The following is a 72,089-nucleotide window of genomic DNA, read 5'->3' as shown; positions in this document are numbered from 1 at the left end:
AACACCAACTTTACAGATTGGTTAAACTTCAACTTGAATATTGCTGGAGAATGGAAGATACTTTTTTATATATCAATCTGGCATTTGTGAGTTGGTGGAGCATGGCTGTTTTTGAAAACAAATTTCTATCGGTCTACTTATTTTCATAGTTTTTGGTTTTATTATCAGAATACTATTAACATGAAACAGGTTGGTCTGAAGACTCTGAAGTCTGAACCAGCCATCATCATCTGATGTTGGAATTTTTAACAGAATTTGGGCGCCACCACAAAAAGGTATTACAAATGAAACATGGATAGATACTGGATTGCTGTGGATAATGCAGGTGGTGGAGGGGTGATTAGATGTGACAAAGGTCTTTGGGAAATAGTCTACTCGCTCAAATTTAAGATAATAGGTGCTGCTTCTGCCAAGCTACTAGCCATTAGAGAAAGCTTGTCTACTGCCTGGGAGAGACATATTGAGCTCAACTGATGCTTAGGCCTTGAAATACATGCTCAAAAATCCAGCAGCCTACATGGAACACGATTTGGGAGCATTGATTAAGGACATGTTGGCTTTGCTTTGAAGAGAATGGGAAGTTACCCTTCTCCATGCCAGGCGATTGGCTTGTACTCTTGCTCATGGCCTAGCCAATATGGGTAGGATGCAAGCGGAGGAGAGGCTCTGATCCATCACTTTGCTCCACCAAGTGGTCTGGTCTCTGTCTATACTCAGGACCTTATCAGGGCTGATTGATTTGCTGCTATCCAGGCTGCTTCTCTAATCTCAGAACTTAATGCTCTTTGTAATTATAGCAGGGGAGGGTTTACTTTTGCATTTTGGCTTGTTATGCTTTAGGCTCTGTAGTAGAAAGACTAGAAACAACCAATTTTCACTTTACTTTTAACTATGTTTATGTAATGATGCACTCAGACCAAGGGGTTTATAAATTATTATTTTTATTTTTATTTTTTTTATGTTGGAATTACCACATTATTGTCTGGATGAAAAGAAGAATCAAATTTCTAGCTGTTAGCTGCAAAGACCTGAAACAATACTTTCTAAGACCATATTTATCTTGTCATCTGAATGTAATGCATCTTTTTTCAAAGAGAAATTATGAGATTATCATCTTTGTTTATCAAATGACAAAATTGTAAATAAATCATCAACTTTTTATTAAACATGGGTCCTGCACTGGTTGATATCCCTATAACATTCGAGCTCTTATGAAGGGAATGATTCATCCAATAACACTCTAACTACTTTTTCGAGCTAGCTAGATTGACCTAATCCCATCTACCAAAGATCTATTTTTATTGGTTAGACAATCACCTAAGCATGTCAATAACATTATGAGCACAAACAAGCAAAGAAAGTGTAACACCCCAATAATTCTCTCTTAAAAACCTGTGAGAAACCTGTATATAACCTGAACAATTTCAAGAGAATTACTGGCAAACTACCGCCACGTGTTCAAACGTTAAGGCTTTATCAGAAAATAGCAGCGGAAAAACTAAATCAGTTATAAATAAGTTTCAAAACCAACGAATGAAACCAAATTAAGTCATACAACTTGGAACCATTAAGGCCCTTATTCAAAACCCAATAAAAAGTAGTAAGTGATTACATTCAGTGTTCAAATAAATTCAAACCCAAAAGAAATAGTGTCGAATAAAATCGAATTAAAATAAATTCAAACTTGCAAAAGAAATAAAATGCAAACAACCAACTCTCTACTCAAGATCCCACAACCCTGATGAATGCTGCATGTGTAAGAACCTGTGATAATTCTGCTCCCCAATATTACAAGTGTAAAAATTAGATCGTCACACGGTCATTGAAAGGCGAAGGTCATGACCAAAGAAAGACACACAAAGCACGCAATCAGCAAAGCTGAGTACATACAAGCTGCAAAATAAATTAAGAAATCCATAACATGCTACTAATAATCAATCATCATGCATCATTAAATTATAGACTCAACGCACGACTCAACTATTTATATTACTAAGACTCCATTAATTAATAATGGGTAAATCATTATTTTTATTCATTGGATTACGCAATAGACAAGGTTGTCCAACCCATGCTCCATTTGGAACATCAATAAAAGAAAAACCCCATGCCTCCTTTCGGAAACATCAATAAACATCCAACGACCACGGGCGCGACTCCGTGACCGTAGTTAGTATGAGATCTCACCTAACTCCTAGTTTTGAAAAATATTTGAAATAAGAGACTCGTAGATCAGACGGCCTCGAGAAAAGTACACGGCTAATACCCCATGTACCCCAACCCCTGATTGTCATTACTCTATAAGTGCACCAATCCAGAGTTTTATTGCTCATCCATCTTGCACTTTACGTGATTTACAGGTTTAGACTTGGTGATGACTCATATGCATAACAATACAATCAATCCAATATCAATTCAATCAAGTAAAACAACTTTTCAATTTCAATTCTTGATTTATTAGTGGCAAGCAACATTTATTATTTATTCCTTTACTACCTCGGTGTATAAACACCTTAAGTGCATAAGGCACCCCAAAACCTTAACCTCGTCTTAGAAGACTTAAATTCTTCCTTTACTCATCCTGCTTGCATAATCATGAATGAGTAATAAATTAATCATTACACCAATCATATACCTTTACCTCTAAGCGCACCTTGCATAATTAGAGCACAAATAATACTTGCAATATAAAATAGTGCACGTCATACGAAATTCACAATGTATAACCAAACAATTTAACTCAGTCATCCCTATACATGATACTAAGTTCTCGATCCGTCGTCCTTAAACATGCACCTAAAAGAAAGGTTTCGTAACTTGTACGTACCTTGAGCAAACGAATTGGTATGCCACTTTACTAACTAGAAATCACCTTCAATAAACTCCTCTCCTAAGCCAAATAATAACATCTCAATCAATACCCAATCAATCAAATTTACAGCAATACTAACTTACTTTAAAACCTTCAAAATCCAAATCAAACAACACTTTAAAACCTTCCCTTTAGTTAAAATTAAAGGCTTATATATAGTTCTTTAAATTTTCTTCATAAAAACCTTAAAATACACTCTTTATAAAACATCAAAAGTAGTACTTAGAAACTATTTCCAACACTTAAAACTTCAATAAAAACATATATTTATGATTAATTAACTTTAAACATAATTAATTTTATTAATCAAACTCAAGGATAATATTTGAAGTATAAAAAAACTTTGTTAAAATCAAAAACTGTCCGAAAATCATATTTAAAGGCTGAATTTGGCCACGAAAGAGTGGTGCTCACTACCAAAGGTAGTGAATCTTTCTTAAAACGTTGTTTCCACATGGAAAACACTACTTTTTCATCAAAATCGGATGAGTTCAGAATCTGATCGGGATTAAAACGGGATTAATATTAACGAACGAAAATCTAAAAATTAAAACACGAATTTACATATTCAAAATAATCTGGAATTAAGTTAAACTAATCAGTAGTTATAATCACCAAAATTTCAAAACATCATTACTATAAAAGCCCTAAATCAATTGTTCATAAAAACCCTAAAATCATGATTTTCAATAATTAAAAACCCTAGGTTATAAAATTTACAAAATCTGAAAATTATGATACTTATAAAATCTGAAATTATAAAGTTTAGTCATCAAAATACAACTTGATACTAATTAAATTACTTTTAAACAATAAAAGCAAAATCCATAAATCAATAATTATAATTATACAAATTAATAAAACAAAGGAGAGAGAAAATAAGACTAACCTTTTTGTGTGGAAAATTTTTGGGGATTAATGGGGTATTTATAGGAGAGAATGTTGTAGGGTAAGTAAGAAGATTGGGCCTCATAAAATTATTAGGCCAATTAGGTAAATGAAATGGACTAGACTTTGTTTGTATGATCATGAATTGTAGAACATAGGTTCATAAAATAGTTTGTGCTAAAATAATTTTTGACCAATATTAATAATTTGAAACTTTTGAAATTAAATTATGAAAAATAACAAATAAATATTATAAATAAAATAAATTTTTATTTATAAAATATTTAAAAATACGGGTGATTACAGAAAGTCCTCTAGGCTAGGTATTCTCTATTTTCATAGTCTTTCTAGCCTAATGATTAATTTGAGGCAACCCCTTAAATCCATCTTTCGATCTTTCATTAAGGTGTAAGGGTATCTGTATGATGTTTAGTGATGACTAATTACACGTAGAAAATACCAAATCAGTCAACCAAAACCAGCTCAAGTTAGTGAAAACCCCATACTTGAATTAAAGATTCATGAATTCAACCATCTCAAAATGAAAATGTAAAAGGATCAAAATAAGGTAAAAACGGTAATTTTATTAATTCAAAATACCAATATCGAATACATAAAACGTGATAGATTGATCAATATCGGATATTACCAATTTATCATACACTTCCCCTATCTTTCAAACTTTCACCCCTCGAAACTTCACTTTGCCAAAATAGATTTTAAAACTTTAGCAAAAGGATACATAAATCGTGATACATTGATCAATATCGAATGTTATTAATTTATCATAAACTTCCCCTTAATCTTTCAAACTTTCACCCCTCAAAACTTCTCTTTACCGAAAAAGATTTTGAAGCTTTGGCGCCAAAGAACATGGCTTCGGCCAAAGCAACCAGCAGTAACAGGTCCCCTCTCAAATCTCAATTATACTATTTTAGGGTTTTCGATGTATTGCTCTTTCGTAATTTTTCAATTTCATACTACTTTGCATCATCTGATTTCACCTTCAATCTCTTGCGCAATTTCAATTTCCATAAACCTGGCGACGAATTTTTCTGTTAATTGTTTCAGTCCGAAAGAATTACTACGTATAATGGAAGAATTTCGATTAGGAAGAGAGAGACTACATTCAATACAACATTCTGAGAAATTAATCAATTTTGTTGATTAAGCTAGGGTAATAGAAAGATATCATATATCCAAAAAAGGGAAATGTATGAACCCAATTACAGAATTCGGTGAAATTTAGTTAAAATTGTTGTTTTAGTACTGTCGATTGGCAATTTGGCATGTTGCGTTGAAATTGCTATCCGTTTTATATTATTTGCAACGATTTGACATAGAGTAGAGAGAAAAAATGTCTAATTGTTGCAAATAATATGAAATGAAGGTAGTATGATATTGATGTTGTAAAGTGACATATAATGTTGTATTGGAGTTATAGAAAGTAATTTGGTTTAGGCAGACAGAGAATTTAGGTAAAGCAAATCATACCGACAATATTGAAACGAGCTCGAAATTTCTAGCTTAATTGTTAAACAAGGATAAAATGAAAGTATTGATGTCATTTAGGATAATAATGATGATTTGAGCTGTAATTATCAACTCTGAAATTGCTTGCTTTGCTTTGGACATGATGTTGCTGATAGATTGATGGTACTAGCTTGAAATATTCGTTGGTGTGAGTTGTGTCTTTAATTTAGTAAATGACTATGATAGTTGATAGCGTTGACAACTACCAATATAATGTAGTAATATACTATCTCCTGACGAGAAAGTCCTCACCAATAATTACTCTAAATATGAATGACAATAACCAATGTCCACGAGTACTTTAGACCTCATATTGGTATGAATGTTGTATTAACATAAGTTCTAAAAGTACCAATAGTCTTGTTTGTATGTTTAGACTCCAAAAGATGTACAGACTAGTAAATGATCCATAGTTCTTTAAAATGAAATCTTTTCTTGATCCATGCAATTTTGGCAAGTTTATTTATCTGTGCCATAAGCTACTTACTTGAGATTGTTTCGTTAAAAAAATTAAAATATTTCATATATTAGCATATCCTGATTGCATTGCCTAATGCTTTCCTGCTGTTAGTGTTAGTGTAATTAAATGGTTTTTGTGGTAATCGTTTCACTTTCCACATGATGGAATATAGCTGTTGATCTTTTGTTCATGCTTCTTGTTTTTAATAGAGAGTAGGGCCATTTTATTATGTTTCATTATCTTTGGGAGAGTTTACGGAAGAAAGGTTCATGCTCCAATATTAAATTTGTCATTTGCTTTGCTTTCATTAAGATTCGAGTTCCTGTAATACATTGAATCCATGGAATTTGATCATAAGTGAAATTGATTAGGAAGACTTTATGTAACTGTAGGTTTCTTTTCTCCATGAGGGGTGAACTTAATGGCTGCAATCCACATCTCTGTCACTGAGTTGCTGTGACTGGTAGAAGTTTAGTGACTCTAAGTTTCCTTAAGATATAGTCTAGGTTCAGAAAACCAATCCTATCTCTAAAGGTTCATCACCCGGATTGCTTGTCTTTTTGAGTGTTGGACAGATACTCTAGGACTGGTTCTGTAGGGAAGGTAGGAAGATCTAGTTGGACTGTCGGAGATTAATGGAATACGAAGTACACTGTTAGTGTTGCCTCCATCATATGATGAAGTGTAAAAGGATCTTGGTACTAAGAACTGATGACCAAGAGGAAATTGGAAAAAGAAGAGGCGTGGTAGCATGGTGGGGCAGATTGAATAGATTAATACTATATAGGCTGAAAGAAATTGATATAATTCACCTAATGAAAAGAAAAGGCACCTCCTCGAAACAAATGCTTTCTGGAAAGGCTCTAATTGTTGTAATAATACTTATAGTCCTTGAGGAGACATGCATTTGCACTATGCTCTCTTGGGATCTGTTAAAATTTGGCTTGTCCTGCCTAAAGTTTTTAAGTAGCTGGAATTGCAATGAAGTTTTGGGGTTGAGGATGGAGAATGCATATTAAATCAGCTTTGATCTATATTTATTAATATATATCCTATATTTTCTTATAAACAACTTATACTCATGGATTACTTGTATTTTATTTTTCTTAAATTTCATAGATTACTTGATGCTTCTCCAAAACTTGTTCATGTATCTCTATTTTAGTCTTCATGTTAATCTTATTTACATTTTGGGACAACTTTCTTTACCCCTGTAATTTGGGATGTGAAATGGATTTGAACTTTAAAACCCCTGAGATTTGTTCTGTTCCTTGTTCAAACTATCAACTTCCAAGTACTAGCTGCATGTTGCAATCTGTGTTCACTAATTTTGAAACATTTGAGCCTACTTACGATTGAATTTAATATTCATATATTGTGATATATTGTGTTCACTTACGCTTTGTTTTGATAGAAAACAAGGAAGGAAAGGAAGGGGAGTGATAGAAGAGGAAGGGAAGAGAGAAGAAAGGGAGGGGGAGGGGAGCTTCATTTTCCCTCCAAATCTCTCCAAATTTGGAGAGATTATATGCTTATAAAAGAGAGAGGGAAAATGGATCCCTCCCTCTCCTTTCCCTTCCTTCCCCCAATCCTTTACCCAAACAAGAGAGTGTGTCTCCCTTCCTTTCTTTTCCTTTTATTTCTTTCTATCCAAACAAGGTGTTAGTGTTGCATACTTTGTATATTCCTTTGACAATTCTGCATACCTGTATGTAAACAATGACAGTATAGATGCTTAAGGCTCAAATTCTATAGTTGAGGAATTCTGTACAAATCTTATAAAATGTAACTGTCTTTAAAAAATGGTTAAAATTTATTAATTCTGCTGTCAAAGTAATGTTACAATCTAATCTAATGTTAGCTTCATCTAGATCCGATTGTCAATGAACAGCTTATTGCAGAAGGATTTTTGATAATGCTGATACTAATAATCCATATTCAAAAGCCACTCATTAACAAATTATTGTATTGTTTATTAGTGATTAATGTAATTTCATCTGCATGTGCTTTCTGTTGCTCTGTTTGTTTTACAGGAGCTGAATTTTCAGCACATTGGCAAACGACTATAGTGCAGATATATTTAATTCTTTCCCCAGCAAAGTCTACTGCTGCTTCTCTATAATTGTTCATGGAATCCTGCAATGTTGTCTCCCTCATCCAGGTATCTAACAAACCTTGGAAAAATATATTCCATTTTGAAAATTTTGTTATTGAAATTAGATATTCTGGCGTGTGTTGTGGTTATTGCATTTACATGTGTTAAAATTATTTACTTATGTAAATATGGAATCATAATTGATCATGATTTACATAAATCCATAAAGTCGTCAGAATTGGTTGGTTAGTTTGTAATGAAATCATCACATATAAGTCATTACCATAAAAGCGCAAAAAAGATGAATATGCATTTCCATTTCTGAATAGTGTTTAAGACAGAAAATGGACATGGGTCCATACATCTGGCACGCCACAAAATTTTTCTTGAAAGTGCATTTTCTTTCTTTGTAAATCAAACCATTAATTACGATGTAAAGCGTGGAGTTGGTGGGGGTGTGGGGGTTTAAGCTCCCCTTTATACACACCTTTAGAGATAGTAAAAATCATCACATTCTTCCCTAATACCTATTCCTTTTTACTCCCTTTAGGCTTTAGCCCATCTCCTAGTGAGAGGACACTAATTGAATGAAAACTTGATACACACACCAAAAAAAACAAACGCTCTTGACGCAGTAGTAGTAGTTTGCTTGTGTTCCAACCTGAGCCATGACCAATTCAAGTTTCATTTTGTTGTGGTCACTAGACGTTGTCTGATGGGGGGAGAAGGGGTTGAGTAAGTGACTTTGCTTGGCTTGATGTCCTGTTGTTTCCATGCTCTGCTGGAGACTGGATTGCAGCCTTGGCAAACTTTGCCTCCTCATTCTTACCCCACAAAACTTGGTAGAGTCCCGCTATGATCAATATTGCCCCTAGGATCCTGTCAACATATTTTTCGATCATTGTTAGTTAGATTACTCATCCAATTTAAAATTAAAACTCTATCCAATATTGTCTAATCAAAATGACTAAATGATATGTCACAAACCTTATGGAATACTACCTAACTTAGCTGCAAAATGGGTCATGCAAGTAGGTCATACTTAATTGCATGATTGATGAGTGCTCTGTTTTTTTTCCTTTTCTAATTTCATCCCTTTTTTTTTCCCTTAATTTAATCTCTCCTTTTTTTTTGTGGGGTGGAGTCTTAATATTGATTAGAGTTGCCTAGGATAGTGAAAGTTGAGATAGAAAGTTTGTGGGTGGGGGAGAAAGATATAGTAATACAAGAAGAAAGTTTAGTACTGACCCTCCCAAGTAGAATTGCTCTCCCAAAGCAATGGAAGCCATAATAGCGACAACCAAAGTTTGAACAGGTTGATAAACTGCTACAAACACTGGGCCTCCCCTATCAATACACCATATTTGTACAGCGAAAGCGATCCCTGATGCTACCACTCCCTGCAAATGTATTGAATTAGTTAGCAAATTTTTCAAGTGAACATAACATTTCACAATAATATCCCATTTCAATTATTATTAATTGCACCCTTGTAAAGTCATTAACCGGCATTTCTTGATCAACTTAAAGTTCTGTTTACTGAAAGTAGCCAGAGCACCTAACCTATCAAACTTTAGGGAAACTGTTTTGTGCATATGTACATGGTATGTGAGCGATGTGATAACTTCTATATTTTACCTGTTAACTATGGTCTCTTTTATCCGGGTTTGAACCTAATGGACATTGTTCCTTGGTCATGGATTCAAGCATGTAATCTCTCCCTCATTTCTTTATAAAACCAAAATTTGCTGACCTAAATATGTGGTATTGTACTTCCTTTGTTCACTTTTAGTTACAACATTTTAAAAATTTACACTTTTTTCACATTTTAACATTTGACCACTTTTGTTAATTTATATGTTGGGCAATATATAGTTATGTGAAATCTTGTTAGATTCATCTCAATTTATATTTTTACAATATCAATTTTTTATTTTTTTACTCATGTATAAGGATATAAAGGGTTGAAATTATGCATTGACAAGTGTGAAAGTCAAAACGTTGCAATTAAAATTGAATGTAGGAAGTATATTTTAGTAAGTTCAAAACTTTTAGTATAAAATAAATGTGAAGACACCTTTTAGATAGTTACATTGATCTTACTTTAAAATCTCCTGGTGTCGTCACTTGTTAATCTTGTAGTTGCTTTTGAGGTTCCAAAGAGTTGCAAATTACATACTTAATTCTCTAAGAGGAGTACATTGTATATTCATATATGCTTGTATTGCTGTATTTTGTACTTTTACTATATAAATTTAGTGAGCTATAAGTCCTACGAGTTGTGGAATCCACATGGGTTGGGGTACCTATGATTATTGAGTGGGGAAATAGTTAAAATGTTACTTTACTGACCAACCTTATTCTGTCTTTTTTCAACTAATTGACTAGACTTAATCTTACAAATCTCCCTCATTATTCAGCTCATTACTTCATATAAGGTGCTACATCAACTGAAAACTACAATACATGGGAGGCTATTGAATGTATGTGCCCCCCCCTTATGTATCTAGAACAACTTCATAAGTTCTCCAATAGTTTAAGTAATCTAGTGAGTTGCTGAGTTAAAATATCTCGTCGATTGGTGCCTCTTTTAAAGGTTGCACCATAAGGATGATGATGGTATAGTATAATAATCACAGCATAGTCTCATATGAATAAACTGCCTTGGTCTCTTGGATGTTCTTAATTTAGTACTGATCACACGGTCATTGAACGAGCTAAAAAAAAAGAAAAAAACATGCATGAACAATTGGACACAAAAGGCTATGTTAGGGTGTTATGATGGTATCTAATTTCTAATTTGTTGCCTAGCTAGTAGCTAATGTTAAGAGTGTGAGGAAAAATTTTCTGTAACAACTATTTTTCACATGAACTTGATGTTATTGTATAGTACTGTATAATATGCTTTATATGCATAATAATTAATGTGTATTATTTGGACTGAGAGAAAGGTAGTGTGTTTAAACTTAAGATTTTGAGTTGCTTACCGCATACATGATAGTGAAGAGTTCACTACCCGAATGGAATTTCCAAGCTTCAAAGTCCCTCTCAAAGATAGCAGCGATAACCATAAACTGTATCAATCCAAAGAAGCAAGTGTAGGAGGTGACAGAGAGCCGTGCTGGGTACTTCTTCAGAACGGGTGCCTGGAAGACTAGCCAACCAGACCATGACAGGCAATGTCCTATTAGGAAGATGCATCCCAAGGTCCAACTCTTGCCATTGGCATCTCCTAATGAGAGAAGCACCGGCGTTGTATCGTGGAGCTCTTTGTTGGGGGAGTATATCACTGGACCTTGGTATAATGTAATAATTGTGGCCCCTGCTACACAGCATGCTGTTCCTAGCACCTTCGCTATACCATCCTTTCTGTCTAGTCTCACCTTCTCTATCCTGCAGAATTTACAACCAAGCTTTTCAATACCACTGTCCCGCTGTGATTGTCTCTTTTTTAAATTTAAAAAAAATAAACCATTGTTTAAAAAATACATTTATTAGTATTATTACATGTCCAGTTCATGTCCTCATTATCTATTTATTAGTTAGTTTGTTAGGATTATCTTATTATATTTTGGATATAAATGCCCAATCGTGTGTAAACTGCACTGATTACTTAGATGTGACAGTTCTCTTTGGAACAAACTTAGAAAGAACTTATAACACACCTAATGAGATAGAGGGGAGTAATTGTTTTTAGGTACCTGTGTACCTTCTAACTTTTTCTTTATCAATAATATCTGAAGTATGTTCTTGTATAAATTTTGATATTTTTCTTGTGAGATTTACGTTGATGGTGTATGCTCTTTATGTTTTGCGTAAAACACGTGCATGTTTAATCTGATGTGCAGTTTGATTGTGAATAGTGCTTTAAGAGATGGACTTGCTGACCTGAGAAGTGCAGCCATGAGGAAGGTGAGAGCAGGGACAGAATTCTGAACAGCCGAGGCGAAAGTGGGCGATGTATTGTCCAAACCCAGCAAATAGAATCCTTGGTTTGCTGTTATTCTGTGAAAAGGTACGTACATAAGATAATTCATTAATTATTTTACATGTCACTGCACTAAATTGTTATAATTGGAAGTGTGTGATCTTCTTGTATATGAATCATACCCAATTAGTGCCAGAAGGAAGAACTGAACTAAGAATGAAAAGGTAATGGCAGGCCTCTCCTTCCTGATAGCAAAACTAGACAGTTAATAGCGCTTCATGTAGGTTAAGGCCAAATACAGACCCAAAAAAACACGTGAAATGTAAGAAGAAATGAGTGATCACTGTTCAAGGACATACTTTTCGAGAAAATAGGCAAAAGGAAGGAGTAGAAGCAAAGCGATGACATTCCTATAAACAGGAAAGACAAGCTTGCTCACTCCCATGTTAAGGGCAGCTCTAGAGACCACATGAAAACCGGCATACCCAAACTGCAACGCCAGCATAGCGGCATGCAGCTGGAACTTTTCGGGGATCGAACACCACATCCTCTTAGAGTGAGCGGCACCACTATCCGCCATTTTTACTAAAACTATTAAGCACTAGTTTCAGAATTTGATGAGAGTAAAAAGAGAGGGAAGGATATAGATGTTGAGATTTTTGGACCAAAGTTGTGGAGTATAAATATAAGAATACAAGGGAGTGATTGGGTCCCTATATGGTATAACTTCATGGCCCACAATGTAGGGCCATAAAAGATGTTATACAACTAATTTTTAAAAATGAGGCTTCCAAATGAATTTGGTTGTTTTCCATATATATCCTTGTTGCTAGACTTTTTCTAATTTTCTCTCTCTTTATGTATTGCTAAGCTGAAAAGACAGTCTCTAATTGCTATAAGGAACAAGGTTCTGTTTGGAGGCATGCGAATAATCATGGGTAATAAAGGAGTAGGGAAAAAGGGAGAAAGCCAGAAAAGAGAAAGAAAGAGGTGATTGTCTATGAATTGAAGCCGCCATTGATAGATAGAATAAGATAGCATGCACGCACGAGGGGTGGTGGGTTACTCCCATGCGTGCCTTCTTCCTTAGTACCCCACCATCACCCTCCACAGCCCCACCCTCCTCTCTCATACTGTCATATACACTTGTATTGACTTAATAAATATTACTTTAATCTCTTTATTAACTTTAATAAATACATGAATTAATACAAACAATATTGACTATTATAAACAACTATACTTTTCTTTTCTCCTTTAATTTCTCCCATCACGAATGCATTATCATCAATACAACTATACATGTAAATTATAATATGGCTTGGTCATAGGTTTTGTAGATGTGATGAACAACAATGTTTTCCATTGTCTAGAAATATTAACATTTTTTAAGTTGTAATATTATTCTTCACAATATTTATTGCAGTCTTCTCTGTGATTTGGAAGATTGAAGAGAATGTTGTATTTTATAGGAAAATTTTCTTCTATTTCAGATAGTATCCCTGAGCTTTAATTTATTCATGATATTATAAGAATATTTTATAGTGGTCCAATGGTTTAATAAATCCTCAGTATCAATGATTTTTTTTTTAATTACATTTTATAAGACTCGCTGCAAGTATTTCATAATATTATGCATTTTATGATAATATAAGATATAGAGGAAAAACTTTTTGACGGTTTAAGTATATTCTTATATACATGTACAATAAACTTCTATACATCATATGATAGTATAGAAAAAAAGGAGTGAAGACTTCTTTATTTTAAGGAGGTAGCAAATTTTTAAAATATTCCATAAACATTTGACTTTTAATGTAGATTTTTTGGGAACTTTGGACTTATATAGTCTTGTGCTACCTGCTTATATTTTTAGGTATGCGGCTGTTTGAAGGTGGATGTTGGATTTGCTTCACTATAGACAAGATGAACATGAATACTCTATGATATGACCTCTATTACTGGACCATAAGAATGATGTTCGGGATCATTGTGTCTAAGATTAGCATTTGAAGCTTAATAAAATTGTGATCAAGGAATGTCAAGCTTTATATTTTGTTTCATGTCAGGGATCACTGAGTTATATCTGTAGTTGATCTCTAGAGGCCGCTTAGAACAATGTGAAAAGGGTGTTCTTGAGTTCTTGACCGTTTGAGTGGCGGTGATGAAACATAGGTAATTAAAAGTGTTCAATGGTGGCAGTAGTGGTGGCGAGCATAAGGTGTTACTATGATCGAAAATTGTGGTGTCACAAAGCAGAATGCTTAAAATTGATGTAGCAGTATTAGATGATATTGTAATAGGACATGTGGTCACTGTGGTGTTGGGAGAGTGGAAGGGAATGCTTAGGGTTTTTGTTCTTGATTTCTATAATTATAGTTGATCTATTCACACTCACACACATTTATCAATGCCTAGTCAAACAAGCCAAGTTAATTAGTCTAACCAGGCCAATTTCTTTCGAACACATATGAGAATTCTGGATTATTCCAATAATATCATATGGATATACAGAGTTATTCATCACAGTTATGAGTTTCTCGAAGTGAAGTGCCCACTTTAGTGGTATTTAGATTTGGTAATGGCTTGCATTGATAAAACTGATGAGACACCAGACGTCTTGAGAACATTCTTATGTAAAGGTCTTCAAGCTCAGCATAATTAAAAAAAATACTTGAGTGTTTGGAAGCTTAGGTTTGGAATAATTGGATGTATTAGAGAATAAGAGGTAGAATGAAGAAGTAGTGGATTGAAATTATAGGATTATATTTGACAATGATGGACATGACCGTTTATTGGAATTAATTAAGGGTTTGAATTCAGACAGTTGATCTGCTTTGATTTTTATTCTGTGTGCGGGGATTTTTTTTGCTTATGGTTGTACTATTTTTTTTATCGGAAGTCTCTTTTAAATTTAAGTAATTTTATCTAAATGTATTTACCCTTATCTAAATCTAAATCTAAATTTATTTTTTAGTCTTGAAAGATCTTATTTGAATTTATTTTGACTTTTTTTAGCAGAAGTATAAACAACAAAGCCATGTGTATGCTTCTTTGTAGACCTACTGTATTAGGTGTGCTTATCATTATAGGTGGGAGTTTGATGTATTATTATTAGTATTGTTGTGTTTTTGTTTGCTTTTCTGGTTATGGAAAAACTAGTACTCATAATTATATCTCCTCTTGACAACCTATTATGGAATTATCTACAAACTATGTGTGTGTAATATGTGGGGTTTTCATGAATAAATAATCTCTAATTGTTGTTTCTTGTGTCACTTGTATGGTATGGTTGTGTACTCTTGGACCACCTCAAACCAACCCTAGGAGCTTCCTCGTCGACTCAAACCACATCTTAGCAAGGTTTACAATGAAATGTTGAAATTATGTCTCTGTGTTACAGAAAACTTTCACAAATAACCAACTTGAACCCTTGGACTTTGTTTGGTTGATGGGATTTGGCTAGAAAAGAAAAGAAAGGAAATTTTATTATTTCCCATATTTGGTATTATAAATGATATAGGAATTGGTAGGAAAGGAAAGGAAAGAGTCTTTACAAAAATTTCACTTTCCTTTCCTACCAAAATTGGAGGAATTTGAGAGGAAAGAGAAAAATAAAAGATGCTTCCTTTCTCTTTCCTTCATTTCATTACATTTACCAAACATGGGAAAATAAAATTATTTTTTTCTTCCATTTTCATTTCTCTTCCTTTCCTTTACTAAGAAATGCTTGAATCACTTCACACCAAAAAAAATAAAAATAAAAAAAATAAATGCTTGAATCAAAGGAAATTAGAACCCAAGGTACCAAAAAAAAAAAAAAAAAAAAAAGAATATAAATATAAGTGCCAAACTAGAATCTCTGCAAACTTATTCAATTTGGAAAATTTTATACTTTAATAACATACCATCCATCATAAAAGCAAACTCCTTTCGGCCGTACATGTACTGCTTTGCTTATATAGTTATATACAATTCTATGCCATTATTAACTCTTAATTGTCGGTTGCATCCCTCATTATTAGGTCAAATGACATAATCAGTTTTAGTCTAATTAAAATGTTATGAATATTCATATCTGCTGACTAGCAATAGTGAAATGAAAAAATGCAGCTAAGAACATGTGTGTAGCAATGTACCAATGGTGCTCTTTTTCCTCTCTTTTTAATTTTTAATTTTTATTTTTAACAATTAAGTGAGATTTGATAATCTTTTTCTTATTTGTGCTTATACAAAAGATTTTGGAGTTATATTATGGAAAGAGTAAAGAAAATAGTTTATACTTTTGATGCAAACATCTTGTTTATACAAGGAAAAAATTTCATTCCTTTAACCTTTTCTTAAATTCTCACTTTATGTGAATCCCAATACAAGCCTAGTGTCTAGTTGTCTACTGAAGAATGAAGATGCCATTGAGTGAGCCTCATCATGACACTCTGCACAGTTAAACAGTTAGTAACAGTTTTTTAAAACTGTATAAAATAAATATGCTAAAGATTGTTCAATCAAGCACAAATTTTTTTAGTTAAATACTACTGGCTAGGAGAAAGAAAAGATTTTTAAATAAATACTCCCTTCATTTCCAGTAGTTGCATTTTATTCAATAATTGTTAGTTGGTGGTGAATTTGTTGTCACTAACAATAAACAAACTATTAAAGTAGGAAATTTCGTTATTATAAAACAAGCAAAAAAGTGTTACTTTTTTGTAAGAATATATGGGGTATTCAATTTACAAAAAAAAACCTTTTAAATTTAAAATAATTATAGTAGTTGTATATTAGTAGTTGTATATTAGAAAATTCATTCATAAACCATTATTACTGTGTAAGTGAGATTTGTTAAAATATATGGGGTATTCAATTTAAAAAGGCCTTTTAAATTATTACATTTTTCACCACATAATTTTAGTAGTTGTATATTAGAAAATTCACTAGTGAGATTTTTTTCACATCCAAAATAATACTTGTAGTCTCATACCAAGTATAGGAGATTATTAATTCAAAAAAACAGTATTACTTTGTTAGTGAGATTTTTTCAGGAATTCAGGAGTATAGGGTCCACCCATTTGATCTTTTAATCCCAAATTTGCAAAAATAGACTACTTTTAACTGGTATTGCACCATGGTGTTGAAAAGATGAAAAGTAGCCAACAAGAAGAATCCAACTTTACCACCAGACATTCAAAATCATAAATCTAACATAATCTTTTTTGTATAACTACCCACAGATTATAATCAATATGATCAAAGGTCATTAAATTTCTTTTTAACGCCTTCTTAAGATTGATTATTAGTCCTCTTCTTAAGGAAAACTTAATAGAGGTGCTTCCACTAATGTTTCCTCACTGAGCAGGTGTTCCCTTATTGTGGGTTATGCTCTGCTATCATCACCTCTACTTTAAGAGACATACAGACCCCTCTTCCTCTCCCTTTGACACCATCATCATCACTGTAAATTTCAACTTCTTTCTTTACATATTTTAATATCAAAATCATGTTTATATTTAATTTAATATATTAAAATGGATAAAAGCTGCACTAACCAAGTAAAATAGATTTCTTAATCTGACAACCCAAGCTTTATTATGTGTAAGCCACAAATTTTTTTTTTTAATTGGTATATATTACATTTAAAGGTATCAAAAACTAATCCGACCCTATTAAACTTGACCAAACTCGAGACCCAAATCATAATTTGACTTGCATGGGCATAATGATTTAGTATAACCTTAACCAAAGTACACCTAACTAGACCCAGTCAAACCTGACCCGGTGTTCAAAAATGACATCTCTAGTTGCATTAAACATGTCATAAGGGTAAAGTAGACATTTCAGTATGTTATGGTATAAATACTAGAAGGGTGACCCGGCCTGCATGAACCGGTCGGACACCACCCTGACCAATACAGGTTGTGAAATTGATTACCCATCTGCACAACTTCCTCCTCTTTTGGGTTACATAATTAAGTACATGGCTGACAGCTATAGCTGATTTAGTTTTGCACGAGAGTATCTCTTCTATGGTCAAATTTGTATGAAATATTGACTCCTATTTTGGAGATTAGGACTATTCAGGATCCGACCTGTTTTTGGTCGGGTCTTACTGTAGCATTGTTATAATTTCTAGGGGCAGTTGTGTTGTGTTAAGATCCTGGCATGTATACCTTATGCTCATTTTGATCCTATGGTTGCTTCTGTTGTTAGTCACCCTCTCAATCTCTCATCACATGCTATAATTTCTGTTTTTCGAGTGTTTGAGAAATGGGATTGATTGTAATGACCAAGTGTCCTTTGTTTTATCAGAAATTTTCATGTAATTTAAGTCATGATCTCATGAATGAAGAGTATTATATCCATGTGATGTCATGACTTGAAATTTTATTTATGTGGAACTTGACTATGTTTTATCGTATTTAGGCTAACATTGTTTTACGGATATCTTATGCATACCGATTACCGAGTCATATAGAGTGTTATACGACTTATATCCATTATGTGGCTTACAATTAAGTAATGTAGGACTTGACTAGGGAGAAGTATTTTTTATATTTTCTTTTTGGATAATTCATGCAAAATCATCCATGATCTCGAGTTATATTCCCTTAAAAAATCATCTATTTCTATGTTTTTTCCTCTTTACATATAATCACTTAAACCTCTGAAAACTTTACAATCTGCCATCTGTTGTGTTTGGAGCTAGCATATTACCTTCCCCTAGTGCTTCAAGTGACAATTATGCCCTCAGTAGTGGAACATTAGTATGAGTAAAACATGAGATATTAGGTGTGAAAAGATTATTACTTTCAAATGTAATGGATAGTTTACCACAAATCTGAAACTAATGTGCATTAATACCTGTAACTTTCAAGCTCAATGGTGACCCTTTGCATTCATTTTTAGGAAGCTTTTTCATGAAGTTGACAGTACTTTTTTTTTTTTTTTTTTATCGACTTTAATGCTAACCTGTCTTATTTTACAAGTTTAAAAAATCCTAATTTTATCTTGCAAGGTCTGGAAGGGCGGGATATTCATCCATTGATAACTAATATTCTTTTCTTTTCGTTCCTTTTGTCCTCTTATCTTCCTTGTTTCTCTTTATGCCTTTTTTCTTTGATTTACCAAATCTTGATGGTGTTGTGCAAGTTAAAGGGAAAAATGTATCTTTTACTAGGATACACTATTACCCACCTTAAATAAAGTATATACTGCCCCTTGTGAGAAATATCATGTAGACAATAGCGTGTATAGTATCTACAAAGAGACTCGTACCTTGGACATGGTATGGTAATAGGAGATTGGATGTACGCAACCTTACTTTTACTATACTGCAAAAAGAATTTGAACTAATTGACACAAGAGGCTCTATTAAGAAATACAAATTACTTTCATGATTGTATAATTGTCATGTTTGATTGGCTTAAGTCTCAATTCATGCATTGAATTTTTGTTGTCTCTTTACTTGTAAATATTTCACCCTGTTGTGTTTTGTTCTTAATAATTGTTTTACTGTTGTCTGTTATTGCATGTGATGAAACCATTTAGAATTTAGCTGATTCCTTTCCCCCTTTTCCTCAGCAATAATTGAAATCACAAGATTGCCATTCATGGTACATCCTCTTCAATTGGACAATCTTATGATAGAAGCTGCTGCAATCTGAGAACATTTCTTACGGCTGCTAGTGAGGCAGTGACTCAGCCATTAGCTTTGCGGCTGGAGCTAGTCATTCATCTCTTTCAAGGTTTGACTCTAAAATGACCAGGTTGGACTGTTGGAGTATGTGTTATTCTTTGATTGTTAAGTAAGTAATGAGAAAGCTTATACCACTCTTTTAGATTTTAAGAATATGCTTGTACTAGCGCGTGTTGTATACACACTAAACAGACTAGCATATGGATCACATAATGGCATATGCTAAGGGGAGCATATGTTTTCAAAAACATGGTATTGACATGCAAACTGAAAAAAAAAAAAAAAAAAAAAAAAAAAAAAAAAAAAAAAAAAAAGCCTCTTTAAGGTTTGTTCTCTTCAGATTATTTTTAGTTCAGTTAGTTTAGTTCAGCTCCAATAAGTTCAGTTGAATTTAGCTCCAATAAGTTCAGTTCAGCCCAGCCCAGTTTAGTCAATCAGAGCATGCCCTTAGACCTTAAACCTCTAATAGGCATCCTTTCATCCTTTTTACACTGGTGAGGAAAGTGAAATTTTCTTTCCTTATTCGCTCTCCAACCCCAACCTTACCTTGAACATAGAAATCAAAACTTCCCAAGTTTTACAGATGTATCAAAATTTTGGTGTTGCTTCAATATGTTGAGATTGGCCATACTCGAATTATATTTGTCAACCACTCTTGATACGTCTATTCTTTCATCTATTAGTTAGCAACACAAAAGAACATAATTAAATTGTGCAATTAGACGTTTATTTGACATGTGTACCTAATTTTTATAAATCAGATTAGAGCAGAACATTATGGAAAGGAAAGATTTCCAAAGCAAGAGTCCAAGAGTATGTAGTGAACCACTTTGGTTTGTAAACTGTCTGAAAGAAATCATTGGGCTCGCCCTAACTCAATCTATCGGTTTCTAATCAAGATGAGTGAGCAAGAAACAGTTACCAAAAAAAAAAAGAAAAAAAAAAACTATTTGTTTTTTCTTCTAGTCTTTTTACTGAATTTGGTATATCATTAAGCAAATGCAATATGGCATAGGAGTTCTTTCTTTGGATTTTTCAATCTTCTCATGTCCCTTAATTTCGGAAGATCTCTTTAGCTCTATGTGGCTTGGCACATATGTGGCTCATTTCTTCTAGTAGGTATTTTTACTACTAATCCTTTTATTGCTTTTGTTTGGCTGTTATAAAATAAAGTTATTCCTAATTCTTGCCCCTACCATGAAACAATTTTCTTGATCTAAGAAGAGGATTAAAGTTAGATACGTAGCATTTCTGTTTGAGGCTACATTTTGGCTAATGTATGGATATTAAGGTCTTTTGAAGATTAATGTTTCTATCAAGATTCACTTTTGAGGATTTAATCTATGGAGCACGAATACTTTTGGGGCTTGAGGTTTCTTGTTTTCGATATCCTTAACACTATGTTTAGATAGAGAGAAATGGAGGGAAAGGAAGAGAAGAGAAAAGGAGGGATACATCATTCTTTATTTGGATATTTGATGTAAAGACGAAAGGGTCGAGAGGGGGATCTGAAGAATTAACTTTTCATCACCCTTACTTTTATTTAAAATCGTAAATTCCTAGATAATAATTTTACTAGTCTTAAAGTCACAATGAGTTCGTAAAGTAAAAATGCACCATCTAAAACTACAAGTAGTTGTAAATTTAAATTTTGAAGCTACATATGTATGTATTGCATGATCAAGCTATTGGTATGCAATAATACCTAGAACAAAAAAATCGGTGGATGAATGAAATCATGAATGGAGGTACCGATTTGTGTTTGTTGATATTTTTTTGTCCCTTTTGACTGGAAAATCCTATTGATATGATGACTTTTATGCTATCAAGTATTGATACAAGCTAAAGATTTGCATGACCTCTTGCTTTTCTTTTTACTGATGATCACTCTCCACTTTGTTTATCTTCTCACCTTTTTTAGATTTTCACAAAATAAATGGATCTTTTGTCAATTATAATTAGAAAAAGGTATTTTTTTTTTGTGGGGCGACACGTAAGTTAATTTAATTAGTGTTAATTAATCACGCCATTAAATCAAATTCCTATGATATTAACATGAAATGATGTTAAATCCTAAGATTAACATGTTAAAAACCTTTGATTATATAGTACAACTCTGCTGCAATTTGTGACTTGCTTTAGTTGAACATACTTGATGTTGAAACTACTTTTTCTGGCATGGCATGGTTGACATTTGATTACAAATGTTTCTCTATGGGATTTTTTTTATTAAAGTCCTCACTTTTTAAATTTTTTAAAATTCTTTTTATTACTATGTTTTTAAAAAAAAAAAATATATATATATATATATGTGATGTAAGGATGGTGTGGGAAGATGTTTGAAGATATTCATAAAAGATTAAATTTTGCAAGTTTTTTTATTTTTTGGTTGGGTGAGGTTTTGGAGGCACTACTGCATATGAGATACTTCCTCCGTTCTGTTAATATTGCAACAAGGAGGAAATTACGCATCCCAAAACACATTTTATATGCTAAATATCTATAATTGTGTAAGAGTAAAAATTATAAAAAGTTGATATTGTGAAAGTATTAAATGAGACGAATCCAACAAGATCCCACTTGACTATATTTTGCTTAACGTATAACTCATATTATATGGTCAAACAAGAGTAATGAATAGTGCAAAAAGTTCATTGTTGCAATATTAATAGAACGGAAGAAGTATTGGATAAATCTGTCCTTTAAACTTGTCTCCACAATCCTCCATTTTGCTTGTGCATTTGCTAGATGCTGCTAATAGCAAAAGACGATAGCGGGCCAATATTACCGAATTACCATTTATGAACGTGTATGCTATTTGGCTATTTGCCCCCGAGTTTAGACTGTAGCAGAGTTGGTCAAATGGTAAGGAAATGATCATTTAACCTTATGGTTGAGGCTCTATTAGGAATACTTACAAGAGAAAAATACAAGCACTGTAATATTCTTCGTCCCAACAAAAATATACGAAGTAATGAAGTATCCGTATAGATCTACAACGATTAGTCAAAAAGATTGGGCCATTTTAATTTCATCAACTTGGTACTTGTGATTGGGCCATTGATAATTATATTCATAATAATGTTTGTTTTTAAAATGCAAAGAATGAGGACCCTCTTGAAATCTTATTCCAAACTTGTCATTCAAAATCATTCATATGTTTTAAAGCTACTCTCTCCGTTGTTTTTTTTTTAAAAAAAAAAAAATTATTGACATCACTTTGGATTGCACAAAGTTTTAAGAAAGTAATATAATATTGTAAATGAGTGAATAAATTATTATAGTAAAAGTAAGATGGGAACCATGAAAGAGAAAGTATGTGAAAGAAGATATATTCCCTCCGTCCCCGAATGATAGTCATTTTTGCAATTTTTAGTGACTCAAATTGTTAGTCACATTTGCTTTTTTCAAGTACTATTTAATATTATTTTTTATCAAAATTCTCTAACATTTGCAACTTAACTTTCCCATGCAAATTTAACTTTCTCATGTACTTTAATTACTTTCTCTCTCTACTTTTTTGCATATCCAATGTAAAATTCCTTTTTCAATGTACTTTCTTTAATTCTCCTTAATTCCCGTGATTTTTCTTCAAAAGTGACTATCAATCGAGGATGGAGGGAGTATATTTTTATTATTTTAGTGAGAACTATAGAAGAGAAAGAAATGATAAAATAAGTAGAGCAGGGTTTAAAGTAAGAGGGAGAAACGATAATAATAAAATTTGGTGCATTTGAAGCTTCAGATTTTCAGTTTGATTCTGAGCGTTCTTCCGCTTTCAATCAAAAATTATATGAAGAGAAGAGTATAGGTTAAAAAGATAGTAAGTTAGCATATTCACACGTAATTGTCTTGCAATGCAAATTGGAGAATGACTGCAGCACTTTGTTGAATATACTAGCTAGGTAGGTGTTACCTTTGCATGCATCTGAACATGCATATGCTAATGTATTCTTTCTAGCCATTCAATCAATAATGAGTTAATTAACTAATTATTAACTGAATACTCCTAATTGAATAGCGCGCAACAACAAGAATTCCTCATTATTGTTAGGGCTAGCTTGCTTTTCATTTTTTGTAGACACGCAAAAGAAAACATACCATTATTATTATTATTACCGATAAACTAAAATAATCGTCTCATACAAGCTAGTAAGAGACCTACACAATGCAAGCTATAACACGCAATAACATTATTGTAACAGCTTAATATAGCTAGAAGATAAGAGTTGCCCTTACTAGAGATTACCATCTAAAAAAACAGCTGAACATAAAATGAACATCTATTACCCATATTGCATTTTAAAGCCGATTTCATTCATTTCTGCAATTTTCTGACTTCAATTACCCTAGCAGGGAAGAATTCTTGCATAATGCAACCCAATTTTTATATATATATTTTTTTATCATCATTGAAAATCATATTTCCTCCGTTCTTTTTTACTTGACTTTTACATTATTCACCAACCCACCTTTGACCATCTTTTGTGAATTATGGGTAAAGAAAAACATATTCATGTAGGATCTTGTTACAATCGTCTAAATAAGTACTATCACAATATATAATTTTTATAATTTTTACTTATAAAGTATTAAAGTTATTGATGGTTAAACTTGTGCATCGACAAGCGTGATAAAATAAACAGGTCAAATAAAAAAGAACAGAGGAAGTATCTGATTTGGCCCCAATTATGAATTAATACTTTGTGTCGCTCAAGTAAAATATGGTCTTGCGGATTTTCAATACTAGCTGCATGTAATGAAAAATTATAAATAAAGTAGAAAATTCAAGTGATGTTTTATCTAAAAAATTCTTGTAAAATATCTAAGATGAGTGCGGTAGAAACATGTATTTTTAGAGTTGGATCTAGAGAGTGGGGAACAACTACAAATATGTTATACTCCATGAATTACACCAACAATGGTTTATATAAAGTAAGAGTTCTATCAAGAGAGTGAGAGACATAGAGTTCTATGAAGAGAGTGAGACACATGAGATCTCACAAATATGTTTGTACAATTTATGATAAAGTTTTATGAAATTAGAAAATTATGTTTGTATAATTTATGATAAAATTTTATGAAATTATAAAAGTGTTATATGATATCTATACTAATATATTAAAAGACGTTTTCACACATAACCAATGTGCTTAATATTGCATTACAAGAAATATACTATCACCATTTGAATAGAGAAAGGAAATACAACAATTCTTTTCAAAAACATTTCACCAATATTTTTGTTCATTTAATTGAACCATGCCTTAAACTGAACAATAAATTATTCTAATATCAAAAACTCGCAAGATGATGTGTTATAGAACTGAACATGAATTTGATATCTTATTGCTCGATTTCTATGTATATCATGTGATCGATTTTTATCATCTTGCACTTGTGGCTCTCTAAATACAAAATAAAATAGTATCAAATGTCTACAATATTACGTGTATTAAAAGTAGAATTTGAAATATAATTGTTATCTTTTCTTGTTTATAAGTTTCATACATTCACGTTTGTATTTTAGGAATGTGACGAAATGACAACGTGCACTAACTCCATCCCTTATCAAGTAATCTATATAATCAGTAATAAAGAGTATCAAAGTTGATCCCTAGTTAATTTTTTTTTTAATATTTTTTTTAGAGTGAGGGATAGTTCAAGTGGTTAAAGTTTCTCCCCCGGTTTCAGATGATCTGGGACCGATTCTCATTACTCGCCATTGTGGCTCTTTAAACCCAAAAAAATTTATCTAAAAAAATAATATTTTTTTTTGGTTGCCTTGATTGAAAGCAACCAACATGTCATTTCGGAACACTAACACTACAAATATCAATAGAGAAGATTTTACTCCTTGATTGATATGGCCGTCATTTCACATATTTTATTTAAAAAATAACGTTAGTTTAACAATATTGTTAAATTAAACAATATGGTCGTCTCATTATCTCATTCATCTTGAAAATGGCTCGTAGTTTACATTTAATTAATTGCGTATTGTTTCATTTTTATCATATCAATGTAACATCATTTTTACATTCGTAACAATCGTACTAGTAGTCATTATACAAAATACAGTTATAAATACCTAGAAATACATTCGTAACAATCATACGAGTAGTAGTCATTATACATAATACAGTTATAAATACCTAGAAAAAGTTTAGATAAAAGAAATAAATAAATAATAAATGTTTTTTTTTAATTGTTCCATAGATGAGGACAATATGAGGTATTGTAGGTATGGGTGTTCATAAATCGGTCCGGATCAAAGAAATGGACCAGACCACCTCGGACCGACCCCACACCAAACTAAACCGGACCAAACTAATCGGTCCAGTTTTCGGGTCTAGAAATTTATTTTTTCGGTCTGATCCAAAACTCTATAAAAATCAGTATTGGACTGTGCCGATTTTTTTTATTAAAAATATGCGTGAAATCTTAAATAATGGTTAAGATTATCCTTAATAAGCTTAGAAAAGTTTAAATTTATGAGCTTTTTGTACTAAATATACAAAAAAAAAAAAAAAAAAAAAACGTAGTGCAGATTTTCCTTTACTTTTTTCAAGTTTTCCATAAAAATATTAAAAAAATTAGCATTCTTTTTTTAAAAAAATCTTTAATCGATCCGAAGCGGTCCGGTACGGCCCAAGTTTGGTCCTATCTTAATCGATCCGGTCTTCGATTCTAAAAATTCTAATTTTCGGTCAGGTCCAATCTTGGACCGATTAACAGCCCTAATTGTAGGGGAGGCCACTCAAATGAAATTACAATTTGCCCTTCCTCTCACATTAGCTCGTCTCATTTTTTTGTATACTTCTAACACCATATAGCAAACTACACTATTTCTATTTATCTAGTCATGGATTTTTGTTTTATTGGTGGACATGGGGTTTTATTTAGGTCAAATCAATGTTAGAAAAAAGTAATTCATAACTATTGAAATGTTGGAATGATGTTTAAGATTTCACATAATGTAGTTTACATGATTTTTACAAAATAATTGTAAATTGTACAGGAGTATATTTGGAATTTTTAAATGAGGTGATATAAAACAAAGTTGATAATAAGTTTTTCCCTAATATGTTTGATGAAGAACTTATGTTCATCAATTAAATTTTTAACCAATTTAGACTTGTTGATATTCACACAACTTTTTAATAAGTTCTAATAATTGAGCGCGCAATAATACTATTATGACCTTAGAAAATTGAGAAATTTTTTGAAATATTCGATGTTACAGAAGTGCATGCCACTAGGGTTCCATTGTAATATCAAATACGGAGTATGTTAAAATTGGAGAGCTCTTGTTTTTGTCTACCCTCCTCCCTAACTTACTGACATCAGTGGAAGAGGATTGGAAGTGAAATAGCATAAACAAACATGACTAATTAATCAAAATATAATTCGCAACTCAAATACTTTTGTGACTTATGTACTCATCCTATAATCGTAACCATTAGCAACATATATTATCGATTGTTTACATTTACGATTCCATACAAAATACACAAACCCAACGCTCAATGTAATTGGTTACAAAAGATTATCATCAATAACTAGATCATCGATAAGCCCTATGATAGTTAATTGGAGTAGCTACTTATTATCTAGATTCATAGATCATCTATAATCCCTATGATAGTTAATTGAAGTTCAATCTCAATGATAAAGACTTGAAGGTGGTCAAATTTTGATTGGATTGCCTTCATTAGATACCCTAAAAAAATATCATCGCTTTCATCATTATACATTAGTAGACTCTAATCTCATCAAGCTCTCATATCATATACTCCGTATGTTCTACCCCACAATCCACCTTCACTTGTTGGTTAACATATTTTGGCAATCACGTATTATATGAAATCACAATGAAAATGTTTCCCATGACTTAAAAAAAGCTGAAAATTGCACCTTTTTTAATTTTTGGGGGTCCAAAGTTGTGGGAGTACCTCTTTGGCATCTCTAATTGCTTCAAGTAATGTCCCCCCAAGTTGGCACCTCCCTCTCTTAAATCTTTCATTCAATCGTGGGATGATAGAATTGGATGAATATCCTTGTAAAATTATTTAATAGTAAGGATTACGGGTTTAATTTAGTGTAGAGAGAGTCATAAATGACATAATGATACAGACAAGCTTCGATTTTAAGTGTGAGTATCATTTATGAGGTTTAACAAATACAAAATATAAACTAATTGGCCACCTCATACAAAAATCAATAACAAGTAATAAATAGTCTTAAAAACTCTCTTTGTCCCTTAATGTTTGTGTCATTTTTTTTTTCCTCAAAAAAAATAAAATAATAATAATATTTGTGTCATTTTTCTTTTTGGTTTGTTCCTTTGTGTTTGTCTGGTATTACAAATTATCATACACGACTAGATTAGACTATTTACTCTTACATCCACTTTATTTAACCTATTAATTTTCTTTTTTATTAACTCATGTCAATCGAAAATTATAAAGTAACTTCATCTCAATGGGATAAATAAAAAAGGATGGACATGAATTAAAGTTAAAGAGATAAGAAAACACTTTTGAAGAATCTTCCATATAGTTAGCGTGAAGGAATATTCTCATATCGTACGTTTATTTTCTTGCAAAGAATGAATATGCTGGTGTTACTGACATACCAAATTAGTGGGTAACACATCAAAAGTGCCCATTTGTGCTCATCTAGAGTTTTTTGGTAAAGCTCAAATCAAGACAGTTTTTTTCATGTTTTCAATTCAACTTTAGCACTTGGTAAGTGAACTCTTTTCAGTCAATTTATTGGTTAGTTAAACTATTTTCTTTCCATGATTTGTCTTTATCAAAGCTTAAGGCCATGCAATTTTACCTTATGTAAAGATGTAAATTAGCTTTCTAATAAGCCTATTAACTTCATGCATCATGCAAAATATGGGAATAGACAATGATGTGGGAATCTTTCATAAGAAACTTTAGTACATTGATAAGATTGATTAGTCATACAAAGTATTATTTTTAACGGTGGAAGATTTACGGGTGTTACAATTAATACTTATTCAAAGGGAATAATTGAGAAGTATGAAAATAATCAAATATGTGGATGTGACCCAATGAGGTTTTTTATATTCAATATATAATAATAACAGAAAATATTCGCTACTAACACGTGTTTTACTTATTACGTGCAATTAGAGTCCGATTGCAAAATAATATGGGACAAACTGACAAAGCTTAAAATACTAAAGGGTTAAAAAAAAAAGTAATCATCTACTACGCTAGAGCCAAATACACCACAATTTCAAAATTAAAACATTCCAACAACAATTTGATTACTCAAACCTAGAGCTGTCAAATGTTGACCCGACCCGAAACACCGACTCAAACACGATTATTAAGACCCATCTAAACCCGAAAAAATGGTGACCCAAACTCGACCTGACCCGACCTGAAACCAACCCTAGACCCGAGTTGACCAGAGTATGTGAGACCCGAACCCGAACATGAACTGACCTGGAGATGACCCGATCCGAATGTAACCCGTAAATTATTGACCTGAACAGAACCCGGCTTGAACCGAAATTGACCCAAACCCATTTTAACCCGTCAAAACTTGAATTTAACCCGACTTGTTACTAACCTGACCTGAATTCAACCCGACACATTCCTAACCCGACCCGAATTTAACCCAACCTGTTAGTCTGTTACAAACCCGACCTGAAATCAACTCGACTTGTTATTGACCTGACCCAAATTCAACTCAACTTGTTATTGACCCGACCTGAATTTTACCGAACCTATTACTAACCCGACCCAAAAATTCAACCCGATCCGTTACTAACCCGACTCGAAATCAACACGACTTGTTATTGAACCGACCTGAATTCAACCCAAATTGTTCCTGACCCGATTTCAAATTACCTTAAATGTAATTTAGACCACCTTATTATTGTTGATCAAAGCATTTTTTTCTAGGGAGACCACGTAGGTCCAGGCCAGCAAAAGAAAGGAGCATCATCCTCAAATTTGAGAGTTAAATATAGTATATATTTGTTGTATGGTCATAGAAGATAATAATCTTCCTAAATTATAAACTATAGTTCCCTAGTATATTTATAGTTAGTTGAACCCGAATATGACTTGACTTGGAAATGACCTGACTTGATTGTAACCTGCAAATTATTGACTTGAACATAACCTGACTTGAATCCGAGAATGACCCGACTTGAAAATGACCCAACCTTATTATAACCAGCAAATTATTTACTTGAAACGAACCCGATTTGAACTCGAGAATAACCAGACTTGAAAATGACCCGACCTGATTATAACCCGCAAATTGTTGACTTGAACCAAACCCGACTCAAGCCCGAGAATGACCCGACCTAATTCTAACCCGTAAATTATTGACTTGAACCGAACCCGAGAATTACCCTAACCCGTGAAAACACGATTAAACCCGACCTATTGTTCACCTAACTCAAATGAAATATGACCTTTATTAACCCGACCCTAACCCGATTAGAAGTATGACCTGGCATGACCCAACCCAAACCCGACCCACATAGGCTATGGAATTAATCCGAATTGACCCGACGCACTCTTACCGACCCGTTTACCCGAATTGACAGCTCTACCCGAAACCTCCAAAATATCTCAAAAAGCGTAAATATTAGCCTTCAATTTTGGAATTTTTTTGACTTTTTTCACCTAGTAATAAAAATTGCCGAAATGTTTACCATGGTCTCTATTAACCTGTGGGAGTCCAATTAGCTTGGTGGTACCATCCAATTTTCCTTTAAACGACCAATTTACCGGTTTACAACTTGCACTGATTTCATTAACTCAAGCTTACCACAAACATTTATAACAACATATAATGATCATATATGGATCCAAACGACTGTATATGACCCCGAGATGTTTCCCCTAAAATCTCAATGTTTTTCAACACCAGTCCCGAAACGTTCAAAATTTCTCAAAAAGCGTTAATATTAAGCCTTCAATTTTGGAATTTTTTGACATTTTTTCGCCCGAATATAAAAATTACCGAAATTTTTACCATGGTCCCAAATACCCTCTGGGAGTCCAATTGGGTGGGTGAACCATCCAATTTTCCTTTAAACGACCAGTTTACCGGTTTACAACTTACACTGATTTCATTAATTCAAGCCTACCACGAACATTTATGACAACAAATAATGATCATATATGGATCAAAACGGCATTATATGACCCCGAGATGTATCCCCTAAAATCTAAAGGCTTTTCGACAGCGTGCCCCGAAAACTCCAAAATTTCTCAAAAAGCGTGGATAATTAGCCTTCAAATTTGGAATTTTTTTACTTTTCTTCGCCCGGAAATAAAAATTACCGAAATGTTTGCCATGATCCCTAATATCCTCCGGGCGTCCAATTGGTGGATGAAACCATCCTATTTGCCTTTAAACGGCCGATTTACCGGTTTACAACTTGCACCAATTAAATTAACTCAAGCCTACTACGAACATTTATGACAACATATAATGATCATATATGGTTCCAAACGACATTATATGACCCCGAGATGTATCCCCTTAAATCTCAAAACTTTTCGACACCGGGACTCAAAACATCCCAAATTTCTCAAAAAGCGTGGATTTAAATTTGGAATTTTTTAACTTTATTTCGCTTGAAAATAAAAATTGTTGAAATGTTTACCATGGTCCCTAACTCTCCGGGAGTCCAATTGGGTGGGTGTGTACATCCAATTTGCCTTTAAATAGTCAATTTAACGGTTTACAACTTGCACCGATTTCATTAACTCGAGTCTACCATGAACATTTATGACAACATATAATGATAATTTATGGTTCCAAACGGCATTATATGACCCCGAGATGTATCCCCTAAAATCTCATTTCTTTTCGACACCAGCCCCAAAACCTTTGAAATTTCTCAAAAAGCGTGGATATTAGCCTTTAGTTTTGGAAGTTTGACTTTTCTTTGCCCGGAAATAAAAATTGCCGAAATGTTTACCATGGTCCCTAATATGGTTCCATCCGATTTGCCTTTAAACGGCCAATTTACCGGTTTACAACTTGCGTCGATTTAATTAACACAAGCCTACTATGAACATTTATTACAACATATCATGATCATATATTGTTCCAAACGACATTATATGACCCCGATATGTATCCCTGAAATCTCAAAACTTTTCGACACCGAGCATCGAAACGTCCCAAATTTCTAAAAAAGCGTGAATTGCCTTAAATTTTGGAATTTTTTGACTTTTTCGCACAGAAATAATAATTTCTAAAATGTTTACCATGGTCCCTAATACCCTCCAGGAGTCCAATTAGGTGGGTGAAACTATCCATTATGCTTTTAAATGGTGAATTTACTGGTTTACAATTTGCACCGGTTTCAGTAACTCGAGCCTACCACGAACATTTATGACAACATATAATGATCATTTATTGTTTAAAACAGTATTATATGACCTCGAGATTTATCCCCTAAAATATCAAAACTTTTCGACACCAGGCCCCGAAACCTTAAAAATTCCTCAAAAAGAGTGGATATAGCCTTCAATTTTGGAAATTTTTGAATTTTTTTCTTCGTCCGAAAATAAAAATTGCCGAAATCTTTACCATGGTTCATAATATCCTCCAGTAGTCCAATTGGATGGGTGGAATCATCCAATTTGCATTTAAACGGCCAATTTACCGCTTTACAACTTGCACTTATTTTATTAACTCAAGCAAGCTTACAACGAACATTTATGACAACATATAATGGTCATTTATGGTTTCAAACAACATTACATGACCCCGAGATGTATCTAATAAAATCTCATTTCTTTTCGACACCTGGCCCCGAAACCTTCGAAATTTCTCAAAAAACATGGATATATTAGCCTTCAATTTAGGAATTTTTTGACTTTTTTTGCCCGTAAATAAAAATTGACTAAATGTTTACCATGGTCCCTAATACTCACTGGTGGTCCAATTGGGTGGGTGGAACCATCCAATTTGCCTATAAACGACCAATTTACCGGTTTACAACTTGCACCGATTTCATTAACTCAATTCGCCTACAACGAACAGTTATGACAACAAATAATGATCACATATGGTTCCAAACGTCATTATATAACCCCGAGATGTATTTCCTAAAATTTTGAGACTTTTAGACCCCGGGCCCCAAAGACTCCAAAATTTCTCAAAAAGCGTGGATATTAGTCTTCAATTTTTGAATTTTTTAACTTTTTTACGCCCAGAAATAAAAATTGCCGAAATTTTTACCATGGTCCCTAATACCCCTACGGGTGTCCAATTGGGTGTGTGGAACCATTCAATTTGCCTTTTAACAGTCAATTTAACAATTAACAACTTGCAACGATTTCATTAAATCAAGCCTACCGCAAACTTTTTTTTTTGAATGGACCTACCACGAACATTTATGACAACATATAATGATCATAAATAGTTCCCAACGGCGTTATATGACCCCTAGATGTATCCCAAAAGATTTCAAGGCTTTTCGACTTCGGGCCTCGAAACCTCTTAAATTTCTCAAAAAACATGGATCTTAGCCTTCAATATTGGAATTTTTTGACATTTTTCGCTCGAAATTAAACATTGCCGAAATAAAAATTGGGTTGGTGGAACCATCTAATTCGTCTTTAAACGGCAATTTAGCGGTTTACAACTACCACGAATTTCATTAACTCAAGCCTACCACTAACATCTATGACAACATATAATGATCATTTATTGTTTAAAACAGTATTATATGACCTCGAGATGTATCCTCTAAAATCTCAAAGCTTTTCGAAACCGAGCCCCGAAATCTCAAAAATTTCTCAAAAAGCGTGGATATTAGCCTTCAATTTTGGAAATTTTTGAATTTTTTTCGCCAAAAATAAAAATTGCCGAAATCTTTATCAAGGTCCTAATATCCTCCGGTAGTCCAATTAGGTGGGTGGAATCATCCAATTTGCATTTAAACGGCTAATATACCGCTTTACAACTTGCAATTATTTCATTAAATCAAGCAAGCCTACAACGAACATTTATGACAACATATAATAATCATTTATGATTTCAAACATCAGTATATGACCCTGAGATGTATCTAATAAAATCTCATTTCTTTTCGACACCTGGCCCCAAAACCTTCGAAATTTTAAAAAAAGTGGATGTTAACCTATAGGAATTTTTTGACTTTTTTTCGCAAGAAATAAAAATTGCCGAAATTTTTACCATGATCCCAAATACCCTCCGAGTGTCCGATTGGGTGGGTGTATCCATCCAATTTGCCTTTAAATGGCCAATTTAACGATTACAACTTGCAACGATTTCATTAAATAAAGCCTACCGCGAACATTTATGACAACATATAATGATCATAAAAAATTCCAAACGACGTTATATGACCCCTAGATGTATCCCAAAAAATTTCAAGGCTTTGCGACACCGGGCCTTGAAACCTCCTAAATTTCTCAAAAAGCATGGATCTTAGCCTTCAATTTTGAAATTTTTTGACTTTTTTCGCTCAAAAATAAACATTGCCGAAATATTTACCATGGTCCCTAATATCCTCCGAGAGTACAATTGGGTTGGTGGAACCATCGCATCCAATTTGTCTTTAAACGACAATTTATCGGTTTACAACCTGCACGGATTTCATTAACTCAAGCCTACCAATAACATCTATGGCAACATATAATGATCATAAATGGTTCCAAACGACATTATATAATCCCGAGATATATTCCGTAATTCTCAAGTCTTTTCGACACTAGGTCCCGAAACCTCCAAAAATTCTCAAAAAACGTGGATATTAGCCTTTAATTTTGGAATTTTTTGACTTTTTTTTCGCCTGTAAATAAAAACTTCCGAAATTTTTACCATGGTCCCTAATACCTTTCGAGAGTCCAATTAAATGGGTGGAACCATCCAATTTGCCTTTAAACGACCAATTTACCGGTTTGCAACTTGCACCGATTTCATTAACTCAAGCCTACCACGAACATTTATGACAACATATAATGATCATATATGGTTCCAAACGGAATTATATGACCCCGAGATGTATCTCCTAAAATCTCAAGGACTTTCGACACCGGGCCTTGAAACCTCCAAAATTTCTCAAAAAACGTGGAAATTAGCCTTAAATTTTGGAATTTTTTGACTTTGTTTTTCGCATGTAAATAAAAATTGCTGAAATGTTTACCATGGTCCCTAATACCCTCCGTGAATCCAATTAGCTGGGTGTAACCATCCAATTTTCCTTTAAATGGTAAATTTACCAGTTTACAACTTGCACCAATTTAATTAACTCAAGCCTACCACGAAAATTTATGACAACATATTATGATCATTTATTGTTTAAAACAGTATTATATGACCTCGAGATGTATCCCATATAATCTCAAAGATTTAAGACACTAGACCCCGAAACTTCAAAAATTTCTCAAAAAGCGTGGATATTAGCTTTCAATTTTGGAATTTTTTGATTTTTTTTTGCCCGAAAATAAAAATTGCCGAAATATTTACCATGTTTCCTAATACCCTCCGGTAGTTTAATTAGGTGGGTGGAATCATCCGATTGGCATTTAAACGATCAATTTACCGCTTTACAACTTGCACTTATTTCATTAACTCAAGCCTACAACGAACATTTATGACAACATATAATGGTCATTTATGGTTTCAAACGTCATTATATGACCCTGAGATGTATCTAATAAAATATCATTTCTTTTTGACACCCGACTCAAGCATGTCCCAACCCAAACCCGACCCGCATAGGTTATAGAATTAATCTGAATTGACCCGACTCGAGTTGACCTGACCCACTCTTTCCCGACCCAAACTTGACCCGTTTACCCGAATTGACAGCTCTACTCAAACCCGATAATCAAACAATAATTCAAAATTTCACACTGCTAAGAATAATTTCAATTTTGCCTTACGCGTTATTTGTAGGCAAATATTTCATTGATTGGATTTATAATTGAAATGATGATATTCGAGAAATAATTGCTTCTGCACATGAAATCCCTAGAACCATTGTCTAGGAGAAATTCAATGAACCCACGCCTATATGTCACAAGAGCGAACATTGTATCGCTAGTCTGTTCTTTAATCTCAAGCTTATACATAACCTGTGAATTAAAATGAAGTTTTCTGCCTATACGTAATCCTTTGTTTCGACTAGACAAGCAACCAAATACAAAGGTTAAAAAGAGCAAGAGAACAATGAGGGGTATAATTTACATGCACCACCATCATGTGAGTACTTAACATTTAGGCTTCTTATGTAAGGGAAACATATGAGGCAACTATATGTCAAGTCTATATGGTGAACATTGGTAAAATTAAACTCAACATACAGCAGTTCCACTTCCACCGCGTCTCCAAACATAAGGTTTGGTTGGGAAATTTCTGCTGTGGTAATTGTTAGCTCCAGGACCATGATACATCAAATTGTACAACACAAGGAGAAGACTTAGTCAGCTCCAGTATTATCCACTGCTTTCTTGTATTCGGGCTTAAGCTCATAAGTACCTTGATTCGTTCCTCTTTTGTTGTATACACATAGCTCATTCAAAATTTCTTTCAAAAATTGCTGAAAAAGAAATAGACAAGAGTCAGAGTTTAAAACTAGATAACTTGATTTTGATCCAAACAAGAGTCAGAGTCATGAGTATGACAGTTAGTCTGATACTGATTGATATTTCATAAATTCATACAAAACTTACCCTATTCCTAAAACCCGAACCAAAGTTAAAAAAAAAATATTATCATCCTACATGCCACCTCCTTTCTAAATGATATGGCAACACACCCTCATAACTTCAACACACCAAAAACGACTTCCAAATTTACATGAAAAAGACTTGTCAATTAACTTAAACAATTTGGTCGCTTAATTGGTTACACCAACCTATGATACTCAGTATCTTGTAGATCTTTTGTACTCCTAGTATGAAAAATAGACAAACCTTTCAAAAAATAAAACTTCCAAATTAATCGACAATGAGTAACGTATAGAGACTAATAATTATATTCAATCACATTTACAAGCAATATTTAGTTTATAATGTGCAAATAATTAATCCATTAATCTTGGTTTGATCCAGTCTTTGAATAACAATTTCATTCAATTAGATTTAAAAAAAAAAAAAAAAAAAAAAAAAAAAAAAAAAAAAAAAACACCATATTACAATTACATACAATCCCCAGGGACATCACCCATGCCAATAAGGTAATGACTACTTTGGATAGCATAATCATCAAAATCCAAATATGGCCCTATTGAATTAAACCAGAATGGGAGTAAATAACCCACCACCTGAATGTGACCCAAACTAATTCAATGCGAGCCAAACCTATTCAGATGACCTATTTGACACCCCTACTCTGAAAGACCTCAGCATAGATACTGCTTAGTGCTCATCTTTGAGAGTCTGCCAGTGACATTAAATAAATGGGGATGGGGGTCTTTGCATAATTGAACTAGAAAGAAGCTTACAGCAGGTTGGTCAGTTTCTTGGACCAATTGCTTTAGTGCCCAGTTAGGCTTCCTTTCAAATAGCTTAAACATGATGTCCTCCAGCTCTCCACGATCCCTTCTGGTTCTCTTCATCTCTACAGGCTTAACGGGTGCTGTCTTTTTCTTCTCCTATAAAATATCAAGATAAACATATTATTCTGATTTTTTCTAGAACTCAGATGAAGGTTACTTAAATAGCCAATCTTTTGAGAATCACACGTTCACACTTTGTGAACTATACATGTGAATGATGTGATTCCAAAATGTTGGTTTTGACAAAAGAATAACGACATGAGGTAAACAAAGGTACAAAACCAACAGTATAAGCCAGCCAGAGCAGGCACCAGAGATGACGTACACCAACCACCTCACCAGAGTGAGATAGACACTAGATGGTAGCCTAAAAAAAGGGTTTTGCTGCTTTGAATAACCCTCCCTCGGCTCCCAAAAACCACTAAAACAACAAGATGTTACCTTATTCACTCAAAGCAATAAGGTCAAATACATTTCAACAGGGCCTTTAAATGGTGAACCCTTAGGACATGCTGACATATACAAGGTAGAAATAAAAGGTAGAACTGAGTAAAGATGGGGGAATGTATAGAGGAACTATATCTCCCTGTTAGGTGGCGCCATGGTGGTGTCAAGGCGGTTCATTTTAGTAACTAAATCCATTGCAATAGGATTGTTAAGGAAAATGTCATGAAGATAAGTATGAAGCTAGGCCTCTGAAAGCCTATGCCTTTAGGCAAATCATTGAGATATAAAAAGTTCTACTAATAGAAAAGAAAATACGGAGAATATTCATAGTCAAAATTGTGTGTTGGCAAGCGTGAATGCAAATTGTTGGAATTCAGGAAATAGGACGAGTATATAAAATATTGACCTTTGACTCATTCAAGGCACTCGGCATATTTGAAACAAAATTATATACAGTTAATCTGTCGATAAGTTTTAATTTGAAACCTGAACTATGGGCAAGATACTGATGACACAACGGTTGTGATAACCACTAGGCAAAAGGGGAGAGGAAGAGCATAGTAAAATAATTCAAGGACCTGCATCTTAAAAAGAGCCTCATGACTGACTTAGGCATGTGTTTTACAAAATCTAGTAACATATACTAATGTAAATGCAAATCATCTGAGTTAGATGATGAGAGCAAATATAAAATTTTGAAAGAAATGAAAAGGTATAGACATGATGGAGAGTCAAAATGGGAAAAAGTTGGAAGGTTTTCTTGTACCATGTGGAAATTTCTTTAGGAAGGACCGAAGGAGGGAGTAGTAATCAAAACAATATTTACTACAAGGATTGCAGAGGAAACTAATATAAGAATGTGATACCTAAGTATTGTTTGGAAAGTACAAATGAGTTGTACAGATTGCATTTAACAGTCAAATTTTCAACATGAGCAACAAGATCAATATTCTAAAAAATGTAGTAGATACAATTAAAATATATATATATATATAAATAAATAAAATATCAACAACCAATAAAAGGACCAAACATAGAAAGAAATGAGGCTACCATATAGATATGCAGCAAAGCATCATAAACAGAGAGAATTAATGAGACAGAGCACAATAATGCAGTCGTACCTTAGAAGTAGAACCAAGTCCAAACAACCCAGGCATAGGCCGCATGTGTACACCACGGTCATTATCAATCACCTGTTTAAGATGTCAAGGAACCATAAAAAGATTAGTCTCCCCATAATCAAATAAAACTTCCAGCAAAAGATTGGGAATGCAAAGGAAATGGACAAAATGGGAGACAGACACTTACTAACACAAATGCCTTACCTGAATCTGTCTGTTCTTAATCATGGACTTATTTGTCCTTTCACGGCACAATCTTCCATACTCCTCAAAGTTTTCATTATGGGGCTTCATGTCAAATTTATGCTCAACTTTGCCTTCCACCGCAACCTTACCTACAGGAGCAAATATTACAATTACACAGGCAACCCACAAATAAAGAGAGGTCTAAGAACAATAAAATCCAACCAATATGGAAAGGTCTGAATACAGAGTCTTAAAAGAGGCAGCAAAAAAAAATTTAGAAAGATATGTTGGTTACAACAATAGCAAAGTGATGGTCTTACAGATGTAGAAGTGGTAAAATTTGTAAAATTTGTAATTATAGAAAGATATGCATAGTAATACTAGATAATCATGGATCATAATACCAGAGCAAAAAGCTAAGCAATGAAGCACCCGACCATTAAGAATAAACAGAAGGGAATTGAGGATATGGGAGAGTGGTAAACCACCTTAAAATATAGACTAAAGTTACTCATCTGTCACTAGATAGTAGATATCCCTGAATTTACTAGGAACTTAAATTACTTAATAACACTTAGCCTTGAGTTTTGAACTAAGATTATAAGCCTTGAACTAGATTCATCTTAACTTATAAGCTCTAAAACGACCCTTATATGAACATATCAGCCTTGAACTAAACTTCAATTTAAACTTATATGAACTTCTTATCCGTAAATTTATCTAATTCTATCAGGTAAAAAATTAACCTTATCAAATATCATCAATTTATCTTCCTTGATTCCTATACTGAACTATATATGTGCAAAGTTTCATTATAATTACCAGAACAAAAATTAAAAAGGGTTTCCGAGGAAAGAATATTACAAATTACAATGTGTGCAAACAAATATTGGTGACAACTGACAAGTGCACAATGATTAAACAAATAGTCACCTATAAATGATTCTCTGAATTCCATTTTCCGGGTTTGGTCAGGAGGGGCAAAAGAGAGATGCTTTCCATCAGTCAAAAGTCGATACTGAATCACACTAGTCTAATGCAACCAAAAAATATGTTCTTCTCTTTTTTCCTTCTATATAATCTTAATTTTTTTAGGGTTGGGGACATAGGCAGAATTGCTAATAAATACAAACAAGGATTTAAAGATAGAACAAAGAAAACTCATGAGCATTACTTAATGGGTTGCTCCTAGTCCTAGTTGAAGGCTACCTACTTTCTATAATCCAGCATACCACATGTTAGGTTCTTTGTGCTGTTTCATGAATTCCTAGCATCCCAGAAATTTTGGCTATGCAATGAAGTACTCATAATAAGTACTAAAATCCTTACGGCCTTTTCCATAACCCTATGAATGAGTGGTCCAAAAACAATAAAACGGGAAACCACACCTAAAGATTTAACTGTTATTAGACTAAACATAGAGCCCCCCTCCCCCCCTTCAAATTGTTTACCCACAATGTAACATTAATTTTCCCTAGTTATCAAACATGGTGCAGATTCTGAGGTGATGTTGCAATATACTACGTAGGATCTAAGAAAAGTTCTGATATAGCTATCAATCCCTCAGTTAAAGTTACTATCCAATATAAAACTATGGATCAACTGATTAGCAATGGCAAACTCCCATAAATTAATCAGAGCATAAATTGCTACTTACATGATTAGAGAGAAAGCAGAAAACACGAAATTAAAGAGAGATGCAACAGCACAAGTGCTGAAATAATCAAAGAGAAAGTGAACCATTCTATTAAACCTCACCTTGACTCTCCGAGAAAATGCTCATGGGAACGAAGTCCTTAAACATATTTAAGGAGTAGCTCCTCGGACCCATGTCGGAGCCATTCATCTCCATAGTGAACTGCTCAACATTGATGCAAATGCAAACATATTATTATGTCATTCACATACGAAACCATTACATAAAAGGCATGTCAAACAAAAATCGAACTCTAACAATACACTTTTCTTAGCTAAACACAACCTCCTACCATGAAAGAAAGAACAACCACCACCCAACCACCCTCTATGTTTCCAATAATTCCCGAATTCTCATCACTATCTCAATTACAGCCGTGCCTATAAAGTTCTTAAACGATGAAGCCAGTAAACTTCTCCTTACATCTTTCCAGAAAGATCACCCTGCTCAATTTGTTTCAAATGTCAAAATGTAACTTTTAACCTAAAGTTGATTTCTTTAATGCTACAAAGATATAAATTGCAAAAATCTCTTATAACATATACAAATTTAGAGATTTTCACAATTACAATCACTCAAAACCAAATTAAACCTCCAAATTATATTCTATCTCATATAAAACCTAATTAATTTCATCCCAAACACAATCCTACTTAACTCAATTCAGCTGAAAACCCCTAATCGATCAAAAATTCAAAACCCAACCAATTTTCATTCAGAACAATAAATCCTCAATTAAAACCTAAAAATCAACCTCAAACACTTGTAACAACATAAAGATTAAACCTTTACAACAAATTCAGCTCAAGAAAAAAAGGAATAGATAGAAATCAAACCTCAACAGCGGAAGGATCATCAGGTCGAAGAGGATCGAGCGAGAGAACAACCTTAGCGACGGGTTGAGGGTCGGAAGATGAAGCGCGTGATTGCCACGACTTAGAAATTACAAGTGGGCATTTCATCAACCAAACCGATCTTTCAGCCTTTCCTGTATCAACTACGCCATTGTTAATCTCACTGTTTTCTTCCTCCATATCTATGTTTGTTCAAGCTTTTCTGAAGCAATTACAAAAATGGAGTTTTTGGTCTAGTTGAAGAAGTAGAAAGTGATTTTTACTTTTTTGCTCTGGTGATTTTCTCTCTTTCCCCTGAATTTCGGCAGTTTGGGTGAAGAGACTTTAGTCAGGATTTTGAGAAGAAAGAAAAGTGTTGGACTGGTTTGTTTTTTGTTGGTCTTTCTTTGGTTCTCTATTTGGGGCTTTCTAGCTACGGATTTGTGCAAGATCTGTCCATTCCGCATTTCGAGTTGGGTTTAGGTCGGGTCAGTATAAATTTGGTCATTCATTCCATAATTTGAGTTGGATTTAGGTCGGGATACTGTAAATTCGGACATGCTTGGGTCGAATTATCTCTAGGCCGGATTATTTCTAAGTTGGATTTTGATTTCAATTTTCTAGGTTAACTCGAGTTGGATTGATTTTTAATTGAATCATGATTATTAGGCTTAGGTCACCATGTTCTCAAGTTCAAACAAGTAGGGGTTGTGATTGAATTTGGATTAATTTCTCCCAAATTATTAATTTTGGATATATTGTTTGATTTTATTGTTGCAAATTGAACCAACCGGATGTAATTAAGTAATTAACACCAAATATATAACAAATTAAATTACCAAATTTTCCACAATGTTGCATTATACATGAAAGCATAAAACAAAGAGAGAAATACATGACATGTTGCAAACTCATACTCACCCTATCGTGTAATACGAATTTTTGTTGCTTCAAAATATAGATGGAAGTCTAGCTGAACTTGACAAGTCTCAAGATTGAGCTTTCATGCATAAGAGCTTATATATACTTTAGCCGAACTTGGCAAGTCTCAAGATTGAGCTTTCATGCATAAGAGCTTATATATACTTTTTTTGTTCTTAGGATAAATTGACAACAGCCCCACCGATTTGCAATCTACTTTTAAAGATACCAACTTCTAATCAATTCATTCAAAATGATCCCAACTATAAGGGGTTTATTCCCAAAACGGTCCTTGGCCTATATCGACCGTTTTGATCAATTATTAATGTCAAATGTCGCGTGTTAAGTGGACAAAATTTTCAATTGACAATAATTATAAATGATTCTTATTTATAAGTTATAATCAACCTATTCACATGTGCTTTTGTTAGATTCGTTGTGATGCATTTTTCAAAATATCAACTTTTAATGATTTCCTTACTTATTAATTAAATAAAGATATTAAATATTGGAGTTGAAAGTACAAGCCTCTAGTAAAGCTCAATTGTTGTCTTTCGAATAGGTAGTGTGAATTTGTTTTAGATTTTTTTTATTTTTTATTGTTGAACCATTTTTTTTTTCGCAATGGGAAAAGAGTTGAGTTTTTATTCCATCTAACCTTTTCTTGTACGTGTATTCAATTGATTCAAACTAATTATATGAAAATGAAAAATCTTAGAATCTGATCTATATAAATCAAGTAAGTTTAAGGGCATGTTCTCATTGACTAAACTCAACTGAACTGAACTGAGCTAAAGTGAATTGAACTGAACTGAAATGAATATTTTATAAGAGAAGAAAATTAAGAGCTGAACTAAATATTTTATAAGAGAAGGAAATTAGGAGCTGAACTGAACTGAACTGAGCTGAACTGAACTGAATTGAACTGAACTGAACTGAATTTCAACGTAAGAGAACAGGCCCTAAGGGTCTGTTCATATTTACTGAACTGAACTGATTGGAGCTGAACTGAACTGAACTGAACTGAACTGATTGGAGCTGAACTGAACTAAGCTGAAATGAATATTTTATGAGAGAGTGAAATTAAGAGCTGAACTGATTGGAGCTAAGATGAACTAAACTGAATTGAACTGATTGGAGCTGAACTGAACTGAACTGAAAATAAGTAAATATGAACAGGCCCTAAGTCTTTATCAACTAGACAATTTCATAAGGTTGATTTTGACTCGATTTTTTTAGGTAAAGAGAAGACGTCTTATTGAACTAAGATATTGTTCATATTTACTGAACTGAGCTGATTGGAGCTGAATTGAATTAAGTAGAGATGAAATGAATATTTTATGAGAGAAGGAAATTAGAAGTTGAACTAAAGTGAGCTATACTCTTTGGACCGAAACTGAACTAAACTATACACGTTGGAGCTGAATTGAACTGAAATTAAGCTGGAATGAACAGACCCTAAAACCTCTAACAACTAAATGTAACTTGGCTCAGAAAATATATTGTGTATTCATTTGCGACCGAATGAATGATGTTCCTTTCTTGAACATGTCACATAATAAACAACTCCTCCCTAATTGATTAAATAATACGAAATCAAATACGGAGTAATTAATTACAGTACTTAATTAAATTATACCAGTACTAGTGTACTATACTCAATTGCTTCATATTAACATGATTATCCATAAAATAATACTCCCTCCGTTTCAATTTGTTAGTCCCATATACTATTTTTGGCGTTTCAAAAAAATCTACTCATATTGAATATATTCCACTTTTAACTTAGTTTTTGTTTCCTATTTTATACATATTAAATTATGGTTGGCTTAATTAATTGATTGTGAATTAATGACATGACTTTAATTAAAGAAATTATTCCCCTGAATTATGCAATTATGTTTGACGTTTTCCTAAAAAAATCAAAACAAATTAAATAAGGCAAAACTATTTATGATTTTTTTTTACTTTAATGTTAGATTTTAAATATTCTTGTTTTCTTATTTTACGTGATTGATTCTATATGGAACTAATAGAGAGAATAAATAAAAAATATCTAAACAATCCTTTGAAAATATCAGCTTGCGTATACCAAACCATTTCCCAACCCCCTTACGCCTTACCCCACCCCATAATCTCTCTCCAATCAACAACCATTGATCATTTCAACACAACACGTGTCAAAATCACACCGGCTCAACGTCCCAATCTTCTCGGCCTCATCAACCCATCATATAACACCACACAATACTCCTTCCACTTTCTCTCTCCTCTTCCTTCAATGGCGTCGTCTCCTCTTCTCACTTTCTCTCTCCTCTTCCTCCTTTCTCTCTCCTCCGCCGTCGCAACCTCCACTTCCGATGACGACATCTTAATCCGGCAAGTCGTCGCCGGAGAAGTCTCCGGCGAAACCTACACCGCCGTCGAAAACAGCAACGACGATCTTCTCTTGAACGCCGATCATCATTTTTCTCTCTTCAAATCGAAGTTTAACAAGAGGTATTCATCTCAGGAAGAACATGATCGTCGATTCTCGATTTTTAGGGCGAATCTTCGTCGTGCGAAACGTCATCAGGCGATTGATCCTACTGCTGTTCATGGTGTTACGAAGTTTTCCGATCTTACTCCGAAGGAGTTTAGAGAGAAGTACCTTGGATTGAAAGGAGGTAGGAGGAAGCTTCGACTTCCTTCTGATGCGAATAAGGCTCCTGTTTTGCCTACTGATGGTCTTCCTGAGGATTTTGATTGGCGTGAACATGGTGCTGTTACTGAGGTCAAAAATCAGGTATTCATTCTTGAAATTGATTGTGATTTTTTGCTTGTTTAATCTATTTTCAGCTTTATTTTCCTGTGATTTTTCTGTGGAATTATCTTCTGAGTACCTGATTATTTTACTTTTTGATGTTGTAAAGTAGTATAGCTAATTTTGTTAGAGAATCAACTATTAAGCTGTGAAAAATTCAATCAGTAATGAACGAAGTAGCTCAAATTATACTAATTGTTTAATCTTTTTGCAGCTTTAAATTTCTGTGAATTTTGTGATTTATCTGTGGAATTATCTTTTGATGATCTGATTATTATTTTGATGTTGTAAACCTTTATTTGTTGATAAATTTTGCGAGAATTGTTATTATGCTGCGAAAATTAGATAAGGAATCAACGAAACAATTCAAAATTGTTTAAAAAGGGGCGATGATATGATAGTTGATTTTGATGATGATATTTAGTAGTTTTAATACTCTTTGATAGTTTAGAGGAATGATAAATAGTTGACTTTTATATTTAAACAACTTTTATAAATTTTGGTTGTAAATGGATTAGTATAACTGCAACTTGATATAATGTGTCTTTTGTGGAAAAATTTCAGGGTCAATGTGGATCATGCTGGTCTTTCAGTGCCACAGGAGCATTAGAAGGTGCTAATTATCTTGCAACTGGTAAACTAGTTAGTCTGAGTGAGCAACAATTGGTGGATTGTGACCATGAGGTCAGTGCTCTTGCTGTTTCTTCGAATTCAGTTTTCTATATGTGTATGCTATGATGATTATTAGCTTAGGATAATTGGATGCTAGGTTTCTCGATATTTTTTCGTGGTGGTAAATATATGCTTATGATGTTATGTACTTATGTAGATACATGGTCTTGTTTGATGATGTTTTAATGTTTATGTTGATATAGTATAAGCTAATACGAAGTATAAACTTATTGGTTGCATATGGATGGATGGATGGATGGGTGTTAATTTTATTAACATTATAGTCGAAAAATATAAGCTTATGATGTTATAAAGATAGGGTCTTGTTTCTTGATGATGCTCTATAAAAATTACTCCGTATTTCTTAGTTGTATTCCCAATTGTTTCTTATATTTGAAGAAAGGTATCAAATTACAGTCCTAATGTAAGAGAGTTGTCAGTTGTATATTTTTCGCTAAGTTACTATGGCTTTATGGGACTCTATGAATGAGCGTAGAAAAGAAACAAATAAGGCATCTTCTAGGAAGGACACTGTGCAACCCTTATCCCACATGTTGTCTGTATATTGTTTGGGACTTTATACATCTCTGAACAGTAAAAAATCTTATTGAAAGTTTAAACCCCACCAGATCACCAGTACGCTTGTTTTTATTCCCCTTGAGCTTGTAACATGTGATGCATACATATTATTTGATGGGGTACTATGTCTTGCCTGAAATGTACAACTCAGGTTTTCATGCCTATATATGTACACCATTGATGTGCACATGATCTTAATTAGCTGCTCATGCTTCCAGCATTCTTACTTAAAACCAAGCTAGGTACTTTATATTAGTTTGCATTGACGTGGCCCTTGGCGGATACTGAATCCATCTGCTATGTAATGCTAGAAGAAGGGATTGACAGTAATCAGTAATGCTATTGGGACTTGGGAGTTTTGTACTTAGCGATCCATTTATAATATGTAGTCATAATTGCTTCTATGCTGCTCTGCCTTTTGTTTCTTTGAGCGTTTAGGACCAAGCCTTTTCTGCTTATCTTTATGTATTGAAGTGAAGGTTCTAATGCATTCTTCTCTTTTTGCAGTGTGATCCTGAAGAACGTAACTCATGTGATGCTGGCTGCAATGGTGGTTTGATGAATAATGCATTTGAGTACGTACTAAAGGCTGGTGGTATTCAGCGTGAGGAAGACTACCCTTACACTGGTACTGATCGTGGCACCTGCAAATTTGACAATAGTAAGGTTGCTGCTACAGTCGCCAACTTCAGTGTTGTTCCCCTTAATGAAGACCAAATTGCTGCCAATTTGGTGAAGAATGGTCCCCTTGCAGGTATAGATCTATGCCGGAATGTTTCATTATTTTGCCTCGTCTTTTTAAACAATCAATCAAAACGGTGTTGCTTAACTGGTTTTTCTTTTTGTTTGTTGCAGTGGGAATTCATGCAGGTGCCATGCAAACATATATTGGTGGAGTTTCTTGCCCATTGATCTGCTTGAGGAGTTTGGACCATGGAGTGCTATTGGTTGGCTATGGGTCTGCCGGGTATGCTCCTATAAGGTTCAAGGAAAAGCCATACTGGATCATTAAGAATTCATGGGGCGCTAACTGGGGAGATCATGGCTACTACAAAATCTGCCGAGGCCACAATGTCTGTGGTGTAGACTCCATGGTCTCGACTGTTGCTGCTGTGAACATTCAATCTACCCAGTAAATGACTATGTTGGCATTGTCCGTATTATTAGTGGACGACATCCATTTGTAAATACACGTTTGCTGCAATTCCAATTGCGGTGAATTTGTTTAAAGCTTCTACATTATATCTATCTTAAACTGTAGTCCTCGAGGAGCATTGAGTGACTTATATTAGGAAGCAAAACTGGAATCATATGTAACTAAGTACGCTTTTGGTTTTACGCTGCTTTATCCTAGCATTGTCGTGTTTAACAGATAAAATTGCTGTGTATGACTGGTGTATTAGTTTTGATAAAAATGCCCTAATATGCTATGCCTTTAGTTTCAGGGAGTGGCACGTTTTACTACGACGTTACATATTGTGAAATGTGAATGGCAAGGACTTGGAAAAATCACAAATAATAATGATTTAATAAATGACTATAATCGGTAGTATACAAATCTTGCCTGTAGATTTAAAGAACATGAAGTTAAGATGGAGCACTGTTTTAACTACCTACAAAACTTTACAAGATTAATCATAACTCGTCAGGTGCACCAAATAGCAAAATTGTGACTTGGCTCGAGATTTCATTGTAGGTAGCTTTGAATTACATGTATAGTGTATAACCAGCTTCTAGCGCGTATTCTATGTAGAAAGAATTTCCAGTATGCTTGACTTGTTTACATGGGATCCCACCACGCAGTGATGTCAATGTACATAATCTGCTATCAGCAATCAGGATGGCAACCGAAAATCAGACCTGCCACACCAGTAGATCTCCAACTTTGTTATACATAAACAACACAGATGCAAAGCCGGTTGAGGAAGTTGTCAAAGGTAATATTCCTAGCCCAGCAGCTACTGAACTCCAAAAAAGTAATAGTAGCATCACTCATCCTCGTCATCAAGACAAAATGAGAATGGTTGAAACTTATAACCATCTCCCTCGAAGAACTTATTCTGAAATTCTACCCAGTGAAGCCGCATAGCATGTAGAAATGCACTGAGAGTTTCCATCACTAATAGCACTCCAACAGTAGCAGATATAAATACAATAATACCAATTGCGAGGATGAACATGTTGTTATACCCCCAGGTCAGAAGTAGCACTTTATCAAAAAACACACTTGATAATTCTGAATGCGCAAGACTGCAAACAAGTAAAATAAAGTCATATAAACCTCCAACACATTTTCAATAATAAAAACAGCATAAAGTCTAGTATGAAGTTTATTATGGGACAAAGAGATTGTTAATAGCCTACCTAAGAGCCCATAAACGTAGATATGAAGCTGTATTTGAGACTGCTCCAAGCACAAATTCTATGGTGTGTATTAGTTGGTGAACAAAAATTTCACTGAACTCAAATTCATCATGCCCCCCGTGTGAATCATGCTCCATCTCAAAATCCAAGGAATCATCAGCATTATCAAGAAGTCCATAGGAATGACCTCGGTGTCTCTGAAGAAAAAAAATGACAATTTACAGGGTGGGACATCAGGAGAAGTTCTCAACATTGCAGTGTAAACAAAACTAAAAGATTGCAAAAGAAAGTACACTAATTAAATCAATAAGAAGTTGTAAAGTTAGCATACTTCTTCATGCTGCTTCTTCAAAATAAAAGGCTTTGGAAATAGCATCCATGGTACTGAAATGATGGCCAGCAAGAGTAACAGAATCTGGCAAGTCAGGGCAACAAATGTCAGAAGTCATGGCACCAATCAATCTTCTGGGAGGACTATGATAAAAGTATAAGACGTAAAGCAAGGTTACCTGAAAAAATTTCTGACCAAAAAATAGTTGATTCTCCCCAAGGTCATCAGTAGAACTAAGGAACATGTATATTAGTATATGATATAGATCAGCTTTAGATCCAGTGCACCATTTGATAATGATGAGGAGTGAAAGGTAGCCAAATAGACTGTTCAAAAATATGATCTGGGGAACAAACTGATACCTGGAGAAGCAGTTTTCACAAGAAGCATTGTCAACAAATGAAGGGACGATATGTGCATCTAACAACACAAGAATGTTAATTGAAAATTTAAGTCATTCTTTTGATTACCAGACATTCAGGTCACTTTTGAAGAATTTTGCGTTACAGTAGCTTAATATGATCCCAAGGTTCATGTGTGCCACTCCCAGAAGAATTGACATTTTCATCTTCAAAGAATTTAAAAATGGCAACTCACTACGGCTCCCGTGCCATACAGGATCCACCCCAAATGGGTATGTATCACGTACTTTTATCACACCAGACGTAGAAGCATCCCTGCCACATACATAGGACCAATTCATCAATTACTGATTTTTTTTTTTTTTTTTTTAAAAAAAAAGCACAACGCAGAAGGTCAAAGTTCCTACCCACATGAAGAATCACGGCAAGCATAGGCAGATTTTCCAAACAGCTCAAATGGGAGAGAAAAGAATTCATTATAAATCAATCCAGTGTATATAGAAAATATAGCCATCATCATGATTAAATAACGACCACCAAATGCCATCTGCATGATATCTCCAAGTTTCTGCTTGTAACAAAAGCAAACATAAATATAAATTAAAATTAAAAATATCATAAGTAATTACAGAACAAGAAAGGCAAGTTGTTGTGTTATCTAGCAAAAGGAAAAACAATCCCATTAGAAGACAAGTCCCTAAGGTAAGACAGGTTATAAAATTATATAGCTCCAGTATCACATGCTATACTGGGAGTTAAGCTACCTACAAAAATTTTTTATGGACCTTGGTATGATGACTATGATCAAGAAGCTTAAAGTTATGGTGATGTGGAGTGTGAAGCATTTAAAAGTTAACACTCAAATAACAAAAATCAAACAAATTTCAAAAATAGTTGCACATAAATCATACTCCAATATCAACTTCACTCTCAAATGTTAGTATGTTACACAAAACATTATAAATAGACATGATGATGATCCCATATCAAACAACTTCATTATAACTTGAATATGTTCATTGCAGAGAGTAGCAATCAATGTAGTTCATTTATTAAGAATCAATCATCATTAGCATCAGGATTAACCCAATGCCTTGAGCTCACACCCGTGGCAGAATTTGGTATTTGGAAGAGGGGGGGGGGGAGTGGGGTGGATAATCAATAAGCCCTTTATCTAAAACAACAATCTTTGGTGTTTGTTACTTGAAAATAATAAGAAAAGCACAAAGAAATATTTTCCAAGCGTTTTAAGTACATAATCCAAATTTAGTAGAATTGTTAGCCTACGATATTGGACATAACAAAGGTAAGACATTGAGAACAGTAAGCATTGTCAAACAAGATAATAGAGGCAATATCTAATAGACTAATTTATAAGTCTAACTCAAGAATTACCCTACTCAATCCAAGTCCCAAACACAGCTAGCAACTCAAATGGATTTTCACTTGTCCTTAAAAATTATAGCTTAATGGTCAAACACTTCTAAAAGTCCAAGTAACATAGATGAAACAAAATCATTACCAGGCCTCAAGCCTTTTTTTGGTGTTAATGCTTCAAAGATAAAACCAAGTTATAAGCTTCAAAGATACAACTTTGACTGATCAAGAATGTAACTAGAATAAAATTTCAAGAGAACCATCTTACCTGACTGGAGAACTTCTTTTCCCTCAAGATCAAGTACATTGTTGCTAATAATAAACATATACCATGGCCCCAGTCACCAAACATTACAGCAAATAGAAAAGGGAATGTAATAATTGTGTATACACCCGGATTCGCTTCTTGGTACTTAGCAACTCTGCAACAGAGCATATCAGAGTATTATTGACCAAAATTGACTAGGAATCAAGTTGAAATAGACAAACTAGTTTTTTTTTTTTTTTTTTTTTTTTTTTTGGGGGGGGGGTAGTGGGGTAGCAACACTGCAACAAACCAAATAAGAGAATTATTCACCAAAATTGCATAGGGATCAAGCTGAGATAGATCCGGGGGTGGGGCTAAAAAGGAGCTGTATGCAGACGATGCTGAGAAGTCATAATTCACATTCACAAAAACTATGCACCAGTCCAGTTAGTTATCTCTCAGCCAATAACTTGAAATTAATTTGCAACTTCCAATGTAGATAAAGTTCAAAATAGCTCTTTTCACATGCATGGTCAAATTATGCTAAAAAAAAAAGAGATGCAAAATGGATTTCATGAAGTAAAATACCAAATGGTGAAAGAATAAAGGCCCTTGTTCAACTTCTCATTGCCAAGTTCCATGGGAAAGGGAAGGTGGGATAAGTTTTTCTCCATGGCCTTCAACTGAGATTTGTTAAAACAATGACCCATGTCCACTCCTTGGCTTAACCCAATGCCAAACTCAGACAGTGTTTTAAAAGGCACTCCCAACCTATCTAGCTATATATATACTTCCCTAAAACTCAAGGTGGTGCATAGATATTGAATTTGGAGTCTTGGAGGACCAACAAACTAACAGAATATTGAGAGTTCTAACAAACATTTGACTTATTGTTATTAATTTCAAATTTTGCACCCAACACAAAACTCACCCGTATGCATCCACAATTTCTTGAAAAGCACTAGTGAATTTGTTTGTGCGAAAAAAAGTTGGTGGAGATTCCTTTGTTGGCAGAGTGTGGAATATTGACCCAACTTGTGAGTTGCTATCGTATGTTGCTTGTTCCAGTGTATCTTGAATCTGTGAGGTTGATTGTATATCAGTCAGAATACAATACAATTTTTCTCAAATATATAGCCCTGTGAAGAGTATGAACAGCTGATTTCAACACTCAAATCACAACTTAAACAATGACATGGTGATCAGTTCTGACCTTTCTTGTCGAAAAAACTGGACACCAGCCTTCTGCAACGAGGCACTTCTTTGTCACATCTATACTGAGCATATTCAAGGTATGATAAATGGATTTCTCCTTCTTAACCTACAAACAAAGTTATACCAAAATAACAGCAATAATCAGTGACTAAATGTAGGTTTGCTAAAGAGTTTCTTGACTAGTGAAGACAAAAGGGAAAGTTGCGACAAGAAACGAAGTTATACCAATATAACAGCAATAATCAGTGTCTATTGTAGTTTCTTGACTAATGAAGAAGAGGGGAAACCAGTATAAAAGCAACATAAGGACAGCCCTGCTGAATACTAACCAAATGATGCCATTGTTCAATTTGTGATCCAACGGTGCGCAAGACATTGTCACGGTGATCATGACCAACATCAATAGTAGTTTTTAGCTCAGTCAGTCTTGCAGTAACCTACCAATGAAATCATCAATGATGTTAGTTATTTCAAATATTCACATGAATGATCAAACAATAATTTTTTCAGTAATCAATGTACACAATAGCAGCAATATGTCTTACCAACAAGCAAACGTTTCCAACACCTGATTGAACACTTAGGCTCCATAAATGTTTGGACCCATATAGGTCCTTAAAATTAACTTCAATAACTTTTTTCAGAAATCAATGTACACAAGTTCTCATAGCAGCAGTATGTCTTACTAGCAAGTAGATGCTTCTAACACCTAATTGAACACTTAGGCTTCCATAAATGATTGGACACAGATAGGTCGTTAAAGTTAGCTTCTTCTATGTTCCTACAAACAGTAATAAAGACTCTAATTTAACTTCTTCCTTTTATCAAATCACCCCACTCCAGGAAATAAGAAATTTCTACAAATATTTTATATGAAAAATCAAGATAATAAACTTATTTTTCAAGGAAAGATTTGCCTATCCGTAGAAGGCAATCTAGCAGTATGCATTATTTTTCAAAGAATGGATAGGGTCAACCGGTCAACATAGATGACTTAATTTAGATTAGTTGATTTAGATCTAGTCTATATAATATATTACTAAAGTCTAAAAATGTTTACCTCAAAAACTTACGATTCTATAGATGACTTAATTTAAATAATAGATGACTTAATTTAGATTAGTTGATTTAGGTCAATTTGAATTGGTTATGAATAATATTGGGTTTTATACATACCAATTTAAAAAAACCAGAGGAAAATGCATCACATTGTTCTGAGCTTGGCTAGGGTCAAAGACAAGCTAATGTACTCTCCAATACAGGACCATACATCAAATGGTATATATTGACAATTTTTCCTCCCTTACAAAACTTGGCTGGAACTTCAATATGACCCAGCATCAGTGTTCCCAAATCACTAAAATCTTATACAGCAGAAAATAAATATATAAAATTAAGTCAAAGCTGAATTATACAACAAGTAATACCTCTTTTAACATCTGCTGTTGCTTTTCTGGCTCATCAGAGAAAGCATAACAATTTGCGGCAAACGCATCACATATTTTTACTATTTTGTTTTTTGCCCTCTCTCCAGAGTAGAAGATCACAAATACATTTTTATCAACCTGCACAATCATATAATCCCAACAAATAATCATAAGAAACTAAGCAGATATCTCAAATAAAGAAGAATTAGTGCAATAATATGAAGATCCTCATGAAACATTTTTAGCATAGCAAACGTGCTTGTAAGCTTATATCACATTGGAAATTAAATAAATGCTGATTCTGGCCGTTAGACGGCATGAATAATCACATTCCTTTTCCACTCTAGTTTGGTGAGAGATGTGGAGAGCTAAAGGAAAAAATTCACAAGATCAAAGGAGAGACACAATTTAAATGATTAAAATATTCACCTTGTGGCCTGATGCAGGGTCAACTACAGGGTATTCAAGTACCGCTTGCTTCAGAAAAACATTTCCCCTAGTTGCCCGAAAAAGAATTCTCTCAAATGCCATTGATTTTTCTCTAGGGACCAGACCACAGATGAACCCAAGCCTATACTGTTTAGATGGATCAACCGTCATTTCCTGAATAAAACTAAAGTTAAGCATCCTCCAGAAAGGTAAAAAGAAACGTATTTTGACTGAATTCAGGGATAGCAGCTATATTTACTTGTTCTCGTAATAAAGGACTATCAATTGATTTTTCACCCAAGTGCCCTGCTTCAAATTCTGCCTTCTGAGCTGCTGTACTAAAGGCTGAATGAAAAAACTCTGCAGCCTGAAACAGTTTAATCTTTAATATAGTACAATGACTTCAACAAGATATGTAGAAATTCGGTTAAAATTTTAATGAACTGCACTCATTGGCAGAGGTGAGAGTAACAAGAAGAAAAGCTAGATGCGACTCACTATATTTGGCATCAAGTCATAAAAATTCATTGCATCAGCATCACAATGGAAATTGAACTTACCTTCAGCAGCACCAACTTAAATTCTATAAGCTCATTGTATGTATGCTGTAGGTTTTCACTATTTGCATTCATCTCTAGAAGCTCAGTCTCAAGCTCACCAAGTTTCATCTGGTTGTCAAATTGAGTTATTATTTCCAAGAAGAGGACATTGTCAAAAGAGAAGAGGGAAAACTTAATTTTGCATAACAAAGACAGACTTAAGCCCATATAGCATACCTCTAATGCATCCAAATTGACACTGTCACTTGGAGAAAACCAAGTTGAGGGCAGTAAACCAGCTTTATTCATCTGCTCTTTAAAAAACCTAATCTTGCGAGCCATTTCCCCACATCTTTTAATCTGGATTAATGAACAAAGTCATGATTAATGAACAAAGTCATGAAAAATTGAACAAAGTCATGAGAGAGAGAGAGAGAGAGAGAGAGAGAGAGAGAGAGAGGGGGGGGGGCTGTGAGTTAGGAGCTACAAATGACAAGTTTAACAATTTAACGTTGAGTCCCTTTACCAAGACAAATTTTATACCATGCTAACATTAATGGAAAGCCACACATTTTGCTAATAAGATAAGTTCATGAATTTGGGATTTGATGTTCTTACTATTGTCATATAATTCCCATAATAACTTCTTCAAAATTTCGAAGCAAAATCATGCTAGGATGGGTTTAAAGTTCATTGGAAGATTTCAGATTAAGCTCTTCACGGAGAGCAGGCAAAACAACTCAAGTTAAAAAAAATGACATTATTTTCTTTACCCCAATTTCCCAAAGATTCAAAATGGATATCAATTCATTCATATAAGGAGCTGCTAACAAGAACTGTGTGTAATCACAATGATAGCAGAACGCACCTGAGCAGCATAGGTCATCTGAAATGGGCTCTTTTCAGCATTAAGCTGTAACAGAACAAAAAGAAAGAGTAGTATCAACAAAAGGTCAAATGAACACATTGAATTGTGAACCAAAACCACAACTTGTATACATTATAATGACAATCATAAATATTAATTGCAACAAGTGTTGCCGATTGTGTGAGCAAAAGGCAAACATGATTTTCTGTTAATATCTCTGTGTTCCCTTAAGAATTCCGACACTCATTGAGCCAGAAGTCAGCCAGCCATGATCAGCCAAAAGCTCTTCAATACGAAGTATAATTCAATATACTCCTCCATTCTCCACCCAAAATGAAACCGGAAAAAATGTGTACTCTTGATCCGAATATCCAATGTACATTTGCTTTTTAATACCTTAATCTACTATCTGTGTTCCTATATAATCTAATTCGGCTTTAACCATTTGGCAACGTAAAATTATGATACTCAACACATTTAATTATAAAAGGTTGATGTCCTGAAAATATATATTGATTTGAGACAACTCAAACCGTAATGTGATCAAAGTATAGTAAGTGAATATTGCAAATGTATAAAGTGTATCGATTAAATAGAAACGAAGATAGTAATTCAATATATTCTGATTCAATTACCATTCAATATACACCGAATTACCGAATCAATGATACAATGCACCATAAACCAAATGAAACAATCAAAATCAGAACAATCTAATAAAAAAAAATCCAAATAACTAAATTTATAACACATTATACTTGATCCAAATAACTTTATCAGTAATAAAGCTCATTTCCCAACAAAACAAAATAATATAATCAAAACTCAAAATTCAAAAATAAATCACACATTATATTTAAATCAAAGATCTTACATCTGCATTATTATAGAATAAATCAAAAACATCATAAAAATTGAAAACTTACATCCTTAAATTGGACAATAGAAAGATCGCCGAGATACGAAATTGTACGATGAGCAGATTCAATCGGAATAATCAACTGAACTAACTGCATTTCTTCTGATCTCATTAGATCCATCTTCGGCCAACTGCTAGTATCCAACATTGTTGTTCTTCCCTAAATCTGTCGATTTTCTGAAGATTCAAAACCCTAATTGAAGAAAAATCAGCTCTGAATCTTCAGAAATCATCGATTTTAATGAAACTGAAAATCGATCAGTTCATAAAATATAATTAGAGCATGAAATTAGATTTTATAGAATTAATTGAAGTGGAAATTTATTGGATGGTTGATAGACCGACTAATGAAAAAGAAATGAAAGATTGTTTTCGACGCTTTTCAAGCTTATTTTAACACTATATTTTTTGGTGTCTTAAAATGTAAATTTGAATTTGACTTACGACCGAGAAGGAAGCGACGATGAAGGTTCGACTTCGGAGTTTCACAAGAAACAACGCGCCGACAATTTTTATTTTATTTAATGAAACTTTAGTTTAATGCAAGATGAATAAATAATTCTATATATAGAATGTTATTAATGTTTTGTGTGATTTTAGTGGTTGATATCTTACGTTGGATAATTAAATGTTTGTTTGATGGTTTTCTATTACTACTATGGAGTAATTTATTTCTTAGGTTTAAATTTATTGGATTTTATGAACGAGTAAGATGGGAGGGGATTCAAAGGTTCTTGAACTAGTGATATAGTGTGACCTATCATGCAATGACTCTTCTCGTGTGGTTTTGTGTTTCTAATAGAGTGATATGTTGTTTACTTGTTTAGTTGGATGATAGTGAGGCTGAAGGGCAAATGAATGTGATAGAACAAACATGTTGAGGATTGATTGAGTTTATGTGATAGTATGGTACTTTATATAAATCTCTCTTTTATAGGAAATACTCCGTATATTTTAAGTCCACAAACAAGGTCGTCCAAATAAATTGCATACTAAAAGTAATTAGTAATAGGAAATTTTATGTAGAACTCCCTAAAGATAGGGTCATTTGTGAACAACTACCCATTTTTTTTATTTGTTTAGAACTACCCGTAAGTTTGGGAAAGCTTGGGTAACACTACCCACTAACGTTTTTCGTCCAATTAAAAAAGTTATTTTGGCTCAAATTTTCACTTTTTTCAATTACAATGTACAATTAATGATAAAATAAGCAAAAAAAAAAAAAAAAAAAAAAAAAAAAAAAACCAATTCAATTAAACCCCAAACCTTAGAAATCAAAATCCCCAAATAATAATAAACTCATGAACCCTAAAATAAATTCTAATTAAAACCCTAATTAGGTTATTAATTAAGGTAAATTAAAACCTTTATGCAAATTGAAAAAGTTAATTGGGTGGCAAAAGTGAAAAAATTGGGTTCCGATAACGTCTTAATTGGACGGAAAATATTAATAGGTAGTGCTATCCAAACGTTTTCAAATTTGTGGGAAGTTCTAAACAAATAAAAAATAAAATGGGTAGTTGTTTACAAATGACCTTATCTTTAGGGTAGTTCTACACAAAATTTCCTTAGTAATATTAGAAGTAACTATTCTATTATTCTATAAGGTGAACATTATTTTCTTAGCTTTCTCTAATGCTGGACACTAAAAAAAGGGATTGTAATAGATTTTAACAACCTTCAAATTTAAGCTGTCTAAGATTTTCTTTATCTCAATTATCTATTCTATTAGTGTTTAATGATTTCGATATAAATGTATATAAGATGCTGTCAATTTATTTTGAAATCTTAGCTTATACTTAGTACATTTGCTTCACGAGCTAATAAATCTAATAACTAACCATAGTTGAGCTTGTATAGTTATTGCAAAATGGATATGTTAACCAAATTAAATTCTTTACTCTACTAGCAAAACACGTTGCATTCTGTTTTGGAAGGAAACAAAAAAACCTTGTGAGGGTAGACTTAATTAAATAGCCAATTTTTTTATTTTTGAACAGGAAGAATAATATCATTAAATAAAAGCCATACGGCATCTACAATAATAAGGATTTGTAAACCACAGATTTAGAGAAAATATCATAACTTTTACAATCAAAATCATAACTAATTTGCATATTTGGCATAGCTCATACTCCACCACTTCAAGCTTGACGCGAGCAATGATTTTCGATGTCTTTGCATCTTTCCAAGTTGAGACCTCCGCAATCTGCGCTGATGTTTTGATCGACCGGTTGATGACAAATCCCAGACCCATAGGAATCCAAATCACCTTCCCAATTATTATAAGAACCCTAAAAATAAAATTCTCATCCATAGATGAGAATCAAAATCCCGAAAAATTGGGAAAAACCCAGAAAATTGGGACAGACTCTCACAGATGGAGAGAACAAAACAAAACAAATAAACCAAAACGTAAAACAAAACAAAAAAACTAAATTGAATTAAAGAAAAAGGGTCGAAAATAGTCTAATTTCCGAAGAAATTAGACTATTTCCGGCCTAAACGACCAAGAAAATTAAAACCCTAGAAGAGAGAGGAGAGAGAAGAGAGAAAAAGGGGCGGCCGAAGGTTTACTCCTATTATACTTTATTTAGCTAAAAGGTAACTAATTAAATAGCCAATTTCAATACACTAATAGAAAATAAAAAATAAAAATAAAAAATAAAATAAAATAATGGATTAGATAACAAAAGAGTTGACTTTTAACCTGGGATTTTTTTTTTTTTATCATTATTATTATTTTATTTGGTATTCTCATACTTGTGTTTAGTTTTGTGGTTGCCAAAAAATTGTTATAACAAGGTGAACAAGCTATTTAGCAACCTCATCTAAAGCTTTAAATAGTAGCTTGAAAAGTTCAAATGATCCAAGCACATCAAAATTATATACCAATCTACGGATATAAAACTAAAATTCACTTTTATAAATAAATTATCGGTCAGCACCTTTGTCACGGGGTAGAAATTTTACTAAAACTAAAAGTGTAGCAACATGGTGTTATTAAGTGCTATCAATTTGTTAAAAGTTTTAATAGATTAATCTTATCAAAAAAAAAAAAAAGTTTTAATGGATTAAAACAAATACGAGTACTTTACATCTTTCCATTATTTGTCCTTTTTTCTTACTTACCCTCTTCTACAAAGACTGAACATTTTAAAAGGCACTTGATCAACATCAATATATAAAATTGAAGTATAATTTTAATTAATAATTTATAAAATCAATTACGTAGAATATACACATATATAGGTGACTCCTATTGCAAAGGCATCTCTAAGATATAGATCATGATTGATATGTCAACTTATAAAGATTCTAATCTTAAAATTTGATAAAAATAATTGGACTCTAATTTTATACACTGCACACTACTAAAGCTTAGTTAGGTCTCTACTTCTCTAGACTTTCTATATATTGGTTATTTGCTTGCTTAATTAATCTCTCTAGGCAGTTTTCTTTAGCTAATTCAAACTTTCTGTTTCTCCTCATCACATGGTTTGTCTTGTTGCCGCATAAACTGAACCATCAAGCTTAAACTTATAACCTTAAGTCCGATCCATGGAGGATAAATGTATATAAATACGGAGTATATAACGCATATTAAACGATTAAGATGAGTAAATGGCCTAGCTAGTTAACTCGAGCCGGATTCATACAATGGTACAATGTAACTACACTCCTCCGCCCTTAGATATGATGAAGGGTATGGAAAATGGAAATAGTTATGTAATGTATCATACTTCGTATATGTCTTTCAAAACATCCTTAGCTTTCACCATTATTTCAAACTAACTTTCAAATTAGCTAATTTCATGTGATTTTTAGAATTTAATTTGCAATATTTTTTGACTCGCCAAAAAATTTGAAAGTTAGTTTGAAATAATGGTTGAAATATATTATTTTAAAGGTGCTTCAAATGCCAATACATCATTGTTGTTAATAAGCTAGCTAGTTTTATTAAAAAAAAAAAGATGACAATATGATGAGCAAACTTAGGCATCACCATTCACCAACTTCTAGTACTGATTAATTGGTAAAGCTATGTTCTACCCAATTTATTTATCGTGAATAAGTTTAAGATAGTATGTAAACATAAGTTAAGTTCGTAAAATATAAATTTAGGTTAACGAGTTATAATATGTCCATCATTGCAAGAAGACTTTTGTACTCCGTAGTTAATATTGATGAATTTCAAAACATTATTCTGTAAACAATAGTAAGTACCTAATAGCTTTGATAAATTATATACATAAACAACCTCATTTAATACTAAATTAGGTCATAAGCAACACCTTTTAGTTTGTTTTATTTTCTTTGTAAAATAGATCGATAAACACATACTAATAAGTATTAATAATCTAGTACATGTACTATTATTGATCCATTTCTCCAAGTATGGTTTTATCTACATACTCAACATGAGTAATCTAATCAATCCCCGCTAAATTAAAATATCCACCATTATTAAAGACGAGTAGTAGTATTGACTATTGTATTTTGTGTGAGTAAATTATACTCCATAAAATACTCATTTATATTTTGATAAAGACTTTTCCACACTACATTGTACTTGGGATTTGAAACTCTTCACAATCAAATAACAACATACACATCCCAAGCCTAGAGATTAAAGTGTAAAGATCTTCACTTCATTGAATTCTCCATAAATCCACACAAGCCTATTGAGACTAGCCCACACAACACAATCAATGATACTCAAGGTTATTATCATCATTATTATTTTTTAAAAATTAATTATTAAAAAAATAAAAGAAAAGAGAAAAGGAAGATTAAATATTATTGGTGACAAAAAAAAAAAATTTGAAAGAGGAAACAGGAGATTGTCAAGAAATCAAACAGTTAAACACATCCCTTGACTTGCGGATATACGCATGAGCTGTGTGTAACTCTTTGCTACAGTCTTTAACGTACACCTTAATGTCAAGGTTACCATGCATGTTTGTCTTTCATACACAAAATATCACCCAAAACATTGCTACTCACTTCTTATTTATTTGACCAATTTCAAAGTGTACATTATTTATTTTCTAATGCACTAAAACTTATGCAAGTCAAAAAGCCTTCAAAAGATACTTGTATATACACATTAAACAGAAAAATCAAGTATAGATCGATTGGACTTATCGACGATCTTTCTTTATAGTCTTGTTCAAAATAATGGATAATTACACGGCGCACATTTACTTTCAAGATCATTTATTTACTTTTGTGATGGTAAATTCTATCATTGCATACGCTAATAACAAAAAATTAGTAAAATTCATACACCGTATAAGTTATATATACGAGTATTTTTAGTCAATTAAGGGCATGTTCTGATTTACTGAACCGAGCTTAACTAAAGTGAGCTTAGCTGAGCTGAACTGAATAGAACTGTAATGAATTGTTTATGAGAGAAGAAAATTAGGAACTGAACTAGTTGAAGTTGAACTGAACTAAAACTAAGATGAAGAGAACAGTCCCTAAGTTTAGAAAAACTTATTTAGGATATACTTCGTGCTATGTAGTATGTACTTTGTCCTACCAACACCAATTATATTATTACTTCTATCTTATTTCTACAATCTTTATTTTGAATATCACGTAATTTCTATATTCCGACTTACTTTGTGATGAATAAGTTTACAAGTCATTGATATTAAACACAAAGTCACAAACGAAAGAGAATGATAAAAGTCGTTTACTGTATGAATTATGAAACAATGAATAACTGGGAATCCAAAATAGCGAAGAAAAGAGCAGACAAAGACATTAATAAGATCCAGCTACTTGATGCATCATTCCTCTAAAGCATGCATTTGGAGAGACTTTGCATGAAAACCTTTCCTTCTTTTATTTTTCCTCTTTAATTATTCACGGCATACAACCATTCCACTTTTGCTCTGCACGTTTTTTCTGTAGCAATTACATAACCTTTTTTTTGAAGAACATAACCTAATATCTCATAACAAGCTACTACATTATATTTTTTTCAAACAAATTAACTCTCTGTGAATTATATTCATAAATCATGCATGTTCGTTCATTATTATTCAACCTTTAATTTAATTTGTGTGGCCGAGAGTAATCACTATTTTATGCAATTAACGCAGAAGAGTCCGATAATCAAATAAACTTGAATGGTATAGCTAAAATATATATTAACAGTTGGATAAGCAAGATGGAATATTCGTACATAGAGGTGTAACAAAGTACATGTAATACAAATTAAGAAGCTAATGAATTGTAATGTTGTTATTGTTATTATTGCTATTACCCTTCTAAGTAACCAACAACAAACATCTAAGCATAAGATTATTACTATTTGGTTAGGTTAATAAAGAATAAGAACCCTACTTAAGTTTATTACTACTTAATACTCCTATAACTAGTGTTATCCTTTTGAGAAAAATTAAAAGTATTTAGATTATTATTAACCATACATCAATCATTAACCAACATGCATGAGCCCTCTAAAAGTTGCATGCTACTAATCTTTCACCAAAAGATCTTGAAAGTTCTTATAAAAACTCTTAAATATTATACAAATCATACAATTATTTTCACAAATATGAACTTGAAATATAGTACTTTTTATATTACACAAAAGTATAAAACCACTGCACCAAAAAAAATTATACTGTAGTTATTTTTTATATTTAAAACAAAATGATTTAACAGAAAATAGAAATTCCAGTCATTTTCTCTCATACTACTGCAAGTTCCTGTCTGAAAACAACTAACAATTTGACAAAACCAACTAATTTCAGAATTTTTTTTAAAAAAAATCATCATAAAGCAGTTTGAGTTTTCTGTGTACAAATTCTAGAGTGCAATCAAAAATGTGTCAGAAGATGAAAGAGTATATATAAGCCAGAATAAGGGGGCAAAAAGAAAGAAAAACTAAAAAGATCAGAAAAAAAAATGAGGAAATTTGAAGATGAAATGCAAACAAACTAGAGAAAATTTTGGAAGGAAAATAAGGATATATATGAGCACATGATATAGGTCAGAAAGTTTTTCATAAATTAGGTAATAAAAATTTTGTCCACTTATATAAATTTTATTATTATTTTTTTCTCTTTAATTTAAGTTAGCAAATCTAGTAATCTATATATAAAAAAGCATCTTTTCCTAATAAATCATATGCTATCATATATCTAGTTTGTTTTTGGTACCTTTATTTTACTAGTTTAATTGCTGCATGCAGTATGTACCCTAATAATTATTTGTAGTTGACAATTATACAATTGCAAAACCCCAAATCATAACATTTATCATACTGTATAATTTCTTTTTCTTTTTTTTTTCTCACTTTCTATTGTTACAACAAAAACAATCACATGCAATACTTACACATAGTTTTTAATGCTTCTACACAACACACCCCCATGCTAATAAGCTAGCTAAGCCGGCCCTTCTCTTATGAAGGTCACATCCTTGCATGTCTACTTCAACAATATTCAACCTATCATTCATTTTCTTATTTTGGATGCATATATACACGATATGATGTACGTTATTATAAAAATAAAACTAATACAGATACTCTATATGTCTAGCTATCCGTCCTAATGCAATGATCATATTAATAGTGTGAATTGATCGAACTAGTTGTGTGAATCGAATATCTTCTATGATATAAGGATGTGTTAGGCCGGCCCTCCCTAGGGTTTAACCTAATTTTTTCTCTTATAGAAAAAATGTGGATCAAATATGGATACAGGCGGTTGATCATTAAATATGTAGTTACTCTTCTCTTTGACTCGCTTTCATCCATGCATGTGTTGCCCTAATCGACTAGATCTAACTTCTGAATAAGTTTGACACATCAACATACAAGCTTAAGGATTCATTTTACACTAATCCTCATATGTACCTTAATAATATCCATTTCATATTACTAGACCATGCAACTAACCCATCCCATCAATTTTCCATCCAATTAAACACCATAGCAATATAAAGATCATCAACTTTGTTTGAAACACGCACCTCCTTAAGTAAAACTTAATCAAATCATAATCTTAAACGACAGTTAATACACAAATGTGTCGAGCAAGAGATCAATAATAAACACCAAATGTAGCTAGCTTAGAAAGAATGCAAGCTCTTAGAGCTATTTAAATTTACCTAATGGCTAAATGCATGTCATTCAATTGTGTGGTAGTAGAAGTAACAAGTAACACCATACTATATAATCTAATGTCTATTTGTATAATGTAATGTAATCATTTAAAAAAAAACAATAGAATTGAAGGAATTAAAAGGGTCATGTCATGAAATAAATGTCATAGAAGAAAGTGTAGAAAACAAGTACAGAGTGCAGAATGCAGTAGTAGTAAGATTTATACGTCCGGCAAACTGACGGATAAGCTGGAAAAAGTGGCTGCCTCGAGTTCAAAACCCCAGTGCAGAAAGCAAACCACCAATTCAACTCATTATCAAACACTCACACTAACAATTCTTCATTTAATTCCATTAAATAAATAAAATAAACTTTGAGCATATATATGAATGAAACAAAAAGCAAAGACAAAATCATAGATTTTGCACATATCCACATGCTACCACAAACAACAAATAAATAGAATCAAATAAAACATTGAAATCAAATATTTTAACTTGTCTAATCAATTAAGCAAAGGAAATTAATTAATTTAAGTTTGATTTCAAACATGAAATCAAATTAATTAACATAAACCAATGTCATAGTGAATAATTAACATGATGATGATCATCATCAATTCATCATCATACCTAAACAATATCCAATAATAATAATATTAGAAAATCACCTAATTAAAGATAAGAAATAATAAAAAAAAAAAAAAAAAAACACTTCTTTTGTAAGACTAGCTAGACCTTGCCAAGTTCCCAATGACCAAATTGACAAATAAAATCTCCTAGAACATTACAATTTTTTTTCCACATTTTTTTTTGCTCATCATCAAATGATGGATTAGCTAGTTAGATTGAGAGAATGTGTGTAGGAAATTTGGATAATCAAGATCTTGGGGGTGGGAAAAATTGCGTACCAGCTAGGAAAGCATTGATAGGAGTTGGATATATGGACGAGTTATTATTCGTACCCATCGGGTCAAGTAAACTAGCTGTTGCAGTAGCTGTTGTCGTGTTATTATTAGTACTACCACTACCAACCGTACCCATTAGGTCAGTAGTGGTAGTAGCCGCGGTTAACATAAGACTGTGTTGTTGAGACCTACCCCCGGAGGAGCTTTCACCACCTCCATAGCGTGTTTCGGGACCTTGATCGTAGAGGATCCCCTTGAAGAGATGCCCTCCTATGTTTACTGCTGTTTGATACGCAAATTGTTCGTCTGGATCATCCATTGGACTCACCCGAACGCATCGGAAAACCGCTGGAGAGTTAACTTCCGGTGGAAAATTACCCACTTCCAACCCTAGTACATTACATAAAACAAGTAAACAACATATTTTTTCAATAATTGTTATTATTACACATAAAATAGATGTTAAAAAAAATGTAGTGATTATTATGAACATGAAATTATAACTGATGGAATATTATGATTTTAGGATTATTTTTTGGGGGTTTTACTCTTGAACAGTAAGATAGAATAATAACTCAAAAGAGAAAGAGTAAAGCAAGATGTTTTTGAGAGAGTACTATAGAAGTAGACTAGTAAACATGCAAATGATATGATATACTCTTCCAAAGTTATGATAAGAATTTTGTTGGTTAGTAGTAAATTCATAAAATTTTGAGTGACAATTTTCATAGAATGACACATGCCAAACTATTTACAAAATACAAAAACTAAAAATTAAAAAAAAAATATATGAAAAACACAATAATTTCTTCAATGATATTTCAAAGAGAGGAATTAAATGGGTTGAGATCAAATCCATCAATCAAAACAAATACTATCAAAGAACTCAACCCAATCATTCTGTTTACCACTTTGTGTGTATTTACATTCAAACAAAACAAGATAAAAATTAATAACAAATAAATAAAATTAAAAATTGGGAGGGTAGCTACATAGATAGACGAGGAGTGATCCACTCCCCGTCTAATAGTCTACCCTCCCAAATTTATGCTTAATTACCTGCCGTAGTATTAGCGGCAGTGAGGACGCGAGAATTACTCCGGTTTTCTCGCGTCCTCTTTTCACCTCCAATTCCAACAGATGATCTCATCATTTGTTGAGTCTGCTGCTGCTGCGGTTGTTGCTGCTGTTGTTGTTGTAGCACGGTTAACTGCTGCTGGCGCTCACGGCGCTTAGCGGCAGGGACCCACGTACTCTTAACGTGAGTAGGACAATCAAACCCACGACTCTTACAACAAGTCCTACACCTAAAATGAACACAATCTTTTTTTGCTTGGTTACCACAATCTTGACAATTCATACCCCCAACACTACCACCTAATTGCCTAAAACCCGAGGATCTACCACTACCACTAGATACGACCGTATTGTTGTTGTTATTGCTGCTGTTGTGATCGGTGTACTCATCAATGCCAAAGATCCTACGACTAGTAGTCGCGGCCGAAGACGGGCCTACCACCATGGACGGCTGTGATTCCCCTAGAAAAACATGCTGTTGATGATGATGATGGTGGTGATAATCTTGATGAAGGTGTAGCTTTGGTACATGGTGATGATGGTGGACCTGCACGTATTGTTGCCATATCTCAAAACTACCTTTTGGGTAGATCTCCTCACTGTTATTATTATTATTACTATTACTATTATTCCGAGAATAAAGTATTAAACCCGGATTATTATTATTATTATTATTATTATTATTATTATTATTACTATTATTATTCGGAAACCAGGAATTCTGAATTTGATTTTCAGAATTAGCGGAGGGAGTATTATTATTATTATTATTATTATTTTGCGGGTTTTGTGAACTACCGCTCCCCGGTGTTCCTAATGAGAAAAAAGCAGCCATATTATTCTCATCAGATTCATCTCAAAAATTTCCAATTCAAAACCAAAATAAAAACAAAAATATTTTTTCTTAGGTTAAAATAAAAAAAAATAAAAATTAAAAAGAATTTATATTATTTCTCTCATGAAATCAGTTGTAATAAAAGCAAAAACTGCAACGCCGCCAAACAGAAGCAGCAACGTTGTTCATTTTTCTTTCTTACCTCTGAACCAATTTTTTGACAACAACAGCAACAAAGAAAGGAAAACAGAAAACTGAAAACACTGAATTTCTCTGAGTTGTTTTGGGTTTTTGGTTTTGTGTTGTTGTAAGAAAATGAGAAGTGGGTTTTTATTTTTTGGGTTTGATATGATTTTCTCTCTCCTAAAATGAGTTGCTCTTTACTATTGCCAATTCTCTACAGTTAATCTAGCAGTGCCATGAATCTCGTCATTGAAATAATGGATGTTGGCCGTTGGATGATGAATCGGATGGTTAGAGTTGTTCCACGTGGCAGGGAATCAGCTTTTGGGTCTAATTCGTCCTTGCACCGAAAAACCCGCTCTACTTTTTCTCAGCTGTGTCAAGTTATTATACTCTCTAGTTTTACTCATATTAATCACAAAAAATGTGTTCATTTTCTTGATTAATTAGTGAAGTTATTTTTAGCTACTAATATAGCAATTTTAGTTTCCTGAATCATAAAAGGAAATGCAAAATGTTGAAAATTGTGGTAAGGAAAAAAAAAACATAATTTATGAATTATACAAAGTATAATATACAAAAAAAAAAAATAAAAAAAAAAAAAGAAGTGAGGTAATAAATCATATTATTAACCACCAATGATGCACATTGAAAAGTAAAAACTATGCAAAAACCAAGAAGGTAAAACATTAAACAATGAGATGATTGTATTATTTGGAAGACAAAAAATAAAAATAAAAATAAAAAAAATTGGGATGAACTTATACTTTTCTCAATAGGAGCTGACTCGTATTATCGATTGAAATTTTAGCTTAAAGTGTATATTTTAATTACAAAATTAATAAGTAATTAGCCTAAGTGATATCTTAAGTAGTTGCATGTCTAATTAACTCCTTGAAATATAAATTTCATAATTCATTATGCGCATTTTCATAATCTTATATAAAAATTAGCTAATCCACAATAAGTAAACTATAATATACTTAATTAGTTGATTGTATAAGCATGATTTGTTTTTACTGAACAACTTATAAGAAATTTCTAGGGTTTGTAAAATTTCTTATAAGTATATTATAGTTTACTTATTGTGGATTATAAAATAAACACAAGTTCGGTGTTTACTTCTTTTTTTCTGGATCCTATTTTTCTATTATTATTTATGTATGACCTATGCATATACGTCTACATATATTAGCAAGATTTTACAAGAATAAATTACTACTCCCTCCGTTCTTTTATTAGAGTCTCATTTTTCTTTATTATGTGAGTAAAAAAAACGTTAAAAATGGAATTCTAATAAAAAACAGAGGGAGTATTAAATTATTGTACATAATACGTATTTGGGCATAATTTATTAGTGAATTTTAGGTTAATGCACAAGAGAACATACATAAATTCAAGCATTGATATTGGCATATTGCCCCCTTAAGTTTCTTACCGCAAGTCCGCAACGCCACAGTGCATGCATGATTGGTGACTCAATTATGTATCAATAGGATTATTTCTACAATCATTATTATTATTATTAATAAATTTTCTTTGATTTGATTTTTTCTTGTTGTTCTCCTTAATTAACTTCTTACAAGTTGTTTTAATTTATCTCTGTTGAGATTCAAGTTCAGATAAGTTGTGAAAAGGGTTAATCAGGGCTACCCAAGTTAAATTTATAACTAAAAATAAGTTCTAATAAGGGTTTTCGAATAAGTTAAGATAAGTAAAAATCAGGTAAATATAACACACCCTAATGAAGTTTTTAATTTCAACTCATTTTTGACATCTTGAAATACCCTTTTATATTATACCAAGTATATATTATAAGATTTGTACTTGTATTAATTACGTAGTATTACTTTTTATTGGTAAATTTTTGTGATTTAAACTCAAAGACTAATGAAAACAGCTTTTGACTATTGTAGTTTTGTTGGAATTTTCCAAAGTACTGAGCTCATTGGGTATTGTATTAGTGAACTTTATTCACTTGAATTGAATTTAATTAGTGAACTTTACCTTGTGATTGTAGCAAGTATTTTAGAAGTCTATATATTCTTTATTAGTTTCTATTTAGTTGACACATTTGTTTGATGAACAATATAACTTTTAATGAACATATAACAAAAGCAGTAAAAACTTGATATTTTGAATTTATAGTAGGAGACAAACTTAATACTTGATCTACTTAATACATGATTATATTAACATGCAATTAAATTAAAGAAGAACGTGCAAACAATACTAAAATTAGTATGCGTCAAAAAAAAAAAAGGAAGTATTAGAATAGCTAACTTTTTTTTTTTTAAGTAGAATAGATAGCTAGTACGGAGTGTATCATATCATAATTTTTAAATCAAGAATTTTAATGACAATTAGTCTATCCAAGCAGTAATTTTGGATATCCAAATATTCTAATATTTTGTGAATTTTTTTTTTTTTTTTACAGAACTAAACTTAAATTATTGTTATTAAATTCCTATTATGTATCTTGTTTATTTTTATTTTTTTCAGACCATCTTTAAATTATAATTTTTACCCCATTGAAAATATTTTTGCTAAAATACACTTATTTTTATTAAATAGAAGATTATTTTTGTAAGATAAAGTAAAGAGGGGCTAACATAGCAATAAAATTTAACTTGTACTCCCGTATCTTTTTCTAATTTATTACTACGTTGATAATTAAATTTGTGTGTTAATTAAGTAGGTCAAAATGGATAAAATATCACAATCTTAAAAATGTAATCCAGCAAATAACAAAAGAGGAAAATGTAATCAGACGGCTGCCAGTGTCCTGCTCCGGTGATCTTATGACAGGCGTCAAAAATAATTGGACCCACTTTTTCTTCGATCTTTGTATTGTTCTCTGACTTTTTTTTCCTTTCTAGAGACATAAGGCTGGTTTTTCTATCAACTTATTTTTCCTCCTTATTTTATTTACTTATTTTAACTCTGTTTATTTATTTTTTAATACTTTTAATTTTTGGTGGATTTGAGACTGGAGGCTGTTTTCCACACTTTCTTGCTCATTTTTTTTCTTCAAAAAAAAAAATAAAAATAAAATATAAATTCTTTTATGTTTCTTTTAAAGAAAAAAAAAATCCAAATTCTTCAAAGGTATTTACCCTTTTCACTGAAATTTTGCAGGAAATTGATGATTATTTTACTATTTTATCTCAAATTAAGTTTAATATTTGTGTTTTTTAAATTTTCATTTTAAAATCTTATTACTCCATTAATATACAAGATTTAATAATATCAATTGAGGTGATAAATTTGTTTCAATATATGGAATGTTACCAAGTGTTGTTATGAATTGAATAAATGAGTTATATTAATAATTTTGGGCTATGTATAATATCGGCCTACTTTGTATATCCATATCGGCCTATTCACTAGATCCACATGCATAGACAATTGCTTTTGGCCACGTGGACATCTATCATCCACTTGACAAGATACCCACGTGGCACCTGCTTTTAGTATTATATAAATGTATCCTCACAATTCACTATAAATATAATGACTAAGGGTTTGTTCTCATTGACTGAACTCAGCTGAACTAAACTGAACTGAACTGAATTGAGCTGAACTAAACTGAACTGAACTGAAATGAATATTTTATAAGAGAAGGAAATTAGGAGCTGAGCTGAACTGAACTGAATTGAATTTCAACGTAAAAGAATAGGCCCTAAATCACTCAAATTACGCATTATATCTTTATTGAACTGAACTAACTTTATCATTAGAGCATTTTTCCTATACTATGACAATCCCCAAGAGTATCTTATTAACGTTGACTGTTTGTTCAAAGTTCAATCTAGACACAAAATCAAAACTAGCCCCAAACACAGTCGTACAAGTTCCCTGTTCATATCGGAACAAATACATGTTTCAAAATTGCAAAATTTTGTGATTAAACGTAACACCTAATTAAATATATTACAGAGTAATAGTAAATGCTAATCATCAAGTCATATCTCACATGATTATATTTCGAGTAATGTCAAATGTTACGCTTAATTTGAAGTAAAGGAAGTAATTAATTAGTGTTAATTTGTGTAATATCATGACTTGAAACGAGACGTTTCATGTATTGCTTTTATAGGGTAGCAATCTATGTTCCTATCTCTACATTCTTGGGCTAATTATTGAAAGGTTGACCTATATTCATCATTAGATAAAATTTCAGTGTGATTAATATAATGGTTAAAATTTAATTAAAACTTATCAGCGTACCAGCTGGTTTTGGTTAACAATCCACTCCCATATTAGAGGTCAACTTTGTTTGACAACATGAATCAATTAACCTATAGCTATAGTATGTGACTGTTTACGTTAGGATGATAACATCACTAAAAGTTATTCATTCTACTCCGTAGTATAAGTTACTCGCTCTGTCCCTTATTTTTTACCTCATTTGACTTTTTATCATCTTCAAGACGTGTCTTCAAATGTATATATATCTTCATTTATATATGCGTAAAAATTATAAAAATTTAATATTAATAAAATATATAATCAGACGATTCTAACAAGATTCCACTAAAATATATTATCACTCGTAGAATAACGAGAATTCATGGTCAAAATTTTAAAAGTTTGACCC

General features: G+C 32.8%; 5 protein-coding genes and 2 long non-coding RNA genes across 8 annotated transcripts in view; 2 read left to right on the top strand and 5 right to left on the bottom strand.

The window, feature by feature from the left end:
- LOC110724738 overlaps window positions 1-190 on the bottom strand; it is a 2,164-nt gene extending 1,974 nt beyond the window's left edge. The window contains exon 1 of the long non-coding RNA XR_002512050.1: window positions 1-190. This exon is cut by the window's left edge and continues 1,445 nt beyond it. This is a non-coding gene — a long non-coding RNA (uncharacterized LOC110724738).
- Window positions 191-4,286: 4,096 nt separating this feature from the next.
- Window positions 4,287-11,793, top strand: LOC110724735. The gene is made up of 3 exons (XR_002512048.1): window positions 4,287-4,665; window positions 7,787-7,914; window positions 11,712-11,793. It is a non-coding gene; the product is annotated as an uncharacterized LOC110724735 (long non-coding RNA).
- LOC110724734 (protein WALLS ARE THIN 1-like) lies at window positions 8,134-12,441 on the bottom strand. Its single transcript, XM_021904185.1, has 6 exons — window positions 12,136-12,441; window positions 11,959-12,021; window positions 11,737-11,853; window positions 10,836-11,241; window positions 9,097-9,248; window positions 8,134-8,727 (listed from the first exon to the last, which is right to left on the bottom strand). Exons 1-6 carry the CDS (start codon window positions 12,354-12,356, stop codon window positions 8,550-8,552), a joined length of 1,137 nt encoding a protein of 378 aa, XP_021759877.1. The 5' UTR covers window positions 12,357-12,441; the 3' UTR covers window positions 8,134-8,549.
- A 23,015-nt stretch (window positions 12,442-35,456) lies between these two features.
- LOC110724733 (general transcription factor IIF subunit 2-like) lies at window positions 35,457-41,722 on the bottom strand. The gene is made up of 6 exons (XM_021904184.1): window positions 41,307-41,722; window positions 40,533-40,632; window positions 38,793-38,923; window positions 38,589-38,660; window positions 36,964-37,113; window positions 35,457-36,057 (listed from the first exon to the last, which is right to left on the bottom strand). Exons 1-6 carry the CDS (start codon window positions 41,502-41,504, stop codon window positions 35,938-35,940), a joined length of 771 nt encoding a protein of 256 aa, XP_021759876.1. The 5' UTR covers window positions 41,505-41,722; the 3' UTR covers window positions 35,457-35,937.
- Window positions 41,723-44,483: 2,761 nt separating this feature from the next.
- Window positions 44,484-47,666, top strand: LOC110724732 (cysteine protease RD19A-like). Its single transcript, XM_021904183.1, has 4 exons — window positions 44,484-45,009; window positions 45,592-45,711; window positions 46,786-47,032; window positions 47,134-47,666. Exons 1-4 carry the CDS (start codon window positions 44,506-44,508, stop codon window positions 47,412-47,414), a joined length of 1,152 nt encoding a protein of 383 aa, XP_021759875.1. The 5' UTR covers window positions 44,484-44,505; the 3' UTR covers window positions 47,415-47,666.
- A 112-nt stretch (window positions 47,667-47,778) lies between these two features.
- On the bottom strand, window positions 47,779-56,898 carry LOC110724731 (V-type proton ATPase subunit a3-like). 2 transcript variants are annotated; one of them, XM_021904181.1, is made up of 18 exons: window positions 56,801-56,898; window positions 56,364-56,603; window positions 55,438-55,482; window positions 54,807-54,929; window positions 54,591-54,698; window positions 54,290-54,397; window positions 54,031-54,204; window positions 53,602-53,739; window positions 52,504-52,611; window positions 52,173-52,280; window positions 51,891-52,039; window positions 50,981-51,134; window positions 49,743-49,903; window positions 49,444-49,650; window positions 49,152-49,335; window positions 48,974-49,057; window positions 48,643-48,839; window positions 47,779-48,528 (listed from the first exon to the last, which is right to left on the bottom strand). In XM_021904181.1, the coding sequence occupies exons 2-18, from the start codon at window positions 56,502-56,504 to the stop codon at window positions 48,267-48,269; spliced, it is 2,451 nt and encodes an 816-aa protein (XP_021759873.1). In that variant the 5' UTR covers window positions 56,505-56,603; window positions 56,801-56,898; the 3' UTR covers window positions 47,779-48,266. The 2 variants fall into 2 exon arrangements, with proteins under 2 accessions (XP_021759873.1, XP_021759874.1); XM_021904182.1 differs by having other exon boundaries at window positions 56,364-56,549; window positions 56,801-56,879.
- An 8,165-nt stretch (window positions 56,899-65,063) lies between these two features.
- On the bottom strand, window positions 65,064-67,891 carry LOC110724730 (protein SHI RELATED SEQUENCE 1-like). The gene is made up of 2 exons (XM_021904180.1): window positions 66,454-67,891; window positions 65,064-65,784 (listed from the first exon to the last, which is right to left on the bottom strand). Exons 1-2 carry the CDS (start codon window positions 67,304-67,306, stop codon window positions 65,366-65,368), a joined length of 1,272 nt encoding a protein of 423 aa, XP_021759872.1. The 5' UTR covers window positions 67,307-67,891; the 3' UTR covers window positions 65,064-65,365.
- Between the last annotated feature and the right edge of the window lie 4,198 nt (window positions 67,892-72,089).

The sequence above is a fragment of the Chenopodium quinoa genome, unplaced genomic scaffold (genome assembly GCF_001683475.1).
Source record: "Chenopodium quinoa cultivar QQ74 unplaced genomic scaffold, ASM168347v1, whole genome shotgun sequence".
Taxonomy (NCBI): Eukaryota; Viridiplantae; Streptophyta; class Magnoliopsida; order Caryophyllales; family Amaranthaceae; genus Chenopodium; species Chenopodium quinoa.
The sequence above is the reverse complement of the archived record's forward strand: the minus strand, read 5'-3'. Positions and strand labels throughout refer to the sequence as shown.

Bases quoted from the DNA above. Each gene is read 5' to 3' on its own strand.
- LOC110724731 (XM_021904181.1), bottom strand. From the start codon at position 56,504: ATGTTGGATACTAGCAGTTGGCCGAAGATGGATCTAATGAGATCAGAA. The intron at 52,281-52,503 runs GTTAGTATTCAG...CTTTGTTTGTAG, and splicing joins TTGAACAATGGCATCATTTG to GTTAAGAAGGAGAAATCCAT. The intron at 51,135-51,890 runs GTGAGTTTTGTG...GCTCTGTTGCAG, and splicing joins GAAATTGTGGATGCATACGG to AGTTGCTAAGTACCAAGAAG.
- LOC110724734 (XM_021904185.1), bottom strand. From the start codon at position 12,356: ATGGCGGATAGTGGTGCCGCTCACTCTAAGAGGATGTGGTGTTCGATC. The intron at 9,249-10,835 runs GTAAGCAACTCA...ATACATTTGCAG, and splicing joins TCTTCACTATCATGTATGCG to GGAGTGGTAGCATCAGGGAT. The intron at 8,728-9,096 runs GTCAGTACTAAA...ATATGTTGACAG, and splicing joins GAGCAATTCTACTTGGGAGG to GATCCTAGGGGCAATATTGA.
- LOC110724732 (XM_021904183.1), top strand. From the start codon at position 44,506: ATGGCGTCGTCTCCTCTTCTCACTTTCTCTCTCCTCTTCCTCCTTTCT. The intron at 45,712-46,785 runs GTCAGTGCTCTT...CTCTTTTTGCAG, and splicing joins TGGTGGATTGTGACCATGAG to TGTGATCCTGAAGAACGTAA. The intron at 47,033-47,133 runs GTATAGATCTAT...TGTTTGTTGCAG, and splicing joins GAAGAATGGTCCCCTTGCAG to TGGGAATTCATGCAGGTGCC.
- LOC110724733 (XM_021904184.1), bottom strand. From the start codon at position 41,504: ATGGAGGAAGAAAACAGTGAGATTAACAATGGCGTAGTTGATACAGGA. The intron at 38,924-40,532 runs GTGAGGTTTAAT...TTGCTCCTGTAG, and splicing joins CATTTTCTCGGAGAGTCAAG to GTAAGGTTGCGGTGGAAGGC. The intron at 36,058-36,963 runs GTAAGCTTCTTT...TTTCTTTTTCAG, and splicing joins AAGAAACTGACCAACCTGCT to CAATTTTTGAAAGAAATTTT.
- LOC110724730 (XM_021904180.1), bottom strand. From the start codon at position 67,306: ATGGCTGCTTTTTTCTCATTAGGAACACCGGGGAGCGGTAGTTCACAA. The intron at 65,785-66,453 runs GTAATTAAGCAT...GTAATGTACTAG, and splicing joins TGCCGCTAATACTACGGCAG to GGTTGGAAGTGGGTAATTTT.